The sequence below is a fragment of the Dermacentor andersoni genome, chromosome 1, assembly GCF_023375885.2.
Source record: "Dermacentor andersoni chromosome 1, qqDerAnde1_hic_scaffold, whole genome shotgun sequence".
NCBI lineage: Eukaryota > Metazoa > Arthropoda > Arachnida > Ixodida > Ixodidae > Dermacentor > Dermacentor andersoni.
The window spans coordinates 342,851,124-342,909,854 of NC_092814.1; the positions used below are offsets into that span (position 1 = coordinate 342,851,124).

Genomic DNA, 58,731 nt, shown 5'->3' on the forward strand with positions numbered 1-58,731 from the left:
TTTCAATTGCGGAACTTTCTGGGTTTTATGTTACTATAAATATTGGACGCCAAAGGTGCATGACTTTTCTAAAGTCTTACATCAGACCACACAACGAGACAAGCCAAATCAACACACTATCAGACAAGTTGACAAAGCCAGCAGCGAGGTCGGATGAGATGAAGTGTTGTGGTGGTTCATTTTTGCCGTCATGACACATAAAAAATATGATTTTTTTTTCACCTACGCCGAAGCATCCATGTCAAGACACTAAAGTCAGCCAGGGTAACTACGTTTTTATTTATTTTTTCTACTTCGACTTTTATTCGCGAGGACACATTGAGCCCCTTCAATTTTTTTTGTCCTCGCTATTCTACACCCGAGGGCTGCAGAGGCAGCCAGAGTGCATGCGTTTTTCTCGTGTTACCACAGAACACTTATACAGACTGGTGTTACCCCGACCACCGCGCGGCGCACATCAATGCGCATTCGTTTTTTTCTGGCCGAGTGGATTTTCGCCTGGCAGAGTTTTGGGCACTTTCTGGCTAGCAGACGAGAAAAAGAAACTATCGTCGCTCGCCGCCATCACTGTGGGGGCTCGACGTATTGCACCGCGTTCGCTTGAGCGCAACCTCTACGGAAAGTCTTGTCGCACCAGTGTAGGATACCGAGCAGTATGCGTATGGTTGTCAGTGGACCATGCGTCTGGCGTTTTCTTCGATATTCTTTCGGTAGCTACATTAGGTGCCCAAAGTAGGCATTTGATTATGGCCAACACACTTTGCGCTTTTTCATTTCGGTGCCCCAGCCCCAAAAAAGAAAAAGAAAGACGTTGTGGCGCAGCCAATTGTCGTTTGGTGAAAGTTCGATTTTGTTGCTTCGTCTTTTGCGGACAGTAATGGGCCACGGGACGCTTCAGTTTCCGGATAGTCTTATTATATAGTATTGCGATAGCAATTATATGGACACTCCATGCACATTCCTGCCGTCGCCATCACCCTCATGTTTCGTATAAAGTCCAATGGCGACAACATCGTGACCGCGCACCGCATGCTGTATCTGCGAGTGAAAGCGTAGGGAGGGGGATGGGGGGCTGGAATGGGTGAGACGACGATGGTGGCTCAGTCTTGTGTGCGCAAAAGGGAAAAGCGGGGAGCAAGCGCGCCGCCTTCCGTCGCGCGCGATACATCGTGGGAGTGGATGGAATGGGGGTGGGATCTAGGATTCAGTGAATCACTGATTGCGCACCATGTTTATTTGCCTTGTTTGACGCATTGTATACAGTGTACAGTTTCCAGTGTACAGTTTTTAGATACTTACATTTATTGGAGACTTATACGTATATTTAAATATCTTGTTGCGAGGCTTTGTGTGTACGTGCAGTGAACTTTGTTTCCAGTAACACTTTTTGCCTTCTCTCAAGCTGTATCTTCGCATTTGTATATTCCATTGTATCTTCGCATTTCTAATGGACGAAGGCGAGTAAAATGAAAGTGAGCCAACCCACCCCGCGCAATAATCGTTCGGTCCATTGTCTGCGAGGCATGCACGTGACACAGAGACATCTCTCTATTACAAAAGCGACACGCAGCTGTGAGTATCAAGGTTGTTTAATGGTCTCATGCACTGGGTTGAACATGGTTGCGCGACATAATGGACGCTCTAGAAGTTGAGCAGCGTGGTGCCCTGAGGTTTTCGACAGCTGAAGTTATTTACCAAAAAGAAATCAGTCGCCGTATGGCTGCCGTGTACGTTGAATATTGCATTAACTGGCCACTGGGAAACGTTCGAGCAAGCGATTCAAAGAAGGACGTGAAAGTTGCCAATACGATCTAAGACCGGACCAAAGCCATCGTGCATCACCCCTAACAAAATTGCAAAGGTTGATGAGCTGATGAGACAAGAACGGAAGATAAGCATCGATAAACTGGCAGAGCGTGTGAACGTCAGTCGCGGTTCGGTTCACGCCATAATTCATAAACATCTAGGTTATCCGCTGTTGTGTGCGCAATGGTTGCCAAATGTTTTGAACTACGGCCAGAAGACGGAAAAGTTCAGCGCTACCTTGACTCATCTGACCTGGTATCACAATAAGGGTGACGACTTTTTGTCTCCAATTGTGATCGAGGACGAACCATGGTGCCACTTCTACGAACCTGAAACACGACAGCAAAGCTTACAGTGGAAATATTCGAATTCACCACCCCCAAGAGAGGAAAGGCCGTCATTTCCGCTGGAAAGGTGTTCTTGGCTTTTTTTTTTTTTCGATCGTTAGGCGCCATTACTGATAGAATTTCCTAAATCCTGAGAGACTATCAATTCCTTTCGGTATTGTAAAACGCCAGATCGGCTGCGTGTCACTATCAAGAACAAACTACGTGGAAAATTGACGAATGGGTTCATCTTGTTCCACGACAATGCCGTCCCCACGTCACTGATGTGGTTAATACAATACTGGCAATGTTCAAGGGGAAACGCTGCAACGTCCGCCATACAGCTCAAACCTGTCGCCTTGCGACTTCCACTTTTTGGAACATTTGGAAAAACAGCTCAAGGGAACCAGATCCGTGTCGGACGGTGGCGTGAAAGAGTCAGTTGCAGACATTTTGAAGCAGCAGCCCAAGAAGTTTAATGAGACGGGAATCACGCGACTCGTTGGACAACGGGACAAATGTCTAAAGGATCATGGAGACTACTTTTAAATGACCCCGTTTGTCATATATTCGCACTGGCTGACTTTCGTTTGACTCGCCCTCGTTTACGTTGCAGAACTCCTGCTTTTTATACGTGCTCTCTGTTGCGGCTATAATTTCGGTGCAATTACTCACGATACATGACCGCTGATAGCTGCTCCTTCGTAATACATTGGAACAAATGACAGCGTCATTGACAGTTTTCATTGGCCGTTGCATATGTACAAGAATCTAAACAAGGTTCATGAATGACAAAGTTTCATTACAATATTTGTCCTCAGCTTGTTAATTTCATGGCCTTTGCATTTTTCATATCAGCGGCATGCACTGCCTTGCTGGTTTCGAACTGATATAGTTCTAAAGCTCGTGTGATATTTTCTTTACTTATTAAATAGAGAAAAAATATGGAAGCATTGATATCGATTATTTTAGGCACAATTTTTGGCACATACAAGTATATTCGTGTATGAAAAAAATGCCTATTTTACTTGTTTTGACAGTGCGTAGCTTTCAAGAATTCGTTTGCAGCATCTTTAGCAATGACAATGCAATTATTATTCATGTATTTGATCCCCAGACAAATTCTTTAAGAGGAAGCCCAACTCCGACGCGGCTTATTCAAATACTTGTAAAACGCAGAAACGCTTTTTTGTGATAACCCCCGGATTGCTTTTAATGAAATTTGTTACATTTGAGAGAGAAAGTTGAATTCTAGTGTCTGTTTGAAGCGGAATTTCGATTTAGGGCCTGAACATTGTTTAAATATTTTGAAAAACGCGAAAGTTTCCACCAAAAATAGAAGCATGACGTTTACAAACTAATAGCTCTGCATCAAGCACGCATGTCGCTGTTCATTAAACGGCATCTATTATAACTGTCAAAGCGGACAAATTTGGTGTGTCAATTCGTATCTTACGTGAATTGGCTACGTTGTGTATAGGGCTGTATTTCCATAATGTTAATTTCTTGAGATTCACGTGTAACATAGAAATTTCTTCCGCTGTAGATGTACTATTAGGTGCAATTCACAGCATTGTGATATCATTTTTCATTGCCGAGTTATGTAGTTTTAAACTTTATAGTTTAGAATTATGAAAATTTGCGATTTTGGTGAATTTTTAATGAAGATATGACAACCTAAATGAAAAATTCGAAACCAACAGTCACTAGAATTCAAGTTTTTCTTTTAACTGCAACAAATCTCATCATATTTGGTGCATTGGTTGCAGAGAAAAACGAATTCTCCTTCTACATGTATTTAGAAACGAGCACCCGAGCTAAAGCTTCCTCTTAAGGAGGAGACCGAGCTGCAATGTGAGCCCTCACCGCCGAAAGAAATTTCTGGCTACGCCACTGACCACAGACCTATTACATTTAACATATGGAGGACGAGAGTCGGGCTGCCCGCAAGTGTAAACTTTAGTACTTGTGTTGCGAAACCTTCGTCTACGACCTACTCTGAGGTAGATAAAGCTTTAATGTACGGGCACAGTCCACTTTAATAGGAGGTAGTACTTGGGGTCCAATACACCGCGGGTACCTTCATGAACACCTGCACGGGCCTGTGATGAGTATTCGTGCGAGTACCTTGGTAATGTGAAAAAAAAAGCTATTTTTCTCTCCGTTACGCAGCTTGTCCGTTTCCTTCTGGGCTAGCAACTCTTTACACTTCCCACTGCCAGATTCGTATGCGGCTCTGTTTCCGCCTTGGGCATCGCAGCTGTTCATAAGAGCTTTGCTGTCGTTTCCCAGCCGGGCGCTTCATTTCCAAGCAATACCATCAATATTACCATTAGCATCAAGGTTAACATCCTTGACGAAAGCATTCCTGACGCAACGACATCGTCTTGCGACCTGAAGTGGCGTACGAAAGTGCGTCGCGCCTTACTTTCGTCCAGAGTCCCCCATCACGATGTTCGTCACAACCGTATTGCATTTTTGGCACGTAAAACCGCAATATTTTAGGTGTCCGGCTCACTAAAGTGTAACTCAAAACTGAATTGGAATAAGACATTTTATGTAGTGATATATAGACAATCCAAAGGATGCAGCAAGCCTTATGATGGACCATGTGCCAAAATGTTTAAGCACAAGGAAATGGACGCACCTAGCGACGCACCTGTTATTGTGATTTAAAGGAACTCGATGCAAGTATGAAACTTACCAATGATGACTGCAAAAGACATTTTTAAATGAGACTGACAATCCACCAGATTTCTTATAAATGCTGCGACAGCCTTAAAGTAGGACGAAAGCTTCATGCACATGACTGCGACGCGCAGTGGAATCGCTGCAATCGTGATTCTGGGAGTGAGACAACAGGCCATTTGGCGCAACTTCAAATGGCATCTCTTCGCATGACGATAGGATTACGACATACGCGAAGATTAAGATTGGGCAATAAATAGCTCCTTTATTGCAAATATTATAAAATCAATTTTCTTCGTACAAGAGTATCTTAAAGAATCATATCAACGCCACTCTCGGAAAGCATCCGCACTGGAGAGCGAAAGCATCGACAAAATAACAATGATGCCACCACAGCCATCTGGAGGAATGCGGGGCAGAAGAAGGAGGAGGTGCCCAACGGCTGAGCCTACGTCGCCCACGTAGGCCACCAGTATGTGGAACAGGCTGCGGAGTGGGGAAGGAAGGCTTGGGTAGGAGAACCACTTCCGCCGTATCTTCCTCCTGGTAGTAGAACATGCTCAGGGTATGCCGATCCTTGCCACCGTCCTGATCTTGCTGCACGCAATACATCGCGTAAGTGCTTGGACCACGCCACTGCAGGCCGCCTCCGAATACTTGTGGTTGAAAACTATCTAGACGGATCACGGTCATCATTCTCTGGACTGGAACGGCTTCTCTTGACCAGTCGCCATTGTTCCATGAGCAACGCGCTTCACTGGAGTCGACTCTTTCACTACGTGAGACGAAGCTGCCACACGTAGATGACGAGGATGAAGTCTGTGGCAATGAAGCCGGTGCTCCGTTGTTGGCCGACGCACATGGCAAGGAAGAAGCCTGCACCAAAGGTTACGAAGGACGGTTACGAATGTGGATGTAGATAGGCTGGTGACATCCTAATATTTCCAAGCTGATTAATTTAACTTTTTTTGTTCGTAGGCGAACGTTGTCTTCCTATCGCGAGCAACACAAGGCACGGGGGTCGCGAACGGCATTTCGGCAACCCTTACTGCAAGCTCCAGCTAGCCTTGCAATGTGAAGTGGAGCAACTGGCAACATTGTATGTCACGTTGTACTCCGGTTCCTTGCTAATTAAGTGTCATGATGTAGTGCTAAAAAAACTGACATTGTCAAAGACGGTTGGCTGTGGGCTTTCTGCTCAATGTGTAGGGGCAAAATATTCGCATGCAGAACGACCAGATAGCCGAAGGCCGCTATAGCGATCGACTGAAGGGGTCACTGAGCGTCAATAACACACATCCCGATATTTAAGGAACACTGCTCTCTCTCTCTCTCTCGGTCTCTCCCTCTCTCTCTCGCACATAGACGCACGCGCGTACACCGTAAGCAACTGTCTTCAACTAATCTGAACACCTTCCATACATGCACGGAAGATTTACAACATCACTGTGCTACAGAATAGCGGGACCGCGCAACTTCGGTGGTCATTTCAAATCCTATTATCTAGCTCCATATGAAAGCTGTATACTCTATTGCTGCTGTTGAAAGGCGATAACCCTATTATTATGATTACCGTTTAAACACTACGGTAGTGGAAGCTGGTCCTTATGCTCATCGACCCATGAGGTGTGACGAATCGCTTCACTTACGCAACCCATGATCTCTGCTTTGTGTTTGTGTGTTGCATTGTTTATTAAGATTCATAAAAGTTAAGCGCTGAGTTATTTCAAATTACGCGTATAGTTAAAAGATGTTTTCATCATATTGAAATTGCGACTTCTAAAAGCATAATGCAATACCGGCTACTTCACAGTATGAATTGTGAATGTGCGATCATTGTCAAAGGGATTGTGTGCAAAATAGTCGCTGTGGACATCCATGTGAATTAAAGGTTGTACAAGCGTCGAGACAAAACTTCAGCAACGCGCCTGCAGCACTTTGGCATTGACGTATCACATGGCGTAGTGAGGTGTGGGCGCTAGTTTTTGACTATTGGCTAAGTATTCTGCCTGTCTAATTGCGTTTAGTGGCCTGAGGAGCACGTGATAAAATAGGAAGGAAAATTCTGCTTGTACATTATGTGGTCACTTTGCGCACCCACACAAAGACATATGCGTTTACATAAAATAATTTTGTCTTTCATTTAAATGATGCAGCCTAATACACAGTAATTCTTGTGGGGTTTTACGTTCCAGAACGACAATCCAATGATTAGTCGCACCACTCCGGCATTTATTTTACTACTCGGGGTTCTTTGCCGTGTAACTAATGCATCTTGCACGAGCGTTTTTGCATTCCGTCCCTGCAGGAATTTGGCGCCCCGCCTCTAGGATCGAGCACATGACCTTGACCTCTGGAAGCGACAACATGGCCGGTGCGCTACCCTGACTGCTTATTACCTCGTCATCTATTAGTTGCTATTGTTATTCACTCACAGCGGTCACTGCATGGACAAAATATGTCTAAAGAAGATGGATTAATGGGCCGCACACAGAGGCACTTCTATGATTATACGTTTCTTGTGGTTTAGTCTCTGTAAAACTATACAATGACTTATAGACAAGTACTTACAATTACCTACGCTAAGACACCAACTTGAGAGTTAAAATGAATAAACAAAAACACATGAGAGACGGTTCCATTTTTACTGATGAATATTGTGAAGAGGTTCTCTATCCAAACAGTTAAAGATCAGAAAGTCAGCATGGCGCATCTTAGATTCAATGGAAAGATACCCTGTGACGCGCAATGCTATCTCTGCCTTTGAACTCAACTTAACTGCAGGGCAACTACATACACTCACGGCGAATGACTAATCGTGACTTGCCAGGACTCTGCAGGAGCGCATCCTTTCGTGTCGGAACCAGAAGCACGGTAGGATGCTGGAGTTGCCAGGCAGTGCTGCTGATCCCAGAGAGCAGCTTGACATGGCGTCATGGCGGCACTTGCGCTGGAAGACGTGGCGAGACCTGCTGCAGTCCTTGTGGCGCCCCGGCAGCCGGAGCGAAAACTGGTCGGTCGAAGCCCGCTGCCTAGCCTCGCCACCACGACGTCGGATGCAGAGTGAGACTGGACGGCGGACGACATCAGTTCGCCGTTGACATCTTGCATGAGGGTGCGTTCGCATCCGGGAACGCCTGAAGGACTTCGGAGCGGCTGAAGGGGCCATCTTCTCCGAGTTGCTTTTCTTCGTTGGCTGGTTGCTCTCATGCAGCGTCTCGTGCAGCGTCGAACGCAGAAGGGCGCTTCGTCTTTTACTCGCCCGCCCGCGACGGGAATCGCTCTTGATATGTTTATGAATGCGAGTATGGAATGTGTTTACTGCAGTGTAGATTGACATCGTTAAAGGATTTTCCCAAATCAGTCTCAAGCGCGGAAGCTTCATGTTTTACTTCCTTTTATTTTCTCTCACTTATGCGAGCTCACAAAAGAAAATGATTCGGTGCTTTTCTAGCGAGTTTCGTAATCCCTTCTTCCATTCTATGTGTCACCATTTTATGTCACTGTCCTCATCACTGTATTTTTCGTGTGTTGGTCGGCAAACACTTCATTGATGCAGCCGTCCTTGTTCCGTGTTTGCTCGGGACTGTTGCACAGAGAACAGGGACAGCCTTTAATGAAAGGTCTTTTACCACCGATCGCAACGTCACATTGTATGAGCCAATCTCTGCAGAAAGGGAAGAGATGGGGAGGGGTCAGAAACTGGATGCAATGTTTAGTCAATATATGAAAGTTCGATGAATGTGCTTTAAATGAGACTTTTTTCAGCTGTATACACACATCTGCGGGCATCAAGCTCACATGAAAGCTTTATGGAAGGCTAAATGTTAATCGACAGTCTGTATGTTTTTTTCCGGTGAAGAGCGCAAACTACACTGTAAAAAATTTCCGTAATTATACGGAGGATTTCCGTCATTATACGGAGAACTGCAGCGTAAAAATACGGAAACAATGTCATATTTCAAAAATACGGCAAAATCTGCCGTTAATATACGGAAAGTGCTCTCCGTTTTCAGCTTTACGGACATTTTCACTGTAATCATATGTACGGCTATACACTGTTTTGGACGAAACAGACAGAATTCCGTATTTTTGTTATGCGAACATCCATATTATTGTGAGAAAACTTAAGCTGTCTGAATGAGCGCTCGTACTCGTAAAGTTTCAGCCAACAATATTTTATTGAACACGCAAACTGTACGCATTATAAGGATGCGTACAAAATGTGAGAGCTAGCCTTCTTCCAAAAGCTGCAATAACAGATCGTATAAATATATATACGCATCTTCTATTGCGGTCGCAGTTTGCCGCGCATATGGGCCTCGCTGATCATATGCGCAAATATAAGCGTGTTCTCGCAATGTTCTCAAATTAAGCGCTTTGTAGTTAATAGTTGTAGTTTAAGTGAACGAAGAGCCATGGACATACGTGCATACGTAAACAAGCTTGCAGCATTCAGGTGCTGGTGCACTGGGAATGACATTGGTGCTCTGTATACGCCAAAAATTGTGTGCACTCTAAATCAGTACCGAAACGCAGGGAGTGGTATAATGACCGTAACGGCATTTACATTTTGCAACAAATGGTCTCGAAGGGGGCTGGCGGCCTATAGATCCAAGTACAACGGTCGGATGAAATTTTCGAATGCGGCAAGCAATTAACCCAAGTGTCAAAGGGCATTGCTGAACTGCAATGTAGTTGGTTTAACTCATTCCCATAATATTTACAAAATATCTCGTCTCTGACAATAACTGCCCATTCATTGAGACAAATCGATTACGCATAATCTTCACTGTTCATGTGTTAATTCTTGCGATAAGATGTAATCGCAAACATTTGGCGCTTCATCTTGAACCAAGACCGGTAAGCGCACTCGTTCTTGTACGGTAGAATAAAGAACGCGAACATGCACCGACATGTGTGTAAACTACTGGAAGGTGACTGAAGATGAAGGACCTATTACCGTGCTAGTACTGTGTGTACTGTCAAAAAGAAGAAAAAAATAATACGGAAAGAAGGAATGCCCAGTGCCGAGATGTAACGATTCAAGCTTTATTTCTTTTTGACCTAGAATGCAACACCATTAGTTCCATGTGCTTTATATATGGGTAATGTTATGACACAACTCATTTATTACCCGTTCATTACATGCACCAATTATCACTATACTAGAGATTATGGACGCATCGCAGTGCATTGCTTTGCACTTCATTGCAGCACAGGGGTTAGCTATCCCCAGTAGCGAACGCTTTGGTTGACCTCCCTGCCTTTCTGCTTCTTGCATTCTCTCTCCCTTTGTATAAAACGCACTAACTTGTGGGAGAGAAAGTGTTCTCCTCTTTTAGAATTCAATTAATTGTCAAGCAATTATATTGCAGTTCCAGTAACTGTATCGACCGCGTCCCGGTCGAAGAAACCAACAGCAGGCGTTTCAAGACCACAGTGAACTGTTATATTTATTGCGCTGGGCATTTTATACCAGAGCGAGGGAAAGGGGGTAGTGGAAATAGAGGGCAAGGAAAGGCACGTGCCGTTCCAGCGTGCCAAGATAGCTTGTACTCGTTGAACTGATACGATACAGTAACTAGAGCACAAATGCGAAAACGAAACCGATTCTGTTTTCAGCGCTCACAGAGTGCGGCACCAGGGGGCAGCACGCGCTGCGCGTCCCTTAGGAGTGGCAGACGGACCTGCACATGTGTAGTCAGCCGAAATTTTTCGTGTCGTGTTGTAAAAGTTGTTAATTTGCCGTAAATATCTCTTGATTTGTACTCAAGAGTGGGCAGAGTTCTGACTGGTGTGGTTTAAACCTGTTGCCAGCTTTGCGGGTCAATGTTGCCAGACTGCCTGCCAAATTTGACGGGAAAAAACACCGTCAAATGTAGCGAATGCAACACGCCGTTTTCGAAGCGCACAGAGTTACCAGATCACACGCGCGCAGGCTCCCAGCTACCGACAGTACCGGAAAGCTGCTGCATAACCCGCGCGCTTTCGAATCGCTTGCTTGTTGTGGGCCCTGTTCTCCGACGGTACGAAGCGCTTTCTTTCGCTGCACACGCTTTGGCTGGTCCGCGCGGGACGAGGCTTTCGCTGGATCTGAAACTGACACGCGTCGCATAACGATATATCGCTGCGCGCTCTCGCTACAACGTTAGAAAAGGGTTGCATCGCCTTGATTTGCACAGGCAGTCTCCTGACGGTTACGCTGCTCGCAATAAAGACTTTTCTGGAACTGACACGCGTCGCATAACTCTTGGTGCACGATATATCGCTGCGCGCTCTCGCTACAGCGTTAGAAAAGGGTTGGATCGCCAGTTGGATCGCCAATCGTCAGGAGACTGCCTGTTGCAAATCAAGGCGATCCAGCCCTTTTCTAACGTTGTAGCGAGAGCGCGCAGCGATATATCGCGCCCCAAGTGTTATGCGACGCGTGTCAGTTCCAGAAAAGTCTGTATTGCGAGCAGCGTAATCGTCAGGAGATTGCCTGTTGCGAATCAAGGCGATCCTACCCTTTTCTAACGTTGTAGCGAGAGCGCGCAGCGATATATCGTGCACCAAGTGTTATGCGACGCGTGTAAGTTTCAGAAAAGTCTTTCGTAATCGTCAGGACACTGCCTATGCAAATCAAGGCGATCCAACCCTTTTCTAACGTTGTAGCGAGAGCGCGCAGCGATATATCGCGCCCCAAGTGTTATGCGACGCGTGTCAGTTTCAGAAAAGTCTTTATTGCGAGCAGCGTAATCGTCAGGACACTGCCTATGCAAATCAAGGCGATCCAACCTTTTCTAACGTTGTAGCGAGAGCGCCGAGCGATATATCGTGCACCAAGAGTTATGCGACGCGTCTCCGCTTCCGAACAGTGTATTGCGAGCAGCGTAACCGTCAGGAGACTGCCTGTGCAAATCAAGGCGATGCAACCCTTTTCTAACGTTGTAGCGAGAGCGCGCAGCGATATATCGTTATGCGACGCGTGTCAGTTTCAGATCCAGCGAAAGCCTCGTCCCGCGCGGACCAGCCAAAGCGTGTGCAGCGAAAGAAAGCGCTTCGTACCGTCGGAGAAAAGGGCCCACAACAAGCAAGCGATTCGAAAGCGCGCGGGTTATGCAGCAGCTTTCCGGTACTGTCGGTAGCTGGGAGCCTGCGCGCGTGTGATCTGGTAACTCTGTGCGCTTCGAAAACGGCGTGTTGCATTCGCTACATTTGACGGTGTTTTTTCCCGTCAAATTTGGCAGGCAGTCTGGCAACATTGACCCGCAAAGCTGGCAACAGGTTTAAACCACACCAGTCAGAACTCTGCCCAAGAGTGAAGCAAGACTCCAAGGAAGAGAGATTGACGCATCGGGAGCGAAGAACAGAAACGATGGATGGTTACGCTGCTTGGGTCTCGGCACGTTCGAATTGGCAAAGTTCCGAATTTGTCGCTGTGTTTTGTACGCTTGTGCGTTCGTCATTTGCCGTCATCGCGCGGAGATATTTGCGCTGGATGTCTTTCACTTCGTGTACAAAACTCTGCACGCTGCGGCATCGAAGAAGTTGTCCTGTGTTTGGGTGCACGTATGCGCTTGGACACGGATATATCCTGCTTGCTCTCAACGGGTGTTCAACAGTCTACGCGCACTCGTAACTTGCTCATGAGGTAAGCCCATTTTAATCTTATTTGGTTTGCATAACGTAGGTGTTAAAGTGATGTGTGGTAAGCAGGTGTAGCGAACAGAAATATTGTTTCAAAAGACCACTATGCAACGTCTTAGGGCAAAACTGACGCATGAATGGGGAAAGGGATCACCCTATCTTTTCAGATCGATTTCAGTCGTAGCGCGATCGGCTCGATCGCAATTTCCGTGAGGTACTTCTAACCTTTTGCTCACTCGCGTTAAAAGCGTAGAATAAAACTGCGTTCAGTTGCGCACTTGTATTGACGCTCGTATTGGCTTGAGAGCATACTGTATCCGATGCAAGAACTTCTGTTAAAATACGGAAATAAACGTTCGAGGCAATAGCAGTCGCTCACCACCTGTGATCGTTACTTTCTTGCTTGGGTGCACGTTTTAATTGTGACCAGAAAAACAAAAGTTCTTTGCTTTGGCTGCTCTGCTGTGTTTCCTCGGTGCAACTTTTTTCAGTGCAGCAAGACGTGTTGCTTCGAATGATGTCGGGGCAGTCAAGGCATTCGTGTCAGTAAGCAAGCAGTAAACGGGGTATCAGTGTGAAAAAAATTGGACATACAAGAGAAGCGAATGGTATCATCATTGACTCTTTTATTTTACGAATAATTCAGTTGTATTATAAAGCGGAGAGTGGATATGCATGAAAGTCAGATTGTATTGATACTCAGCAAAAACAAGGTAACTTATCATTACTAATCAATCCTTTTCTTTTACTGAAAGGCAAGTTGCTGTTGTGCTGGAGCTGAGAAGAGGTCTGCTGCCTGCAATGGGTCCATCTCTCTCAAGTTATCGCAGTATTGTAGCTCTCAAAGTGAGTGGATTTTTCTTTCTCTTAGCTATTTGCCACCTGAATCATGACTGCCACCTGCCACCTGAATCAAGCTGTGTAGGTGATCACTGTTAGTGACATTGGAGTGCTGGTGGACAAGCACTCCTTTATGATTGCAACGCATATGACAGAGTGTAGCTGTGGCAGTATGCGAAGGTGTTAATCTATAAGCCAAATTAGGTTCTTTGAGGTAATATGTTAATATATTGATGACATTGAATTGTGGTCTAGCAGGCAAAAATGCTTAACAAGGAGAAGTAATATTAATTTGCACTTGGTAAGATGTGCAAGCAATTCAGGCTGTTACACATGAAATGGGACATTTGTAGATGTCTTCTACAATGCTGCAGTCCTGAATAGCTTCAGTTTAGTGATACCACTATAATTTCTCTGTAAAGCATGCAGCACAGTTTAGCATTGGGGGAGGCTGGCATCAACAGGCGTCTACTTACTTAGTTAGTTAAATGGGGTTTAATGGCGCAAAAGCGGCTAAGGCTATGCTGCGCCAAACATGAGGTGTTTTAAAATCCAGTTAGTGAAGGAAAAGGCTTTGTCAATAATCTATATCTTATGTAAAAAATCCAGTGTCGTCTAGAAATTTACGAACGGCACATAATGGGACTAGCGGATCATCACCTAAAATTAGAGCAGGGTGTAAAGGTATGTGTAGTTGATATAATTTGTGCAAAAGTGTTCGTCTGTGTGTTTCAGTCTGCGTACATGTGAGTAATATGTGCATAACTGTTTGTGGCTGTTGACATTTCTCGCATGTTGGTGTGTCTTCTTTCGTAAGTAAGTAATTGTGTGTGAGGTGTGTGTGCCCAATGCGTAGTCGGCATAAAACTACATTGATGAAGCGCTCCTGATGGTAGCATGACTTCCACTCGCCAACTATGGGTTTCGTGAGATGTAGTTTGTTGTCAGCACAATGGTCCCATTCGCGTTGCCATTTCGCCGTTAAGGCTTTTCTAATCGCGCGGATGCTATCTTTGTATGGAAGTGTTGTGTTTGTTATCTCTTTGTTCGCTGCCATCGATGCATATCTATCGGCTGCTTCGTTACCCGGTATCCCAACATGACTTGGTACCCAGCAGAAGTGGATTGATCTCCCATATTTGTTAAGTGCGACCATGTTTAGTATGTCCCCTAACAGGGGTTCACACTCAGATTTTAGGTTTAGAGCCTTCAGTGTACTTAAGGAATCAGTGTAAATGACTGTGTTTTTGTGCTTGCCAGTGATAATCTTTTTCACTACAACCCATACAGCGTAAACTTCAGCAGTGAAAACAGAGGCATGTTTTGGTAGACGAATACTTCTTTCCGAATTTTCTGTTACGGCCCCTACACCCACGTGTTGTTTTGTTTTGGACCCATCAGTGTAGAGTTGCATGTGATTTTGATATTGGTCCTGAAGAGCACGGAATTCTTGTATAATGTGGTCGTGAGGAGTGTCTCTTTTCCTTAAATGTGTTAATGTCCAGTCGCACAACTGCGTGAAATCGTACCACGGGGCCAACCGTTCTGGTTTCTTGGCAACCTGGAGGACTTCGTGGGGAATTTCATAATCCCGACACTATTGCTCATACTGCAGTACAAGTGGCCTTAACATGTTTGGTTTATTTCTGTAGTGTAACTGTGAGTTGCACTGTGTGACGATGTTGTAGCATATGTGTTGCGGTGATGACTGAATTCTGAGTACGTAAGGAAATGTGAGGAATGCTCTGTGCTGCTGTAATGAGGGTTCGTTACATTCAACATATAAACTTTGAATAGGTGACGTCTACTTACTGTGAAGTTCAAATGAGGTGTTACTGTTAGGGTGACTATATATAATTTATGGTTTAATTCTAATCTTGTATGAGGCAGACATAGTTTACCCACTTCGTTAAACAATAGAGATGTAATATCTATGTATACAAGTATTACCCATTCATTTATGCCATTTGGACAATGGCAGAAATGCATGGGCAATACTTGTGTACATAGACATTACATGACTATTGTTTAACCAAGTGGTGCCCCTGCATGCTAAATTTTACAGGGCTATTATTAAGTAATGTCAACTTTTGTTGTAACATTAAGGCACCTTTTATATTATTACAGATTACCACCATTGTGTACCATCATAGTGTGATATTTACACTAAATGTATTTGACTTTGCTATAAAACCCTGCACAGTGGTGCATCATGAAATTTTTTTCTATAGTTTCTGGCCTCAGAATGCACTTCACGTTATATTCTTGTTTGCAACAAAACTATAATGCAGGTTTCTCTCCTTATATTTTGTGGCACTTCAAGCTGCGGCGAGCTAAACCACTGGGCAGCAATACTGGAATCGCTACTGCGTGTGGAGCTGTCTTCAAACACACACAAGGAATACATAATTGCTTTTTTAGCGCAAAACAATCGACACAAGAAAGACGACAGAACAAGGCGCTACTCTCAACTGGCATCACTTTATTGCGTCCCTCCTTTGTAGACGGCAGAATCTAGAAGAACATGCGCTGTGAACGCCATGTGCAGGAACCACCAACATCTGATCACAAGAGCACACTCATACGACAGAATCCAAAAAAACCATATCGAGCACTGTACAAGGTTAAAGAAAGCACACTAATGCACTGTGACCCCAATGACTGTATGAAGAAAGCTTCCGATAACTCTCTGGCGGTGGTATCACGGCTCTTTTTCAAAATCGTAGTATCACGAAACATTGCGAACATAAGCGATCCATACCAACAGGCACAGGTTCCCATTTGGCTGAACATTGTAAAATATGGAAGTGCAAAGCCATGTTTCGTGATACTATGATTTTGAAAAAGTGCTGTGATACCACCGCCCGAGAGTTATCGGAAGCTTTCTTCATACAGTCATTGGGGTCACAGTGCATTAGTGTGCCTTCTTTAACCTTGTGCAGTGCTCAATATGGTATTTTGGATCCCGTCGCATGAGTGCGCTCTTGTGATCGGTTGTTGGTGGTCCCTGCACATGGTGCTCACTGCACATGTTCTTCTAGATTCTACTATATATAAAGGAGTGACGCTATAAAGTGATGTCAGTTGAGAGTAGCGCCTTGTGCTGGTCGTCTTTCTTGTGTCCATTGTTTTGCGCTAAACAAAGTATTTATGGATTCGCACCAACTAGCCCGCCAATGCATTGTGTTGAATGCAAAGAAATGCTGCTTTGCCTTCTTTGACTGTGTTGCGGGCACTTCTGAAGTACTGTCTGTCCAATAACCTTGGTGGCATGGAAGTGCCGTCCACTTCTATGCGTTGCTTTCTGTTTCATTGTGGCATCACATCATATTATATTCATAATGTGTATGTACTTTTTCTAAGAGACCCATATTCCTATCCTTGTGTTATATTTGCTGTCGCATTATTTATGTGCAAATGACCAGTGCTCCAAGTTCCATTTTATCGCAAAGTAAACTACTGGTACCTAAACAGTTCTGTATATCAGAAAACCAAAGCCGAACTGCCGAACACTATCAAGCAGCAGCCTTAGTGCAGTGTCAAGTAGTCAGATTTTATTGGTTAGGCAGAGGCGCACAGCGTACCTCTTCATTACTTGCTGAACAATTAAGCTGTGTGAAAACTGAGTATTTATGTAGCTTCAACCACATGCTATTGGCCATTGTTCCTGCCCTCAGCAAATGTGGAAGATTATCATGGCATTTCTTTTCCTAACTCTTTTTCCTTATTACAGTGGGATTACTGCATGTGTAAGTAGGAAACGGATCACATAGTCAATCAAAAGCCAACAATGTGTAAACTTGGAACATTGATTGTACAGTTTGATGACCCAGAATAAGTAGAAATACACCATAAATGATTGACGATTAACTTTTACTTGACACAGGGCTAGAGCATACAGTAAGCATACTGTACGCTCATACGGTGTCACATCAATTTAAATTTTAGTGTAGCTTTACAGTGTACGCTTCTATTGTTGCATTCTGTCAGAGGGATGGTAACGTTTCGCGTGTCTAGCAACTAGACTGTCTATATACAGTAGTAAAAATGTGCGAACTGTATTTTTTAATGATTTGACAGAATGTGTAGAACAATAAAGCCATACAATCAACGCACAGTGATGTGACTTTCTCTGCACATGTTGCAGGTTCAAAAAAGTATGGTGGAAGCTGTTGCCAAGGTTCCGACCAGAAAGACAGCCAGTATAAAAGGGTCCACACCACTGATCTCTACTACAGGGCATGGACAGCACATCGAGCACCCTCGACTGAAGCCAACCTTGTCCCGGAAGTTGGTGCTTCACAACTTTGCGGCAGCACTTCGTTTGCACGGGTGTGTGGCGTTTCTTCCCCTAACATGCCTGCCTGATGTGCCATAAATTACCCAAGCAGTGTTTCGAGGTGTCCAGAATTTTTCCATTGCAGTGTCTACAGTGTAGCAACATAAGTGGCGTGCAATGGAAACACTGGTAAATGAGAAAAAACTTGATGTAAGAGAACTCTATCGTATACGGGTTCAGATTGTCATAAAAGCGCTTACGAGACATGTAGAGACCTCCTAAAATGTGAAAAACCACAAAGAAAAGTTTTTCGGCAGCAATATTATCTGATCGCACGCACTAGTTAGTCCACCATATGCCCTGCTTCCAGGACAAGCGCCTGCTTGACACCGCATTTCCACTGGCTTCACCTGCATCCAGTGCGGTGTGCTGCATCCAGCAAAACATTAGAAATCACTGGTGCACAGAGTTTTCTGTCCCCTTTCTCGACATCTACTGAACACATGGTAAACTGTTTCCAAAGCAAAAAAACAGAGGGAAAGGGCTCTGAACACATTGCATTTTAAAGTGGCTGGTACTGGGTAATGCAAGTACTGTGGCATAGTAGATTTGCACCAGGCAACCTGGGCACCCAAAAAGGCTGCTGTTTACTTGCAAATGGCCAACGTATTGTGAGCATGTTGAAGTTCTTTTTTTATTCTCATCGCTTATTTAGCTAGTGGAGACAGCGTTCACAACTGGAGAAGAAGCCTTGGAAGCATGAAACACTTCACAAAACCAGCTTCAATATATCGTGTCTGCATCACAATTTCATGGCTGCATGAGTGAACCCTCTGGTTAACATGTAAGAGTGTTCATGATGTTTGCCATGCATTATCCACTTTATTTACAGGTCAACCCTATCTTGAGATTTAAGCTGATGTTGCGTTTAGAGAAATTATGGCCGAGAGCCAGCTTTTGAGAATACAGATTGAGCTCGAGAGATTAAACGCCAGAACAAGTCGTTGAGGATTTCAGATCAAGAATCTTCAAAGGCCACTTCATTTAGTGGTGTTAATATTCTGCTCAAAGTTGTTGATTGTTACGTTCATATGGTGCCCAAGCATTGCGGTAACAACTTCACTTGGAGTACATAGCAAGGGTGTATTCGACGTAAGCTGCTGGCTTTTTTCTGTGTTTTCAAAAACTGGTTTCTTGTTCAGTTTAAATTTTCAAATTTTGCATTGTTTATTAGGTGTTGTGTCCTGTTTCCTTTTCCTGCAGCTTCTTAGTTAAACATCTGAATAGTGAACACAACTTGACCTTTTGCTTGATTTTCTAGATTACCGCCCTCGATGCAAAACAATTTCACTTCAAAACTGCTTGTACCGTACTGAAAGAATAACTTGAAGCAGCCATAGCCACCAATAACACGCAAGAGATGATTATGAAAATTGTAATATTGTTTTTTGATCTACAGGGTGTCTTAACTATCGTGCACCAAGATTTAGAAATATGTAAATGCGATGTAACTAGACAAAATGAAGGTAACGTTTGCCGTCGCTTGGAGATACTCTGACTATATTTTGCATTCTGCCTAATTACATAATTCTTAATTAGTTAATAAATATCTCAAATAATTAAATGAAATGTGTCAATGAAAAGTTGTAGAGCAATATGAAAGCCTCCTTATACACTTTTTTGTTACTGTTACTCATTGTGTGCTACATAAAAGTGTTTTTCCAAGGAATAAGCCTGCGAATACACATAAAGTGTCTTGAGTGGCCAGTCATGTGTCAGTTTTGTGGTGCAAAGCCACGAATACACCTTAAATGGGTTCTTTTAAGAAAAAGACTTGGCTCAGAAAATTATCCTTCTTTATGCAGCCTGTGGAGACAAGGTTTCTTAGACATGGTCATGGCCCTCAAGGAAGATGCCGAGGCCACAGGCAGTTCCTCCAGTGACCGTGAAAAGGTCCCCTGGGGCACAAGTCTAATTTGGCACCCCTACCTTTCTCCTGCAGCTTTTGTGTCTACTTAGCTAACCAGGTGGGTCAATGATGGCAAAGGGAAAAATGAATCAACAGCTTCAAACGTAGAACTTGCTCAAGCTCAACGCATTTTTGGTGTGAAGTTTTTCCCTTATCATTTATCAAAAAACTGGTAATAAGTATATGATATGGTCTTCATACGGACACCGCTTTCCCACAGAGAATTAGCAGTAAAAAAAGCAGCTTATGAAGGCTTGAATATTAGCTAGGATGATGTGGCATAGATAGGATAACGATTATGAATGTTTCTGGTAAAGGTAGTGGTAGTAGAGTGAATAATCAGTTTATATATAGATTAAAAGACATTTCGTTCCAATGCCAGAATTTTAAATCATCCCAAATAATTCTTGCGTTTGATAGTCTATGCGCATTGAGTGACAGTGCTTCTTGATGCTTGCTTCTTGCTGACATCATTCTTATGCTGCATAATTCACCTGTTTAAATTCCCTATTTCTCCCGTTCAAGCAACTTTACATTCATCATAACATACCTTGTAGATGAGTTCCAGAAACTTGCTGATGAGATTAGGGGGCGGCGTGCACCCCAGGCTTAGATATGCATTCAAGAGCCTAATATCTTGCAAATGTTAGAAATACTCCTGCTAAGCAAGTTCTTGGTGTCATACAAGGTTATTTGCGAGTACGAATTTGCCTAAATTTAGAAAACAATCTAAAACATGTCAAGCAATATCGCTGACAATACACACACATTCCAGCGGAACTAAATACAAATAAATATAGCACCAAATGCAGAATCATTGGCATGATGCCATTCTTTCAGTGGAATAAAATCTGTCCTGCGTTGTAAATCTGGAATCCTTTATAATCCAGACTACTAAATGCCTCATGAGGGTTGTGACGTAAAAGATGCGTGTATTTATTCCTCGTTTTTTTACTTTAAGACTCGATAATGCTTAAACAGCAGTGAAAGAACTGAGATCACGGTACTTAATACTTTATATTGCTCCAGAAATCCGTTTTTCTGCCGATCGCAGCATTTGACACTAACAATTTTTGACAGAAAATGTGAGACAGAAGGCACATAACACTTAAGGTGGTGCTATTCACTTAGATTGATTAGGAACAAAACTCATAATGTACATGTTATGGCCCTACGTGTCATTGCCTTTGAACAACAAAAAGGTAGGGGGTTCGCGTTTTGCAAAACTGCATGGAGGTTCTTACTGTGTGCAATTAAAATTAGAAACCTTCACAGCTGATACTAAATGCATTCTCCACAGCTTTAGGTTATACAGGTGCACTACTTTACACAGAACACACTCTTTTACCTCATCACTGCCCACACTCTTAGGCAAAGTTACACCCTTTGGAGTGCCCCTTCTGCCACACAACGATAATCGTCATCTGCCATGTTGCGTTTCCTTTTTTAACACTGCGAGCCCTGTACTTTCCAGTAACGAACGGCATGCGCGTTATCAGCATGATAGCATTCCCGAAAAGAAAGTAGCGGGCGTGGCGTTTTAAAGAAAGGAAACACATCAAGGCAGATAATGATTATTGTTGTGTGGCAGAAGGGGCACTCCAAAGGGTGTAACTGCCTAAGAGTGCAGGTGGTGATTCAGATTCTTCAAAGGTGTTTCATTGTATGGGATGGCACATCGCTCTTCACTTATTTGCAGAATATTGCATTCCAATTGTGTCATATGAGATGAATCCATTAGAGAGCTTTAACTTGCCCTAAATTTATTGCAGCTCTGTACTGGTAAACTGGCAGCAGCTTGCAGTGCTTGTGGAAAACACAATTGTAACTGCCATATTATATGTAACTGCTAGTGCACAGGCATCGGCAGCAGCAATGGTTGGGGTACACTTGTTTCTTCTGTTCTGGGGTATGCATCCTCCACGAGAAAGTTTTTTTCGTCTTCCTCTTCTACCACATTGGAATGTGAAATGGGGTGTAATTTGTAGGGTATACTCTTGCATAAACTTCATGAGCATTTATTCTTGTCTGTGCCACAGATTATTGTTGCTACCACTATAAAAGCAGTTTACAGCACCCGTAGGGAACAATCTGTGAATGTTTAACGAACAGTAAGGATAATGAATAATCGAATAATTTTTTGTAATTTTCAACAAATTTAGCACTCTTTGCTTTCCACTGTGGTGTTTTTCAAACTGTAATGTTGGCACAAGGTTTGTCTGCAGGATGTCATTTTGTGTGAATGAGTGCACTTGTGCACATAACACCTCATCGTCAACATTCTGCTGCACAGAATGTCATTAGCTTTCGTATGCATTGGTCACTGTCGGCTGCTCCTTTGTTAGTTGGAATGTAGCATTTATGTAAAGCACATTTCATGTTCTAACAAAAAGCATTGTGCCCTCTTCTAATTCTCCTACTTGATGGCTAGTGCTATAATAGCATGGTTGACACCATGAGAGTCAGTGTGGTGTATAATTGTGTCTGGTGGGGTGGGGGGTGTACATTAACTTAAGCAACTTTTCCAGACGACTTGAATCAATATTGTGGAATGCTGGTTTTTTTTTCAATCACTGTTACCAAGTTTCACTTTGGTTGTGGCAACAAGTTTAATGTAGTTCGCTAGCACTCCTGCCAACACATATAATGTGCAGGCATCTGTGTTGAAAAAAAGACCAGCTAATGGTTTGCGAGGAGCTAAGGTCCATTTAGACCATTAAATTTTGAGCTTACACCGGTGGAAATAACTGGTGAATGAAAGCACACCCAGGAGAACTGACCATAATATTTTCTTTCAATATAATAATGCTGAAGCATTGAACTGCATATGAACTGACTTGTTTAAAAAATGACCCATTTCCTTGTTCAAGTAAGACAAAGGTTCCACAGGAAGACAGAAACTTGAAGCTGCAACAGCAGCATGAATATAAACAGCGCTCGACGTTTTGCAATCTTGCACCTGGTTATCATATTGTCCATCCCATTTTTTTCCACAGGCTGTTCTTTACTGTTTTATGGTCATACCCAGTTTAATTTTAATGTCCCTATTTTTTAATATTTCGTTAATATATCTTTTCTTCATCGGCTTTTAACAAAATATATATTCGTAATGTGCCTTCATTTACCATTTACAGTGATCTTAACCAGATCAATCTTGATACAAAATTTATTTTCCTTAATTCTTCGTTTTCCTTTTCCAAAAGTGCAAACTGTTTATCTTGATACCTATTTTGTCTTCTCGGAAGATTAGGTCTACTGGATTAATGACTGCTTACATGTGTACATCATTTTCTGTTTTGGTCACCCCTACTCTTTGCAAGAACTGACAGTAGCGCTCATACCCGCTCCATCACGATCACCACTGCTAAGCACACCCTTCCTTCCTTTATTTTAACACTTTGGCTTCTCTTGACCTATTATATGCACCAGTTTCTTCTCCCCCAATGACGCTAGGGGCCACTGAGCTATGCACAATCCAAAACAACACAGCCAAGGAAAACATTTGCTACCCTAATGACAAACACCTATGTCGAAATGTTGGCTATAGCAACATCCCTTGTTCCAACAATGTTGGTCTACTTACATGTTTTTCTAACACAGAAGTTACTGCTTTGTCGTGTTCTGTGATTATACTTTTTTGCCGCTTTCTTTAGGATGGATATTCACGAATACTATTTGTTTCTCCTAACAGCAGCAAGTTTATCCTTGCAAGCATTTTGGGTCAAGAACAACTTTCACCAGGAAGAAGTGCAAGACGAGTGATTGAAGAAAATAAAGTTGCTTCTGTGATCTAAGAACTTGAGGACTGAAATGTTGCACCTTTGTGTATATATGCTATGCAGTGCATTCATATCACAAAGTGCAAAGTGTTTTATCTCTGCAGCCATGTCAGTGTGTTGGCAAGACAATTTTCTCAATGGTGACCTGCTGCTTTGTCTATGAGCTGCCTTCATGACATTTGCATTAAAGGCGATGTACTATCGTGGACAAAAGTACCCTGGAAGTGCGAGCGTTGACCAAATTGCATTTCTGTTCAAGACCGCTGAAAACAGTGGGTCACATATGCACATTCCGAACGCAGATGGTAGCACGGCTGATCCCAGCAAATAGTGCACCATAAAATTCGGTCGACTCTTGCACGTCCTGGGCAATTTTGTCCCCGATGGCACATTCTTCGAACAGTGGATATGCTCTGCAAGATGAAATACGGGAAGCACCTGTACTTTAACGGATATAGTACAGATTTAGCATACAGAGTCTTTCGTTTTCTGAATACGGCAAGCACCTGTATTTTAACGGTTATAGTACAAATTCAGCATACAGTGTGTTCCGTTTTCTGAATACGAGAAGCACCGTACTTTAACGGTTATAGTACAGATTCAGAATACAGAGTCTTCCGTTTTCTAGATACAGAAGCACTCGTATCTTGTATTACGGTCTCTCTTTTACAGTTGTCCGTTCTACGGAAATGACCGTTCTTAGTTTACGGAAGAGTGTTCGGTCACAAATTACCAGCAAATTTTCTGTAAAGTAAGGAAAATTTTTTTTACAGTGTAAGTAAATATCAGTATTTCTGCTAGAAGGACGAAGCGCTATGTAACAGGAACCGATTGAACTTCGACGTATTTAGCGTATGAATAAGCGTATGAGTGGCGAAAATGTTAGTGAAATGAAGGACAGACAGATGCAGCGCAAATGTCACATATTTTTATTTGAACGATCCTTCCGCGCTAAATAACAAAAAAGACAAGAACGAAGGATAATTGTGCGGTTTATTCACTTTATTGAAGTATGCTATAGACATACGTGTGACACTTTAGTGGGTGGACTCCGGGTGACGGTTGACCGCCTGGGGTTCCAATCGCACCCACGAAAGGCTGCGCGAGCGTTTTCGTATTAAGGCACTATCGAAATTATGTGGCCGTGACCGACAACTGAATCTATGACCTCGTGATGTGCTACAGAATGCCATGAACCATTACGAAAAACATTTGGGCAAGATCACGGAAGTCGTTTACTGTAAGTATAAGGACAGGGTTCGTGCACCTATTACACTGTCTGTTAACCCGCTTGATGTCTCAGAGTATAGCGGTCCGCTTCTTAGCTCCAGTTCGAGGGTTCGATTCCCAGAAGTCATGGCCGGATTCCATTGCGCTTGGAATCAATAACCCTTCTGCACGCGCACGTGGTCGAAGTCCTGTTCTGAAACACCCGACGGCAAAAATTATTCCAGAGACATTGTCCCCATTGGCCACTCATAGCCATTATGCTTCTTCGTCAGATGAAATCGCGGAATCAACCTTCATAAAATGGCGAATTGTTATTTACTTATTCTTCAGTTTACTTTATTCGCTGTGATGTAGCCTCTCGATACGCGCCACTTTGTGTGTATGTGCCCGTTCTTGACCAATTCTCCTGAATTCTCCCACTGTGACACAAGAGGTAGAGAATCCCGAAATGATCTTTAATACGTGTCGTACTTTCTGTTCACGCACTTGTCATCCCCAGGCTTCCCTCCACGAGCAAGAGATAGCAACAAGAGATCAAGAGATAGCAACAAGAGAGCAACAAGAGATATGACCTAAAAGGTTGAAGACTTCAACGCGGGTAAGAATTGATGTGCCACAGTGGTAGTGCGAAAACACAAGTGGGGTTAGATGTCGGCCTAAATATAACTGTTAAGGCGTGCCACTTCCTCTTTACTTTCATCCCTGATTGACTCTTGGAGCTGCGTCTACCGAGCTTGAGCAGCTAATTTTGACGGAAGGTACCGCCGTTCCTCAGTATGCGCAGATAAATTTTGTGCGTGCCTTTTTTTCCGCCACTGTGCAACCTTTCAGTTGACGGTGGGTGTTTCTGTTTTGAGTTTCCCTCTGTTTTCTGTCCGTGTTTGCATGGTTACCATTTTTCTAACATGACTTTTTTCTAAATGAAACTGTTTCGAGAACATTTCCAGTCTTATGCCTTTCTTTATATTTTTTAGTGATTTGGCCAAAACGGTGCTCTCCGCTGTTAACGGTGGTTGCTTGCAGCTCGCGAGAAGCAAGGGTGCAGCGACTGAAGTCCCCGTTTCCACGACACTTCGTGAGGAAGGCATGTCGGTGTGGTCCGCTTGGAAGCATATCTAGTCGCTGTGTTGGAGGCTTGGGTGCCGCAAGCATGAAGTAAATAAATGAGGGAGAAAATAAATGAGGTCAGGCTACGCTGTCTCCAATGGAACTTCCGAATTTTGAGCGCCTCTTTAGGTTCCTTTTTATAACAGAAACTTCACTGATTAAAAAAACATTGGTACATTTTGACTTCCGAAGGAGATGTGATTATCAATTGAGCTCAAATAAAGATGGACTGACATGAACTATCAGCCGCGGAATTTTCCCGGAAAAAAACAACAACAACGTATGTTTCCATATCACTTGCGCAAGCTATAGTTCAATTATAAGACTCGTAGCAGACGCTTTTTTTCCGAACGCTTATTTTCAACATGTTTATGGTTAAGCTTGTTAAGGCGGTTGGTTGTACGTAATAGTTGACTGGTATCTGAACTGTTAACTGAGAACACGCAAAGATTTACGATCGTAAAACTTTGCGATCGTCAACCTCTAGGTCGAGCAAGCAAGCGCGTACACGCAGCGTTGCCCGTTTCGTGCCGCCTTGCCCTTGTTCTTGCTTGCGCAGGTCCTTGAGTCAACACAGCGGCAGGTATTCACGTGCCACTCCTGTGCGTGACATGTGTTGTGGTCTCACTAACAAGGGACTTGCATATTCTTTCTTTCACCTTGATGCAGCGTATCGGAGGACAAAATCAGTACCGAGGGTTCTTCACCTACTGCCACAAGCTGGGCTGAAACCTGTCATTTCCTAAAAAAAAAAAGATTCTGTGCCCAGACTGTAGGCGCGGACATGTTTCTTCTGAAAACCGCAGGCGAACTCAAAGGCCCCTCTTCCGCTCCAAGTTAGTATAGTCGCGTTAGTATGCACTGCTTCGTAGGAATGCTGAGATAATAGAAAAACGCTAATAAACCCAATAGGGGTGAAAATAGATGCGGAAACAGACAGCTCTACGGTCACTTTATTAAGTAGTTATTCAAAAACATACACGTAATCATGAAGACGGCATTCGGCAGTCTTGCTTTGAAATCAACCTTCAAGCACTGTCTTGGGCTTCTGTAACTACATCCGGTGTCACTGAATATGGGTGTGCCCGACCCTGATATGTTCAACCCTAAAAATTTTGTTAGTGACGCTTAATGTAATATGTTCTATTACACTTTGAAAAACGGAAAATTACGTTCCGTAATACAGTAAATGATTCCAACAACCATGTGTTTGCCGTATCTTATTTTCTGCTCGTTATATGCAGGAAGAAAAAACCGAGAAGGGAAGCTGCATTTTTAATTGAAATTGTGGTTTTACGTGACAAAACCACAGTATGATATGAAACACGAAGTAGTGGGGGACTCCGGATTGAATCTGACAACCTAGGGTTGCGTATTGTGCACTTATTGCCCGCTAGGCGGCCGTTTTTTCACTTCACCCCCATCGAAATACGACCGCCGCGGCAGGGATTTATTCCCGCGCCCTCGGGCTTAGTAGCTTAACGACAAAGTCATCACGTAACCAGGGATGGTCGCAAGTTACTGGCTGTTGAACAGTAAAGACTCAAGCATATGGCGATGTAATATATTTTACGCAACTTTTTTCTGTTTTTGTATGCTTCGCAAGGAAGTTTTCTTTCGACAGCCCGTGTTGGGAACATCGACCTGCAAAAGGTGTTATTGTGTATCGAATCCGCTGTATCTTATAACCAGATGCAGTCGTCGCCCAAACACCCGGTACTCCTCGAGCGAAGATCGACAGTCCACTCGGTTTGGGATCGAACCTCAGTCGGATAGATTTGGTTGGGCACCTGTTTGCACGCACGTCCCCGCCGCACATTCGTGGAGTTGTCCTCCCTTTTCGGAGATCTGTAGCATTGGGGATAAGATATATTCAGGCCTCTCTGTATAGCTTGAAACAAGAAGGATCTGTGATGGGGGAAAAAGTTGTATAACACGAAAACAGATCTTCATTATTTCAATATTTACTGATTAAATGTTTACTATCTTAAAGAGTCGAACCGACGCGAACCGCGAAGAGCGATGTTACAGAAGAAAAAAAAAGAATGCGTTCGTAAAAAAGCGTGCGTGTCACTGTGTCGCCGCTCCTCCCCGCAGCAGCGCAGTACAGGCGGGGACGACGTTCCGAAAAAAAAAAAAGAAAAAGGATTCACTTCGGCTGCTTCGGGTATCGTGGCCCCGGACTCGGGCGACGCACACGGGCGCCCATGGCTGTGGTGCTGCGTGCAATGCTCGCACTTCCAGCAGCCTCTGCCGCACGGAATCCGCCAGCGTATTCCAGTTTCTATGAAACCGTGTTTTACAGAAACCGGGCAACGCTCACATGCCAACGCTTCGCGAAAAATTATTGGGAAAGTTTGTTTAGGCCTTAAATATATTATTCAGTTTGGCACTACGTGTTACCAGTGTGAATCACGTCTCTACACTTTCTTTGCAACACGTCACCTTTGCTGCGTTCAAGGGAATAATGTACAATCGGCCGTGGGCTTGCTAGCTATAAGCTAACTCAAAAAAGCACGGGAGTTCCCCTTGCAGTTCAATACACGTCGAAAAACACGTGAGTATCGTATCCTGATGACACTCGCTACCGTTCTACCATTCGAATCGATCGTTCTACTCTCCTTTTAAACAAACTTTGGTCTCGCAAGCCAGCAGTTTGAGGACTATGAGGACCTACTAAACTTTCCTGTCAGAAGTGGTGATAACTCCAAACGCAATAATACTGACCAAGCTCCTTGCTCCACTGCATGAATATATTCCCAAAAAACTGACATTTTCTATTTTTTGAGCATTCAATCAACATTCTACGCGGAACAGGAAAGAAAAGCAAAGAGGAGTGCTTATACAGGAGTTAAGTGAACACCGGGCTTGACTGAGGCTACTCGTGTTTCCTGCGCCATATTTTCCCATTTAGGAACAAACTGTAACTAGTTTAACGCACTGACACTTGACGGCTGAGAACACGTGACAAGTTCTACTTAAGGTGATTACTACGGCTGTGGCGGCGGCCAAATTTATTTGTTCGAGCGTAGCAGTAGCAGTACTGCCGATGCAGTAGCGACACGAACCGTCCTGGAGATGAGATGCATGTCTAACTGGCATGTTAAAAGGGGCCTTAGTTTATTTGTGTGAACAGGGTAGGTATATTGTAGAGATTGCACTCCAATGATATTCCTTCTGGCTGTTCGTCCGTGGTCCGAGCTACACTCCGCCGGGCCGTGAAGGGTGAATATTAAAAAAATTATGCGTGACACTGCTATCGCGAACACTAGCGACTAGTGGAACTGGGGCAAGGCCAGTAAAGTAGTGCCAAACCGAACACCAGACACCCAAGCGCCAACAACGCATATCTACGGCGTCCGCCAAAGGAGTTTACTACGGCGTCCGCAGTTCTCGTGGCCAACGCCGTATTTGACGCCGTGGTTGTCTCCACTCTGTACGGAGCAGCGGGCGAGGAGGACATCGGGCACCCTAGCACCAGCCGGAGAATAACGCTCCTCCTCCCTCGCCAGATACCCCTGTCACGCCACCATATGGAGAGAGCACGCTCCGGGCCGCGTCCCTCCCTCTCGTGCGCGCCGCTCATTCTCCCCTGCCAGGCTCCACCCACTCTCGCTGCGTTGCTATGCTGTGCTAGCTTTATACTCTGCTTACTGTCTCTCTCCTCTCTCTTCCCTCAGCTCGGCGAAGCGGCGCACGTCAAGAGAAAGCCAGCGAGGTTGTAACAGCTCCACTGTAAAAAGCAATATAATCGATCAAAAGGAATCCTCGCGTTATATCGACTCAGGGTACCTTAACCAGTCACAGGAACCCCTATGGCTGCTTTCTTTTTTTTTTTTTTATTGCGGCGCTCGTAAATTTTAGGCTATTAGCTCCGGGATATCTCAATGGCACCTTCTTGAGTGTGATGTCAAAGGGGGGACACCTGCTCTCCTCGGGTTTTTGAATTGCGAGTCAGCATGTTTGTAGAACAGTACATACGGAATGTTGCAGGACGTTATTTCCTGCGAAATCGAGCGGAGTCGCCTTCGTCCCCACGCTTAGCATGCATTGCTTCTGGCGTCGTCTGCTATAGTCATAAGTGTGTACACATGCGTGTGCGGCAGTTTGTTACTTATCGTCACTGCTCGGTTGTCTCGGCGCACTCGTAATCATTTGTCTGTCCAGCGCGTGCTGCGTGTTCGGTCGCCAGCCCCGTTGGTCACAGACATTCCAATTCTGTTGCTGCCCAGCTGCATATCACGAAAGACGTTTGATGCTATTCTCAGGAAACTAAGTAATCACTGCGGTGCGTTTCTGTATGCGCTGTTTTAGCATCATTTACCCAAAATCCGGTTTGGAACGTCTAGCGGTAGCGCGGACAAAATTAGTGGGCAAAACAAAGTTACGTAGTGTTGTGCGGCTATACTGACCTTCGCAAGATAAATTAAGCTTAATTACTTCCCTCCTGACACAGCTCACCATTGGATGTTAGTCGGCTCAGCGTAAATATTTCTTCCGTTGCTTCTACAACGGGTAGCGAGCACATTTACCGGGAGACGCTCGTCGAGCGATGAGAATTAGCGCTATAAAAACAGGTGATAGTGCCTTCACTTACATCATTGTTTCTTATATACCTTGTTCTGTAAGCGCGCCGTGCTTATCTAAAGCAAATAAAGTTGAGAAGTTCACGCCGGCTGGTACTTGACCGAATAACTACGCAGCTGAAGCACTAAACATAATAGAAAAAAAAGAGGGGGGGGGGGGAGATTCAAAGGCGCAATGAAATGTTACTTTAGACAAACAATATTTTCGCAGTAGAAAGTGGTAATGAGAGTTACTTGCAAGAAAATTATGTAAAGCAGGTTTTACGCTTGCGAAGCAGGATAGAGCTTGGTACTAATGTTCGAGATAAACTGCTTCCCACTGAAAAAAAGACTAGATTTTTCTGGTCAGAAAAAGCTTTGTATATGTAACAGCAAGTGACCGGAATTGGGAGAGAAATTAAAAATTTGTATTCGGCTTCAATGGGACTTAGCCGACGCGAAATTTTGTGAATGAGTCCTGCGACCATGCATACTTCCTTTAAAAAAACTGTGTGAGCTCTCATTTAGTCGCTCAGCGTGATGTCTGATGACAGAGTCACGAGATCTTGTCCCTGCCGCAAGGTCTGTGGTTATATCATCATCATCATCATCATCATCAGCTTAGTTACGCCCACTGCAGGGCAAAGGCCTCTCCCATACTTCTCCAACCACCCCGGTCATGTACTAATTGTGGCCATGTTGTCCCTGCAAACGTCTTAATGTCATCCGCCCACCTAACTTTCTGCCGCCCCCTGCTACGCTTCCCTTCCCTTGGAATCCAGTCCGTAACTCTTAGTGACCATCGGTTATCTTCCCTCCTCATTACATGTCCGGCCCATGCCCATTTCTTTTTCTTGATTTCAACTAAGATGTCGTTTACCAGCGTTTGTTGCCTCACCCAATCTGCTCTTTTCTTATCCCTTAACGTTACACCCATCATTCTTCTTTCCATAGCTCGTTGCGTCGTCCTCAATTTCAGCAGAACCCTTTTCGTAAGCCTCCAGGTTTCTGCCCCATATGTGAGTACTGGTAACACACAGCTGTTGTACACTTTCCTTTTGAGGGATAGTGGCAACCTGCTGTTCATGATTTGAGAATGCCTGCCAAACGCACCCCAACCCATTCTTATTCTTCTGGTTATTTCAGTCTCATGATCCGGATCCGTGGTCACTACCTGCCCTAAGTAGATGTATTCCCTTACCACTTCCAGTGCTTCGCTACCTATCGTAAGCTGCTATTCTCTTCCGAGACTGTTAAACAATACTTTAGTTTTCTGCAGATTAATTTTCAGACCCACCCTTCTGCTTTGCCTCTCCAGGTCAGTGAGCATGCATTGCAATTGGTCTCCTGAGTTACTAAGCAAGGCAATATCATCAGCGAATCGCAAGTTGCTAAGGTATTCTCCATCAACTTTTATCCCCAATTCTTCCCACTCCAGGCCTCTGAATACCTGCTGTAAACATGCTGTGAATAGCATTGGAGATATCGTATCTCCCTGTCTGACGCCTTTCTTTATAGCGATTTTGTTGCTTTCTTTGTGGAGGACTACGCTGGCTGTGGAGCCGCTATAGATATCTTCCAGTATTTTTACATATGGCTCATCTACACCCTGATTCCGTAATGCCTCCATGACTGCTGAGGTTTCGACTGAATCAAACGCTTTCTCGTAATCAATGAAAGCTATATATAAGGGTTGGTTATATTCTGCACATTTCTCTATCACTTGATTGATAGTTTGAATATGGTCTATTGTTGAGTAGCCTTTACGGAATCCTGCCTGGTCCTTTGGTTGACAGAAGTCTAAGGTGTTCCTGATTCTATTTGCGATTACCTTAGTAAATACTTTGTAGGCAACGGACAGTAAGCTGATCGGTCTATAATTTTTCAAGTCTTTGGCATCCCCTTTCTTATGGATTAGGATTATGTTAGCGTTCTTCCAAGATTCCGGTACGCTCGAGGTTATGAGGCATTGCGTATACAGAGTGGCCAGTTTCTCTAGAATAATCTGACCACCATCCTTCAACAAATCTGCTGTTACCTGATCCTCCCCAGCTGCCTTCCCCCTTTGCATAGCTCCTAAGGCTTTCTTTACTTCTTCTGGCGTTACCTGTGGGATTTCGAATTCCTCTAGGCTATTCTCTCTTCCACTATCGTCGTGGGTGCCACTGGTACTGTATAAATCTCTATAGAACTCCTCAGCCACTTGAACTATCTCATCCATATTAGTAACGATATTGCCGGCTTTGTCTCTTAACGCACACATCTGATTCTTGACTATTCCTAGTTTCTTCTTCACTTCTTTTAGGCTTCCTCCGTTCCTGAGAGCCTGTTCAATTCTATCCATATTATAGCTCCTGATGTCCGCTGTCTTACGCTTGTTGATTAACTTAGAAAGTTCTGCCAGTTCTATTCTAGCTGTAGGATTAGAGGCTTTCATACATTGGCGTTTCTTGATCAGATCTCTCGTCTCCTGCGATAGCTTACTGGTTTCCTGTCTAGCGGCGTTACCACCGACTTCTATTGCGCACTCCTTAATGATGCCCATGAGATTGTCGTTCATTGCTTCAACACTAAGGAACTCTTCCTGAGTTAAAGCCGAATACCTGTTCTGTAGTTTGATCCGGAATTCCTCTAGTTTCCCTCTTACCGCTAACTCATTGAATGGCTTCTTGTGTACCAGTTTCTTTCGTTCCCTCCTCAAGTCTAGGCTAATTCGGGTTCTTACCATCCTGTGGTCACTGCAGCGTACCTTGCCGAGCACGTCTACATCTTGAATGATGCCAGGGTTCGCGCAGAGTATGAAGTCGATTTCATTTCTAGTCTCACCATTCGGGCTCCTCCATGTCCACTTTCCGCTAACCCGCCTGCGGAAAAAGGTATTCATTATCCGCATATTATTCTGTTCTGCAAACTCTACTAATAATTCTCCTCTGCTATTCCTAGAGCCTATGCCATATTCCCCCACTGACTTGTCTCCAGCCTGCTTCTTGCCTACCCTGGCATTGAAGTCGCCCATCAGTATAGTGTATTTTGTTTTGACTTTACCCATCGCCGATTCTACGTCTTCATAAAAGCTTTCGACTTCCTGGTCATCATGACTAGATGTAGGAGCGTAGACCTGTACAACCTTCATTTTGTACCTCTTATTAAGTTTCACAACAAGACATGCCACCCTCTCGTTAATGCTATAGAATTCCTGTATGTTACCAGCTATTTCCTCATTAATCAGGAATCCGACCCCTAGTTCTCGTCTCTCCGCTAAGCCCCGGTAACACAGTACATGCCCGCTTTTTAGCACTGTATATGCTTCTTTTGTCCTCCTAACCTCACTGAGCCCTATTATATCCCATTACTACCCTCTAATTCCTCCAATAACACTGCTAGACTCGCCTGACTAGATAGCGTTCTAACGTTAAACGTTGCCAGGTTCAGATTCCAATGGCGGCCTGTCCGGAGCCAGGTATTCTTAGCACCCTCTGCAGCGTCACAGATCTGACCGCCGCCGTGGTCAGTTGCTTCGCGGCTGCTGGGGACTGAGGGCCGGGGTTCGATTGTTGTTTTCATATAGGAGGTTGTGGCCAAGTACTGCACCAGGGTGGCCAATCCTGCTCTGGTGAGAGAGTGGGTTACCGGTTCTGGTCACCGGGATCAGGCCGCACTCCAGGCCTGTTTGTGCAATTTTCTCAACACACGGTTTTTTTTTGTATTTTCCGGTGGAGAATAGCGCGGCACCGGGATTTGAATGACGGTCCTCTTGCACTGGAGACGGAAACTCTAGCGTCCCCGTAGGAGGTAAATTAAAAATTAATTTATGGGGTTTTACGTGACAAAACCACTTTCTGATTATGCACGCCGTAGTGGAGGACTCCGAAAATTTCGACCACCTGGGGTTCTTTAACGTGCGCCTAATTCTAAGTACACGGGTGTTTTCGCATTTCGCCCCCATCGAAATGCGGCCGCCGTGGTCGGGGTCCGATCCCGCGACCTCGTGCTCAGCAGTCTAACACCATAACCACTGAGCAACCACGGCGGGTCCCGCAGGAGTTGTACGCCTCATTTAACCTACAGTGGTGCCCTATTTGATCAGTCAAGGTGGACCAATCTGAGCTCGGTTATACCGCATGGATGGCACTCGGCTAGAGAACCTGGTATTTATGACCTGCACATGTGAGGCCATACATATTTGAAGATATACATCTTTCTTTTTTTTTTAGGAGGGTTCCCGTACAGTGACAAAGTAAAGGAAAAGACATTAAAAGAAAGAAAAAAAAGAAAGAAAAAGGGGCGAAAAAAAAAAAGGAACATAACAGGTGATTTGAACTCGTGACCCTTCGATGTTGCCCGGAAAGATAGCTCAGTCGGTTGGTTCGTCAAGCCCCAGGCTACTTTCAAGCGCCACAGCTCCTGCTCCGAGCCTCACACTTACGTGGAAAGAGACTCATGTTGTCCGCAATGGTCGACTTTCTAGGAAAAATGGCCGCTCGAGGAGAAGAGCGAACTCGAGCGGCTTTAGAGGCTAGGAAAACTGCCTTAAAATATTTAGACTTCAGGGAAAGCTTCGTTAACAAACTATAACACGGCAGTCAGCACTCGAATACGACGAGAGAAATTACTGAGACGTGGAAAATTCCCTTGAAAAAAATCTGGTTTGCGAGACAAATGCTTGTATGTATTGAACCTCTTAAAAGATGAGGGGGGAAATATGCGCTCACCGAGAGGGCATCGTCAGCACGAGACTACCACAAGGCACCTTACAGAGATGTGGAGAGCTTCGCGGCCAAAACGAAGCCTCCCCTCTCCGCCGGCCAAGAGGGGAAAACGCGCTTTCCGATCGCTCAAGGTTGCGCGGACAAAGCATAACTCTAGCGTCTAGGAAAAGCTTAACCAGGTGCGATGGCGGCACGCATAGCGTGGGAAGCTAGCCGCCAGAATAACTATACCAAGGACTGCTGCTGACGAGGGCGAAATACCTTCGTGTAATTATAATAACCCTAAGAGGACTACTTTCGAAAGAAAAAAAAGGAAACGGCCCAGAGGGCTATACTACGAGAGCTATCTATATATACTACGAGAGTTTTCTATATATATATATATATATATATATATATATATATATATTCATCTCATCTATGGGATCGCATGCGCGCGCTGTTGCTTTGTCTCTGCGTGTAGTATAGTTAAGAGAGCCAGTTTAAGGGCGGAGAAGAAGAAAGGAAAGAAAAGCAAAAACTGCAGCGCCATGGTTTTTAAAGCGCACCCGTGGTAGAGAAACGGAATGCGATATAAGCGTGCATAGCCATGATACCCACACGACAAACTGCCTTAAAATATTTAGACTTGAGGGAAGGCTTCGGTAACAAACGATAGCACAGCAATCAGCACTCGAATATAATTATAACCCTAATACTAATTGTAAATATTCATCTCATCTATGGGATCTAATGCGCGCGCTGTTGCTTTGTTCTGTGTGTAGTAGTTAAGACAGCCAGTTTAAGGGCGGAGAAGAAGGAAGGGAAGGAAAGTCTCTGAAGCAAAATTACAGCGCCGTGGTTTTAAAGCGCATCCCGTGGTAGAAAAACGGAAGGCGATATAAGCGTGCGTGGCCATGATACGCACACGACAAACTGCCTTAAAATATTTAGACTTGAGGGAAAGCTTCGTTAGCTAGGGATGTTCTTATTATGAAAACTGATATTCGGCGATTCTGCGTGCGAAAAACACAATATGAGTATTAGGCACGCCGTGATGGGGGACTACAGATTCATTTTGACGAAATGAAACGACCCTGGACGCAAGATGTCTGATATGGGCCCAAGATAGCATTAAGCAGTGGATTGAGTTGCATACAAAGACACTTTGCTAAGAGCTTGCAATCGCAGTTCAGAAGTGTGATGGGACGCCATTGTCTTATATCGGTACTTCTGGGCAAATGCTTACAAAGGAGAGTGATTAGCCCATCTATTTCAGACGTTGGCAAAGTCTCTTTACTGAGCAGCCTATTCACCAGGGATGTGAAAGGCTTCCCTAACACTTGCCAGAACCCTAACATAAAATTCAACTGCCAAACCATCAGATCCTGGACGGCGATTATGTTTCATAGACTTCAAAGCCGAAACGAGCTCTTTCTCAACTGTGGCTGAATCAGAAACTTCCGGCGGCTCAACTGGTGAAACAAATGGAAGAACAGCTGGAATGTCAGCTGGATCAGCATATAAATTCTTAAAAAACAGCCTCGCCAACTCAAGAACTCCCTAGTGAAGCTAGTATGCCACCAGTACCAATTGGATCTACTAAGGAAGAGAGAGTTGTGCTCTTTCTTGAAAGATTTCTACGGAGGGCGTTTCTTCTGCACCATGCTTGCGTTTCTATCGCCTCAAGTCATCCCAGCGTCGCTGCAGGGGAATCCGATCTTCCTTTCCGAGAGATGCCAGTGGTAGAGTTGCCACAGGACCGCACTACAGTGGTATCGAGCGCAGGAGGATTGCGGCAGAGACGATCTTAATCTCGCGCGATCGACACTTGCACCAAGACCTGAAGCACTCGCGCATACTTGCCTTCACTTCATCCCATTCTCTGACTTCCAGATTCTCTTTGTTATGGATCTTGCGAAATAGAATGTACAATACCTCTGCGGTTGCCTGCCTGTCCTTTAAGAGCCGTGCATTTAAACGCCATGGTCTCTTTCGTGGCGAGACTAAATACGAATCGGAAAGCCGCAGACTTAGAAAGCAGTGCTCTCTAAGAGCCCAACGAAACAACGTCGAAGAGTGCATACTGGGTGACAGTGATGATGATACATAAAACGGATCAATTCAGCTCTTCAGCCCTCGCCAAGCATCTACATTCCAAGCTCATCATCGAGCCCTCAGAGTACTGAATCTCCAGCCATGTCTTTAAGTTTTGGAGTACCGCTATAGGATACACGATCCGTCTCCTCTAACACGCAATTTAAATCGCCCACGAGAATAAGCCGTGATGGGCCTACCAAGTGAGGGTTCAATAATGGAGTGAAAAACTCTCTGCGACCTTTACCCCTGCATGTAGTGTAGACATTAACAATGTCTGAATCAAGATCCACTGACTATGTACGGCCCTCGGAATCCCTGGCATATGTCGCAGCACAACCCCATCGAAATCTGGCATCAAAATGATAGGTCCAGCAGTAGCGTCGTCTGCTTCGTCTGCTCATTACACTTCTTGAGCACCGACTGCAGTTCCGAGTCCGCCAATTAGAACCGGCGCCTGAAGTGTACTGCCGTCCCCAGTTTTTTCCTGGCAACCCGAGTTATAGGCAGTTACAGATACCAAAACTCATACACAAAAGTTGGCGGGCATGAGATTCTCGAAAAAAAAAATATCGACGTTCCTTCGTGAGTCAGGTGGCATTCCTTCTAGCACGTAGAGTTCGAATTCCTTCTGTCGCTTGTATGCTTTGCATTGGAATGCTGCGCTTGATCGCGTGGAAGTGTAATCTTCCCGCAAACTTTGGTTCACGCGTGTACTCTGTTCGGGCAGCATCATCCCTGGAGGGGTTGGGCCTATGCCCTTCTCAGCTCCACGCTCACTGACCAAATCTGGGCCGTGAAGCGTCGTCTAGGCAAGGCCTGGACGTCCCGACGTGGGAGACCGGGGCCCGGGTCAGCAATCTCCAGGACACTCAAAAAAAGTTTTACCAACCAGCCTACAGGGGATAGGCATCCCCGCTTTTGTGTCGCTTTTTGCTCGTGACCACTTTTCGCGGTTTGTTATAAAGCGATAGTTTAAAGGTGAAGCGAATCGTCTCCCGCGCAGCCATAGCAACGAAGTCCAGGCGTCGGAGGTGTGCGTTCAGCGTGTATTCTTGCTACAGCTATCGTATACCTCTTTTTGCACTCTCGTAACCGTAAATGGAGCTGATCATCGCACAACGACGTCTCTGCGTTCTTTCTTAACCGTCGTCGTTGTTTTCAGTGCAGGCACGCGATAACGGCGACATTTAGGTAACACTCATGCACTCGGAGAAGAACGGCAATATTGAAGAAAATAATTATAGCAGAACCTATCAACTGAGCTATTAAGCTCCCTTAGGGCAAAGTGTTCCAGAAGAACAAAATTGCCAACATTTTGAGGCCATGTAATATTCCCGCATAACAAAGATTCCCATTTTCCATAACACATAGGTTATTGATGCGAAATAACAATACTTTGGACTCTGCGAGTGTTTCATAATTTCATGCACTTTACGTGCGTGCGCGTCTTAATGTTTGTGTATGTGTGCATGAGTGTTACACCAGCAACCAAATGATTCTTTTTAGATCTAAAATAGTGACGCTGACATGATCAGGCTTAAGAGGAAGCTTTAGCTCGGGTGCTCCTACCTAAATACATGTAAAAGGAGAATTAGTTTTTCCCGGCAACAAATGCACCAAATTTGACAAGATGTGTTGCATTTAAAAGAAAACCTTAAAATCTAATGACTGTTGGTTTTGAATTTTTGATATAGGTCGTCATTTTTTATTAAACATTGACAAAAATCGAAATTTTTCACACAACTAAACTATCAAGTTTGCAACTCAGTAACTCAGCAACGAAATATGATAGTACGATTCTGTGAATTTAATCTATTAGGGTATCTGAAGCGGACAAAATTGATATGTTACACATGAATCTCAAAAAAATTTGTAATTTACAAATACAGCTTTTGCAGAACCCCTGTAGACAACGTAACAAACTGACGTAAGATGTAAAATGACATACCGAATTTGTCCGCTTTGAGTGACCTAATGAATTCCGTTTACAGAACCGCGATATCTGTTCTTGATGCAGAGCTATGAATTTGTAAAGTTCGTGCTTCTATTTTTTTTCTAACGGTCGAATAGTTGATTTTTTTTTAAACAAAATTCAAGCCCTAAATCGAAATTCCGCTTCCAACAGACACCAGAACTTAACATTCTCTCTCAAATGCAACAAATTTTATTGAAATCAGTGCAGGAGTTCTCTCACAAAAACGTTTTTGCGTTTTAGATCTATTTGAATAGGCCGAGTCGGAGTTGGGCCCGAACTAAAGCTTCCTTTTAATCATTTTCGGTAGAAAGGCTCATATTGTTTACTGAACCAGATTTTTTGGTCATATTGGAACCAGCACCCACGAATGAATGAATTGCAAGAGCATGCGCTCCACATGGCCAACGCTGTTTAGCTAGCAGTCACCTTGCTCGAACTGCCTAGTTTTTGGCTGTTATCATTGATTGGCCAAAACCTATCGTCTAAATAAAAAAACTACTTGTTTAATTGATCAAGCTCTAGTGTTAAATGCCTTCATATGTGGAGTGTTTAAGAGAACTGAAATCGCGGGGAGCAAACGGTAGTGCCAAGTGTTTTATTTTTTTTTTAATATTTCGCGGGCTTTCTTTTGGATGCAGAAAGAGATTACATAACAAATCGTAAGTTAGAAAGTGCAAAATTGGATGTTCCCTAGAAGGCTGTACCTCTCATTGGAAGTTTGTGTTAAAGTTGATACTTGCGATGTTAACTTGCCTTGGATAACCATGCAGTTAAGTAGAACACAAGGCTTGTTCGACACAATAGCGAACATGCATTTGTAGCGTCCTCCTACAGTGCTCCTGCATTCTTTTAAACCATGGCTAAAGTTATCTAGTATATGCCCTGTATATCTTAGCGCCGAACGTGAAACAGCAATGGAAAAGCAAATTCGCGATAGGCATATTATCGTTCCTAGATGCATGCCAAGAAGGGCAGCGCTTAATTGTCCGGCTCTGTAGCCTGTAAATAAAACCGCCAATCGAATATTTCTCTGTACTCTTAGATTGCGATAAAAAGAAAGCTACAGCGAAGAATTCGGTTTTCCTAAAGAATGGCGGAATGTTATCTTAACGCGTGGATAGAAAGGCGGTGATATGCGCATGGTTGCGCGAATTGGGATAGCAGGCGAGGTAAGAAAAAGATGTACCTAATTTCCATTTGGAGTGCTATAGAACTAACGTCAGTCCGTGCCATGTAGTGAGCCGTCGAGCTGCATACATGTGGCAGCGTGACAACACACTTAGTGCCATGTCCTCATCATTTTTGAGAGACTCTTCTCATTCATTTTAGCTCAATTTACCTGAAATTTTCTCTAGGAGAGAGCAGCCCCATGAAAACTACCGAGCAGGCGGCCGCCCCCTTCTTTGGCACCAATGAACAGCATGACATTTAAACAGATGCTTAGGATAGGCATATAATAACGAATAATGCACGTACGTATGAGGGCATAAAATAACATACGGACGACTGGCGTGATAAATGCACGACAGAAATTAATGACACTGCACATATCATTCCAAAATTGTATCGTGTATATGCATTACTTAAACTGAGAGAACATACAACCGCTTTGATCATTAGTGCCGCTAATTTACGAAGGCAAAATGAAGGAAGTCGGAAGTCAAGGATTAATTGCGAAGTTGTGCGACATAGTAGTATACACATACTAGCAATACACTAACAAGACGCATTCTAATAAAGCAGTGAAAGGGCGAACAATAAAGTTTGAATTGGGGTTGATACCGTCATTCATCAGAAGAATATACGTGTAAGTGTTTCAAAAATTGCAGCAATGCCCATGCCATGGCTACGCAAGTAATAATTTAGCAGTGCGGAAAGAACTGTTGCGTCTGTTTAAAGAATTGAAGCGTCTGTTTACCATTGTTTGTGCGGCAACAGCGTATATTCATGCATTCATGAGCACGAGTGTTGTAAGCATTCATAAAAACTTCAAGTTGTGTCAAGTGAATATTTAAAGTTATCGTTCGTTATTGTCCCTAACCAATCAAGGGGGCCAAGATAGCATAAAACTCTCTTGGGCACAGCTTAGAACCACCTCGTGTCGCTCAACGAGGGTGGCCAGGCGTAGACGCAATAAACGTAGACAATTGAATACTTATTTAATTAAAGATGTAATAAAATCGTTAAGAAAGCGCACGAACTTGAGCCGCCAGAAGTGACGGCACAGAAAAGCGACATCCCCGAGAAGAACAAGCGCGGCCGTGCCACGACAGCGCGTTCTCCTCGCGTCGCTGTGCATTGTGGGCGGCGGCGTCGTCGAGACTCGGCCGCTGCAGTTCCCCGACGAAGCACGCGGTGCGCGTGGCCGTGCGGCTGCGTGCGGTCCTCCAGCGTCGAGCAGAGAAGCGGCGCTGCAGGGTCGGGACACTGCGACAGAAAGGGCCGCCATCACCCCGCCGCTTGCGCTCAATAAAAAAACACAAACACAAAAGAAATTACGCGCACGATCGAAACCCCGCGTGAAGATGGCTGCGAGTCTAAAAGCGCACAGTATGATGACAACCGAAGAATTCCGAGCGAACAGTAAAAACGACAAACGACCGAAAAGAAGAAAAAGAAAAATTTGAGCCCGCGCGGATGGCATGCCAATATCGCGGCCGCGGACAAAGTTCAGTTGCTGCAGGCCAACCAAAATGGCTGCCCTCGCATTATCATCACCAGCCTATCTTTATGTCGACTGCAGGGTGACAGCCTCTCCCTGCGACCTTCTTTTACCCCTCTCTTGCGCTAGCCGAGTCCCACTTGCGCCTGTAAATTTGCTAATTTCATCGCCCCACCTAGTTTTCTGTCGTCCTCGAGAGCGCTCACCTTCCATTTGTATACCTATTGTGTAACTCTACTGATGCACCGGTTACCTGTCCTACGCATGGAATGGCCTGCAGAGTTCCATTTCTTTCTCTTAATGTCATCTGTAATGCCGGCTAAACCCGTTTACTCTCTGATCCACATCGCTTTATTACGTTACTTAACGTTACGCCTAACATTTTTCGTTCCATTGCTATGTCGGAACTTGGTCTCGAACGTCTGTCTTAAACGGGCAAGTTTCTGCCCTATATGTTAGCACCGGTAGAATGCAATGATTACACACTTTCCCTTTGAACGACGCTGGTAAGCTGGTGCCTTCCCATAAAAGGCCGTTAATGTTCCCTTGTGGGGGCTGTAAACAAGGTACGGGGAGAGATTGTCTGCTGCGTACAATGTAGTCGCTTTCTCGCACTAAAGATTTGGGATAGATCATTTGGATATATCAAGAGTTGCACTAACTTTACTAACATTCTTTGGTATACTTTGACGCTCCTTGAACGGTACTCTTCGAAATCTGGTGTGAAACCAAAATGTTAGACTGGGCTTCATTATGGCCCCCTTAAACTGCGATGCGCTATCATTTGTGAATGAGGTCTTCCGCCACGGCATTTAACAGCTTGTGATGGTTACTAGAGGCCATATGCAACATCATTCATGTAAGATAAGTTTGCCGCCATATGATGTTACGCGCCAACATTTGTATTCACTGCAAGAAGCACTCACTTATCGATACTAATGTTATTTCCATCCCCTTTTAAACGGCGGGGCAACCAATGGTGACATAGCCTGCTTGAGCTAATTATATTTTAAAGTTTAGTATATCTACTGCAGTCTGATATTTTGCCAAGCTTTATTTGATATTGTAAGGTTACCTGTGTCTGTAACAAAGCCGGCATTTCTTCTCTTGATTTTGTTTCCCACGAATACTCTAAATACTCTAAATGTGTTTTGCTTATTTGGACCGCTGACCAGATAATGCTCCCGTAAACTTCAAACCCCTGCGCTTCTTCAATGCCGACATTCCCTGCTGCTCTGACTGGGGATTGCATTGCGGTTGTGGTTGGGCATTGCATCTTGACATTGACACGTGTACTTATATTTATCGGGCGACCACGTTTCGCCGCCTAACAAATCTTATCGCACAGCGCGGGACGCGCTTGCATGTATCTGAAGTTTCTGGAAAGTTATCGATGCTTCTATCCGCAGTCTGTTGTCGCCGAACCTTGTGTTATCTGATTTATTCGCCTGACGCGAATGCTGTAGAACTTTGTGGAAGGCACGCGAGTCCCAACGATTAGTCTGGAACATTCGACGATTCTGTATAAAAGCCGACGCGCTTGACCCGCTGATCAGATTTCCGACGATCGCCGACTGTGTTCGCCGCTTTCGTTGTGCTATAAGTGTAGCCTGTTTTGTGGGCACAAGTTCGCCCAATAAAAGTTAGTTTTCTCGTTCACAGTATTGCTACTGTGTTCTTCTACGTCACCACCACGTGACATCTGGTGGAGGTGCTTTGCGTTCATGTACCGGACGCCCCCACAAAGCCGTGACTCAAGCCCTCACTCGGAAGACACCAACGTCGCCAAGAACCAGCGAGGTAGCCGCAGGCTGCAAGGACTGCCCCCGGAGCACGGACTTTTGCCTGAGACGACTAGGAAGATGGCCACCACGTCCACCCCAATGGCAGCCCCAGCGTCACCCGTCGTGCTGCAGCAGCCCAGGGAGCCTCCGACGTTCCGCGGTTCAACTTTCGAGGACCCGGAAAGCTGGCTTGAGACGTACGAGAGAGTCGCTACCTTTAACAACTGGAACAGCGACGACAAACTGCGATATGTCTTCTTCGCTTTGGAAGACGCGGCCAGGACGTGGTTCGAGAACCGAGAAGCCACCTTAACGACCTGGGAACTCTTCCGAAGCGGCTTCCTGCAGACATTCGCAAGCGTCGTACGCCGAGAACGAGCCCAAGCGCTATTAGAAACCCGGGTGCAGCTCCCTAATGAGACGACCGCAATCTACACGGAAGAAATGAGCCGTCTCTTCCGCCACGCCGACCCTGACATGCCCGAGGAGAAGAAAGTCCGCCTGCTGATGCGTGGTGTGAAGGAGGAACTTTTTGCCGGAATGGTACGAAGTCCACCGAAGACCGTCGACGAGTTTCTTCGCGAGGCCATCAGCATCGAGAAGACACTCGAGATGCGAAACCGGCAATTCGACCGCCGCACAAACTCGACAAACTACGCCGGAGTTCAATCACTGGCCACCGACGACCTGCGCGAGACTATCCGAGCGGTCGTGCGGGAGGAGCTACAAAAGCTATTCCCACCATCACAGCCTCAAGTGGCTTCGATTGCCGACGCCGTCCGTGAGGAGCTCCAGCAACAACTTGGAGTAGCCCCTGTATCGCCGCAGCCTGAGCCGCAAGCGATGACCTACGCCGCCGTCGCACGCCGTCAAGGTCCCCCTACGCGACCGCGCCAGGGCCCTGTCACGCCGCAGTTCCGTCGTCCGCCGCCGCCAGCGCCAGCACGACCACCCGTCGCCCAGCGCACCTACGCGAGGAAGACGGACATTTGGCGAGCCCCCGACCACCGCCCGCTCTGCTACCACTGCGGTGAAGCAGGGCACATCTACCGCCGATGCCCATACCGGGAGATGGGACTCCGAGGGTTCGCCGTTAACGCGCCGCGACCACAGATTGGCGAAAGACCTCGCGATATCGCCGACTACCTCGCCGCTACTCAGTGGAGCTCTCGACGACCGTCGCGTTCGCCATCACCAGGCCGCTACCTGTCGCCGCAGCGCCGACCATACACTGGCCCAGCCCGGGGCCGGTCAGCGAGCCCATATCCGGAAAACTAAAAGCAGCAACCGATGGAGGTGCGGTTGCTGTTCGTCGAACTGACGAAGATCCTCCGCCGCCGACGAAGACACCGACGAAACTACCTCGACGACATAACGACACGCCGCCGTCCCGACGAAATCAGGAAGCCAAGACTACACCGATGAAAGAAGACTTGACGACGCGACGTTCCAACTTCAGTTCAACACGACGCAGCCGTGATGCGACGCCAAGACCTAACTGTAACGCAAGACAGAGAACCACCGACCTCGACGTGCTTCTCGACGGCCACGCAGTCACCGCCTTAGTAGACACAGGAGCCGATTACTCCGTCATGAGTGGACACATCGCCGTCCAGTTGAAGAAGGTTAAGACTGCATGGGAAGGCCCTCAAATGCGGACCGCTGGAGGACACCTGATTACGCCGACAGGAATGTGCACGGCAAGAATTACCATCCACGACCGGACTTACCCTGTCACCTTCGTTATCCTCCAACAGTGTTCACGAGACGTCATTCTCGGCATGGACTTCCTCAACCAACACGGCGCAGTCATCGACCTGAAGTCGAAGTCAATAACGCTGTCGGAAGATAATGCGATACCGCCGGAGCGCCCTCGTAGTCACCACGCCTTGAGTGTGCTCGAACATCAAGTGAGCATCCCGCCTCGCTCCAGCATTTTTATTTCGGTCAGCACCGAAACACCCACTGACGTAGAAGGCGTCATCGAAGGCGACCAACGTCTACTGCTAGACCGTGAAATTTGCGTCGCAAGAGGGATCGCTCGACTGCACGGAGGACACACGAAAGTGTTGCTGACAAACTTCAGCCAGGAGTTCAAGCACATCAACAAGGGCACGACGATCGCATACATCGAGGAAATTCTGGAAAACAGCAATGCGTTTGTCCTCTCGGATTCTGCCGCATCTACCCCGACGACCGTAGTCCCCGAGCCAGACTTCGACATAAATCCAAGTCTCCCCACGATTAAGCAACAACAGCTCAGAAGTCTACTTCGACGATACAAAGAGTGCTTTTCGACGTCATCAAGGATTCGACAAACCCCAGTCGCAAAGCATCGCATAATAACCGAAGAGGGCGCTCGACCTCTCCGCCAGAGCCCATACCGAGTTTCGACGCGAGAACGTGAAGCTATAAGGCACCAAGTCGACGAAATGCTGCGCGACGACATCATCCAGCCGTCCAAAAGCCCGTGGGCATCTCCTGTAGTCTTGGTGAAAAAAAAGGACGGAACCCTGCGTTTCTGCGTTGATTATCGTCGTCTGAACAAGATCACGAAGAAGGACGTATACCCCCTCCCACGGATAGACGACGCATTGGATCGGCTCTGCAACGCTAAATACTTCTCGTCGATGGACCTCAAGTCTGGCTATTGGCAAATAGAAGTCGACGAAAGAGATCGCGAAAAGACCGCCTTTATCACCCCAGACGGCCTCTACGAGTTCAAGGTTATGCCATTCGGACTGTGCTCGGCGCCTGCAACGTTTCAGCGCGTCATGGACACGGTGTTAGCGGGACTGAAGTGGCAGACGTGCCTTGTTTACTTGGATGACGTCGTCGTCTTCGCCGGAAATTTCGACGATCACCTGAGGCGGCTTGCGACAGTACTAGAGGCCATCAAGTCATCAGGGCTCACTCTGAAGCCGGAAAAGTGTCGATTCGCTTACGATGAGCTTTTGTTCTTAGGCCACGTCATCAGCAAATCAGGAGTACGCCCCGACCCACAGAAGACAGCTGCCATCGCAAAGTTCCCGCAGCCAACCGACAAGAAGGCAGTGCGCAGATTCCTTGGCATGTGTGCCTACTATAGGCGCTTTGTCAAGGACTTTTCGCGCATCGCGGAGCCGCTAACACATCTAACCAAATGTGATGTCGAGTTCAAGTGGGAAACGCCGCAGGCCAAGGCATTTCAAGAACTCAAACGACGCATGCAGTCGCCGCCGGTACTTGCACACTTCGACGAGGACGCCGATACCGAAATCCACACTGACGCCAGTAGCCTAGGCCTCGGTGCCGTCCTAGTCCAGAGGAAAGAAGGACTTGAACGGGTGATATCGTATGCTAGCCGGTCGCTGTCAAAAGCGGAAAGCAATTATTCTACGACTGAAAAGGAATGCCTCGCCATCATTTGGGCTACAGCTAAATTCCGCCCTTACCTCTATGGCAGGCCATTCAAAGTCGTCAGCGACCACCACGCGTTGTGTTGGCTAGCTAACTTAAAGGACCCTTCAGGACGGCTGGCGCGGTGGAGCCTCAGACTACAAGAATACGACATCACTGTAACATACAAGTCCGGAAGAAAACACTCAGATGCCGATTGCCTATCACGCGCCCCCATTGACCCACCGCCGCAAGATGACGAGGATGACGACGCCTTCCTTGGCATAATAAGCGCGGAAGACTTCGCCGAACAACAACGAGGGGACCCGGAGCTAAAAGGCCTAGTCGAGTATTTGGAAGGGCACACCGATGTTGTCCCTAGGGCATTTAAGCGTGGATTATCTTCGTTCACGCTTCAAAACAACCTACTCGTGAAGAAGAACTTCTCACCAGTCCGCGCCAGCTACCTTCTTGTTGTACCGTCAGCGCTGCGTCCAGAGATACTGCACGCCCTACACGACGATCCAACCGCTGGGCACCTCGGATTCTCCCGGACGCTGTCGAGAATACAGGAAAGGTATTACTGGCCGCGTCTGACCGCCGACGTCGCCCGTTACGTCAAGACATGCCGAGACTGTCAACGACGCAAGACACCACCGACAAGGCCAGCAGGATTACTACAGCCGATCGAACCTCCTCGCCGACCATTCCAGCAGATTGGGATGGATTTGTTGGGGCCGTTGCCGATGTCAACATCCGGGAATAAGTGGATCGTCGTGGCGACGGACTATCTCACCCGCTTTGCTGAAACTAAAGCTCTACCAAAAGGCAGCGCAGCCGAAGTGGCGAAATTTTTCGTCGAGAACATCCTGCTGCGACATGGTGCTCCAGAAGTCCTCATCACCGACAGGGGAACGGCTTTTACAGCAGAGCTCACCCAGGCCATTCTGCAGTACAGCCAGACAAGCCACAGGAGGACAACTGCCTACCATCCGCAGACGAATGGTCTCACGGAGCGCCTCAACAAGACCCTCGCCGACATGCTAGCAATGTACGTCGACGTCGAGCACAAGACGTGGGACGCGGTCCTGCCGTATGTAACCTTCGCTTACAACACGGCGGTGCAAGAAACAACACAGATCACGCCGTTTAAGCTGGTTTACGGCAGGAACCCGACGACGACGCTCGACGCCATGCTGCCCCACGTCACTGACGAAGAGAATGTTGACGTCGCTAGCTATCTCCAGCGCGCCGAAGAAGCCCGACAGCTCGCCCGCCTGCGGATCAAAAACCAACAGAGGACCGACAGCCGACACTACAACCTCCGACGACGCTTTGTCGAGTACCAGCCCGGTGACCGTGTTTGGGTTTGGACCCCTATACGCCGACGAGGACTGAGCGAGAAGCTCTTGCGTCGCTATTTCGGACCATACAAGATCATCCGACGTATTGGCGCACTGGACTATGAGGTCGTGCCAGACGGCATTTCGCTGTCACAGCGGCGCCGCTCACGACCTGAAATTGTCCACGTTGTGCGACTCAAGCCGTACCACCAGCGTTGACGAACTTTGGGACTTCGCGTAACTGACCTTTGGACTTGATTTCTTTTCGTTGTTTTGTTACTTATGTTTAGTAAGTGTCCTTTTGTGTTTCGCTCTCTTATATTTGTAGCATCGGGACGATGCTTTTTAAGAGGGGGGTATTGACACGTGTACTTATATTTATCGGGCGACCACGTTTCGCCGCCTAACAAATCTTATCGCACAGCGCGGGACGCGCTTGCATGTATCTGAAGTTTCTGGAAAGTTATCGATGCTTCTATCCGCAGTCTGTTGTCGCCGAACCTTGTGTTATCTGATTTATTCGCCTGACGCGAATGCTGTAGAACTTTGTGGAAGGCACGCGAGTCCCAACGATTAGTCTGGAACATTCGACGATTCTGTATAAAAGCCGACGCGCTTGACCCGCTGATCAGATTTCCGACGATCGCCGACTGTGTTCGCCGCTTTCGTTGTGCTATAAGTGTAGCCTGTTTTGTGGGCACAAGTTCGCCCAATAAAAGTTAGTTTTCTCGTTCACAGTATTGCTACTGTGTTCTTCTACGTCACCACCACGTGACAACATTGTCATGTTAAAGTGGGTTTAGTCTTCTCTTGCAATAGACACATGCCACATCCTGTTGAGAATATTTGCCCCTTTGTGCATTTATGTTCGGGCTGCCTTCTAGGGTGTCAAATAGCCAGACATTGTCCTTTGTCTTATCGTGTAAATTTTATCTCCTCCTTTCTCGCTTGCCGTATTTGTAAGTATCCGCAACCTTTTAGCAACCTCTCTCGGCCGCGGTCGAACTTTCTCAAGGGCTGTGCTCTCGCGCGAACCGAGTTGCATGGCGAGTTCAACGTCGCACGGCTTTCAGACGCACATGATGTGGTGCATGGGGCGTTGTTTATAGGCACTGTGGCACAGCCTAGAGAACTGCACGGGCCCTGGCCGACCCGAAAGCAGGGGCCAGGCCTGGTTAAGATGTTTTTCGGTGGGCCCCGTGCGGGCTCGGTTTGGAGGCTGCGGACACCGGGCCGGGCCCGTTCGCTAATGAGCCGAAGTCGGGTTTCAGAGCGTGCGCGGACGTTCTGCATAGACGCAAGGCACTCCGTGCGAAGCCAAAGTGAGCCGTTGTAAAAGCTCGCTCTTAGCTCACTCAACATAAAAAAAGAGAATAAAGTTTTAATTCTAAACAAACTTGCTTCGCCTCCCCCCCTTCCCCCCCCCCCCCATAACTGACACTAAAAGCCGCTGTTGACACGATTAGTTTATTGCAATTCTGCGATTTTTCTGCGTTTTATTTCTTCAAAACACTCATTGCTTAATCGTCACTGAAGTACGCATGGCAATCTTCTTTGTAGGCCTTAAATAGAAGCTTCGTCCCGAGTTCGGTAGGGTCAGTGTGGTAGCTCAAAGCGCTCACTTGCTGTAGGTTTCTGGTCAAAATGCCGCTACGGATTTCAACCTTAGCTTAAACTCATCATATGCCATGCGATATTCTAACCTGATCTCAATTACTGTACCTTGTTTATTATTATTGTTTTTTAAATGACCACCCAGTGGACATGTCCATTTTGTATGCTGCTGAAGCTCTGATAGGATGGGCTGGGGAGACAGAAGGAGACAGGCGCCCCCACCCAATCACCACTTCCAACACCAGACGAAATTAACATGTCCATTATAGGTTGGCGCTTACAGAATGCCCCCCTTGGTATGGGCGACCACATCTAAAAGCAGCATTATTATGCTTCTAGGTTTGAAAAAAAAAGGAGCAATAAGACTTATCGCTGGTGGCAGTTACAGAACTTATCAACTTTTTATTCAATAAAATATTCTTTGTGTGGATATTCTTTTTGCATACAGATTATTATATTCTCTCGAATTTTCTCTGCCAAGTGTACCTAACATATTAAGGCTCGCTCTAAAACGGCACGCATACATCAATGCATTTGTACGAGACAAATAAATGGTTATTTTCGCGAGTAAGAACAAACTGCGGTGAACGGAGCCTAGAATATCTATTGCCGAGAACGCTAAATATGCACAACCCGTTCTATGATGTTTATGATGAAGTTCATAGGTTCGCTTCGTTTAGGTTATATTTTATTAAAAGGAACAAATAATACAGTTTGCTAATAGATGACTAGTTTGCATTTTTCCTGTTTTAGTTGATGTTTCATTCCCCAGTCTTTCATATAACACCTTGTCCTTTTGAAATGTTATTTCGCCATTGCCTGCTGGCATAAATTGTGTATGCGTGCTACTCCGGTATACCATATATCTGTATTTATACTCTGGGCCCCAGATGTCCTCAAGCTACATTTTTGTAACGTTTCACTAGGGTGCATTCCCTAATTGATTGAAATAAATGAAGCAATCATTAATTCCCCGCCGTGCCTCAAAGAGTCACTGCAGTTGGCGGTCGCCTGTGAACGCGCCCCACAACGCAAGCAGGGGCGTCCTTCGCGTCGGCGCCTTGTCTCCAACCTTCGACGAGCGATTCCCGACCACCGGCCTTGGTCTACCAACCACACACAACCGAGCAGGGAAACGGGGGACGGAGCCAAAGAAAGCTGTCCGATTTAAAAGGTGCAAGTCAACGCGAAGGAATAAATACACACACCATCTGCTTAATCTCAAAGGGAAGACATAAAGTGAGAAAGGAAGACAGTGCAGTTTTTTTTTATCTCGCACCATCGCTCTCTCACTTACACCGTCCTCAGCGAAGGTCGTGCGAATCGTTGCAATACATGTAAAATCGGTGCACAGCCACTGACACGATGGGCTAACAAATTCGACTGCATATAATATCACACATTATCTGCGCCGGTGATGTAAACGCACTGACTCGGACTATACACATATCTGATAAGCCGTACACAAAAGCCATACGCTCAATGGGCAGCGCCTTGCCAGTTTCGTGCAATGAAGCGAAAACCGCCGATGAGGATCGAGAATCGGCTAAGTGTCGCAAAGAGCGTGTAGCTCGCCCTTCGTGCGCCGCTTATAATCCTGTTGCACACGGAAGAATCAGTGAAGGACAAAGGGAGAGCCTCTCTTTGTTCATCGTAAAGAGCCGCTTATCGCTCCAGGATGAATGAGGCGAACCACAGTATTCGCTGCCCTACGTGAATCTGCAGTGTTGTACGTAGTTATGTGGGCAAGCTTCGCGCTTGTCGACTGGCGTGTTAGCTTCATCAACTGTGCTGTGGGTGCACGGAAAACCCACCTCTGAACGGCGAAGGGTCCGGATGCTTGTGGGCCTTCGTGCTGGAGCCTGAAAAGTGGTACGACGTGGAAGCTCCGAGAGACCGGAAGTGGCCCGCCACGTCGCCCATCGTCTACGGACTGCGCATGCGCTTGCAGGAAGCCTTGAATGAAGACTGCCCCGTCTTCCTCGGCGAGGCGGCACGCGGCGACTTGCTCAGCCGTGTGCATCGATCCGCGGCCAACCATGTTTAGATTCTGGCAGTACAGCCACAAGGGACGGGCAAAGCCGCTCATCGGGAAACAGCGCAGTGTGGCGGCGCCGATGCAAACTTGGCCGCAGCCAGGAACGTCGTGGAAGCGCAGCAGGAGTCCTCGCAACTGCATTGGGTGACGTCACACTCGACTCGTTACACTCGTACGGCCGCAGACTAGGACCTCAGGAGGCGATGCAGAAGCCTGGCAGATGCTGCGCGTGTCACATGGAACGGGGAGCTCCGTGCTCGAGCTGATCATGGTGCATGTCGGGAACTATGGCACAGACCCACTTGAGCGCATAGAAGCCTGGTGGCATGGGTATATGTGCAAAAGAAAGGACTGTTCTAAAGGGCGAAAGAAAATGCAATAACGATTGTGTAAAAATGGAAAGAATTGATCGACACTGAGTCAGACTAACTATACATAAATTTCAGGAAGGTTTCATATACGATGGCTATCCAAGTATGCGAATATTCGAAACTTGCAATTTATGAGGCGTGTACTCAATTTATGAGGCGCTTCGTGCGGGACCCACTGCTCCTTCAGTTCACGCCACCTGGGATTCCGCGCATCACAGTGGCACCGATACAGTGATTCAAGTGGGAGGCAAAGATATTTGTTGAAGCATGCACATGTACCCTTTCGGACACGCCCAGGCGAATGACATTTTCGACTGCACTATTCCGGTACCGGCCCATATATTTGGTAGGACAGCTGATTAGCTGTATAATCAGGAAAAAAGGAAGTCTTGCCTGAGTATGCCAAGAATGCTTTCGCATAAAAGTATCGAAATATTATACAGTTCTCCTGCACTGTGGGAATCGATCATATCCGAAGAATTTAGCAGGTTTCTGGCTGTGGAGAACAAGGTGGAACAACGTGTTTTTGTAAGGCGAGCAGCTGTGACAATGACGCGAACGTCTGTGTGACGACAGCAGCGATATGACGACGACGACAGTGACGACGCCCGAACGACGGCAATGACATAATTTATACTGTGGCCTCTCCACGTGACTTTACGGCACGCGTGTTCCTGGGACCTACATAGGTACTGTATGGGTGTAAGCAAAATTATGGCAGCAGCTGCGACTAAGTGTTATACAGTGCTACCTGCCTGTGTCTATATTAAGTGGTTTATGTTCAAACTACGGCGCAGTTAGTACTCCGCCAAAAAACTTTAAAACCGGTTCGACCTGCGTTGATCACGAAGGCGGTACGATGTCGTCCTCGATCTACGTCAGTCGCGTAGCCAGAAATGTATTTCAGGAGAGGGGGAAAGGTACACTACAGTGTGACAGAGGCGCCGAAGCGAAAGAAAAAGACCCTGCCGCCGATAGTTGGAAGACCGAAATTGGTGTCGGATCGGCCTAGTGTGAGTGAGCCTTAAGTAGGCCACGGCAACCCTAAAGCAACTGCCGCCGAGCGTACGCGCCTCGTTTACCGCCTATAGAGGCGCCATTGAAAGCCACCTAGCGGACGCTTCCACCAGTACACGCGGGAGAAGTAGCAGACGACAACCCTTTGCAGCAAGGATGGCTGAAGTTCGCGGCTGCAGTTTCTCCTTTGTTCTGGTGCCAGGCTGCTTCTTCTGCGGTGACAGCTGTAGGGAAGATGCTGACCTCTGTGCGAGCGGGTATGAACACGATGTTACCGGTGTTTGGGACCACATCGTCCACATGCGTGCAAGGTGTGTCCCGCAAACAAACGCCATGAACCCCATTTACATGACGTGGAGCTCATGTTCACTAGCCGACATATTTTGTTGAGTGATGCGACCTCTCGATGGTTTTTTTTAATTCTACCCTTGCCGCAATGCTGCTTCTGTACCTGAATAATAAGCACCCGTCGTTAGTGCAGACTTATATCAAACAAATCCGCACGGTGCAATCTCTGCATATGCCGTTGTGATTTTTCTGCCGGTGAATACATGTGACATCGCCGATAAGTGCAGTCGAAGTCGCCTCAAGAAGAGTAATTGCCAATTTATTGATGGAAACGCGTACACTACCCAAAGAAGTCACCAAACACACGAGTTAATAAAAGCGCATGTTAGTGCTGTACCGCCGATGCAATTCTGCTGCATGCGCCGATGAACTACCGTTGCCGCTTCAGTTTGTGCAATTTTAAATTCCCCAAGGGAGCTGCTTGGAAATGTATAAAGCTAAAGACTGACTAACTTTTCAGTACTTTTTATATTACTAGAGAGAGGTGCTACATGATATATTTAAAGGCAGAGCAGCGCCAGTCAAAGTAGGTGAGCGCTGGCGGCAAGGCCGGTTTAGTCGTCTGCAGCGTAATTATAAGAAAGAATTCAGTTGAGTACAAAACTCACATGCAAGAAAGAACTACGTTGTGAAACAAACAAATCACTCGGCGTGTTAAGTATGCTCAGGCAGCATCGAGGTGTGATGATTTCCCAAACGGGACGCGAACTTTTCAGCGAGAAATGGAACAAAAGTACCATATGCAGCCGCTATCAGCAATTCTCGCTCTGAACTACCTATTTTCTAAACACATTTCCAAAAACGCAAACAATATCTAAGATGCCCTCGGGCGAAAAGAATAAAGCTGTTAAAGAAGCACTTCCTTGGTATCATTCTGATAAGACACAGCGTGATTTATACCCTTTACAAACAAGGCAGGGTGAAAACTTCGCAGCTCAAAAGAATCGACAAGAGTTATGCATGGAGCAACTAGCAACAGTTAAACATGTTGGAAGCCACGCTTAAAATAGATGTAAAAACATGAAGTACGCGACAGCTGGTGCGAGGATTTACCGCGCCACATGAAACCAACAATTTCAGTTCGTGCAAACTTCAGTAGCTTTAACATACAACGCAATGTGCTCGTGCAGTCGTGCTGCCTAGCTAGCGCAACGCGGTAAAAAAGCGGAAAACAATATAAGCGGCAAACAGCATTCCGAACTTTAGCGCAATGCCTTTAAACCTCATGCTGCACTGCAGACGACCTTCGTTGCTCACGCGCCTAACTATGATCGAGTGGAAAAAAACACCGACGAGACAAAGGAAAGGACGAGAGCCAGAAATTTCCCTTCGAAGCGACGATCCATTTTTGCTACTGTTGCTCCCGCTGATGACGCTTGGCCGGGAATGATTAGAACCGTATCGCCGGCACGTTTTCACCGGTATTTGAGCCCCCCACCCTGCAACAATTCTTCTTCGACATTCCCTGAAGCTTTGGCCACCGCACACGTGCGAATGGTGTTACCTAGCTTGCTCTGAAAACGTGAATAAGACAGAGAAGCACGATCAACGACACAACAAATTACGGCGCGCGCCAGGCTCCTCTCCCGCGTATTCTGCGCAAGGCCGCCACCAGTGGCGCGTCCGTCGGCGTGCACGGCGCGGATACCTGGCATACAACACAGCGCACTTCTCCGAAGTCAGCATGGCGGTGAAATCAGAGTGCTAATAGATGGCGCCACTGCCTGCGCAATATGGCGGCGCCCATGAAAAAAAGAAGGTCTACAGGTGGCGTGCGTAACTGGTGCCGCAGCGCCCACTAACCGTACTGTGGCTGTCTACACTTCTCTCGTGCTAAAGCGAACTTCCCAGCTAGCTGTATTAGTCGTCTGGCCATTCCGTCACGTGTCAGTTTCTCGCATTCTTCCGTCGTAGCAGACAACACTTTGAGAGGTTGTGCAAGACTATGCCGCTTTTTGGATCGGTCCACTATCCCCAGTTGTTTCCGCGTGGCAGCTAACACTACGTAAAAGTTGTGCGACACTCTATATACCACCTTCATATTCAATGGAGGTCGAACAGGTCTTAACGTTTCCTTGCCGGAGTTCAAGTGGTTTAATCATTTTAACATAAATCATTAACATAAAACACTTCGTAGCAGATAACTTCATAATCCCTGTTTCTTTCGCTTACTTCCATATGTAGTGTCCAGGAATAGGCATGTCGTAATGTTACGGCGAAAGGTCGGAGTATAAATAATGCTGCACCACCGTCATGCGATCTTCGTCACTGTCATCGGTGCCATATTGCGGCCATGGTCACACAAACTCGCATAATCCACACAACATCTCGCATTACATAAACACGTTGTCCCACCTGGCAGTGCTTTGCGCTACACCAAACGAAGCGGGATAGCCAGCAACTTGCATAATGCATCGCAAATGGTTCTTGTTCCCGACAATGTGTTCGATCTGCATTTTTTTAAATATTTTTGTTATCATTGGTCCGGCTCTTCATTTTTAGAACTATTCTTTTCATTCGGCATCTTCGTTCCTGCATTATTTCGCCGGCGCAGTTGCGCGTATTCCTGCGCCGCTGTCACGGTTTTCTCCGTTGTTGCCAAGCTGGGATCGGAGGCGACATCCCACGTTGTTTCCCAATCGGCAGCCTTCCGCGTGGCTTGCGGCTGCAGTGCCCGAGTCTAAACGCTATTGGCCACGGGTTGACGCACTTGGATTAGAAATTCACCTCGTGCCGCCTCGTCGCGAGTAAACATTGCAGATCTGAATTCAAGATTTCTTGCACGTGCGCAGCTCCTGTTCGATGGGCAACTCCGCTGCCCCGGCCTCCTACATTCCACGTCCCGCCATTTTTCAGGCTCGAGCACGACAGCCCACAAACCCTCGGACTCGTCGTCGCTCAGAGGTGGGTTTTCGGTACAAACTCACTGAAGCTGATGAGGCCAACACGCGAGTCGTCAAGCGCGAAACTTCCCCACATAACTCCGTACCGCCAGATCCCTGTAGAGCAGCGAATACTGTGGTTCGTGTCAGTCACCCTGGAGCGACAAGCGGCTCTTTACGGTGAACAACGAAAGGCTCTGCCTTTGTCCGCCGCCAAGGGCGAGCTGTACGCTCTTTGCCACACTTAGCCCGTTTTCGATCCTCGTTGGCGATTCTCACTTTATTGCTCGAAGCTGGCGAGACGGCAGGTATAGTGAACGTATGGCGTGGGTTTACATCTTGTTGTTAGATATTTGTACAATCAGAAGTTGACGCGTAAACAAAATTCGTACTCGTAAGTTTGTGATTCAAGTTATAGTCGAACTAGCTAGCTATCACGTTAGTGTGATGTGCCTCAATTTACATATATTACACAATTTCGCGTGACGGTCACGTAGAGTGGACCAAATAAGAGAGCGACGGTTCGAGATAAAAATAAGTGTACTCGCTGACTCTTAGAGTTTCTCTGTTATCTTTGACAAGATGGAGAAGGTGTTTGTATACTACAAATTCACCGAAGATTACGATGCTTCCTAATGTGAAACTTGAGTGCAGCTCTATACGTGTTTTCATTTCGCGATATACTGGCTGGCGCGGGCAATCTGTCTCAATTGGCATGTTTCAAACGGAGCGAAGTGTAGCGCGACTGCGTCCCTAATGGGGAGATCGCGAGAGGCAGCACGTAGGTAACGCACAGGCGCGATTCACAGCAGCCGTCGCAGACTGACTTCCCAGACGACGCACGCTAGTGCGGCGCCATCGCGTTGTCATCGTCGCCGCAGAGCGCGTCTTGCGAGGAACTACGTTCTTATTGTTCCGATTTCACCATGCCCTCCTCCGCCGCTTTCCTCCTTGCGCTCTCTTCGCTGTCACCCTTTTTCATCTTTCAATGTGCTTGTTCGCTCCGTGACGCCGACGCTCACCGTAGGAATGAACGCCTAATGCCCCAACCACTGGCACGCGCCGGAAAGCTTCGGCGCGCGCCGAAGGGTCAAATGCGTCATAGCGTCGGTCGGGAACTCGGCGAAGCGGAACGTCGCGCAGCGATTATGTCTACTGCCGATGCTAGAAGTTTGCCGACGCGCGGCGAAGCTGCGCCGGCGTGCACCAATGAGAGGCTGCGACGCCTCGCAGGCGTCAACCAATCGGAGGCTGCGGAGCCTCCGGCTGCTAGGCCTGTAGTGGCCGACCGTGCGGAGACACCGGCACCAACGATCGTCCGAGTTTTTTGGACGCACGACGCGCGCGTCAGTGTTCCTGAAAGACAGTGTTGTAATAGTAGGCCGACAACGACACGATCAACCGACCGACGACCGTGGGTTGTGGCAGTGCGACGTGGATCCGAAGCGACTTCGAACGACGCCGACTAATTCAACCTGCCCACTGGGTTCCGCCGGGCTCGGTACGATCGTCTGCTAAAACAGCCAACCGAATCACGATTGCCGCAACGTCTGTGCTTGTTGTATGTGCATATTGTTGTGCTCAAAACGAATGGAAACACGTTTACGAGCTCCGAAGTCTGGATAATCAACACTCGCCTATCGCCGATGTTGTTTACGTTACGCGTAGGCCTAGCGCGTCCATCGAGTTCGTAACTGGCGAGTGAACGAACTCACCTGAGAAACTCTGTCGAAGGAAATGAATTTTCGGGTCCGCTCGGTGCTGCAGAGATTTAAAATATGGCACTCTTGACTTCGTGTGACCTGTGATGTGGTGAATGAACCGTGTGGAAGTTGGGTTGGTCCACCGCGGCGTGTTTCGTGTGGTGTCGGTTGACTCAAGTTTAACGGGCAAGCTCTGCGCTGTTTCCAGTGGTAAAGATAACTTCCGAAAGCGAAATACACTAGTAGCCGAACTATTGGAAGTACTTACATAATCAGCCGTGCCGCCTCTTTCAGCTGATACTGCGCTCTTCTATTCGGCATGTGAATCCAGTTCAGTACAAGTTCACTGTACTCATTCACTCACTTCTTTCTAGTGCGTCCGTCTTTTGGGCTAGTTGGGCATAAATCGATCGTGAAGCAATCAAGAACACTGACGCACTGTAGCATACGTGACAACGCAGTCATGTTTGAGTCAGTGTGTCGTTATAGTTGAGCACTGCAAAAAGAAATTATCTGTTTGCAACGTGTGCCCTGTGTGCAGTGCATAGCAGGGCCTGCATCATGCAAGACCTATGCATGTAGCAGCGTATACCACGATTGCTTCGAT

The 58,731-nt window shown here is 46.2% G+C and overlaps 1 long non-coding RNA gene across 2 annotated transcripts; it reads left to right on the forward strand.

Moving 5' to 3' along the window:
- Nucleotides 1-12,124: 12,124 nt before the first annotated feature.
- On the forward strand, nt 12,125-23,337 carry LOC126516762 (uncharacterized). Of its 2 annotated transcripts, none has more exons than XR_008609486.1 (5): nt 12,125-12,456; nt 13,208-13,298; nt 17,411-17,624; nt 19,437-19,598; nt 23,232-23,337. It is a non-coding gene; the product is annotated as an uncharacterized lncRNA (long non-coding RNA). The 2 variants fall into 2 exon arrangements; XR_011891288.1 differs by having other exon boundaries at nt 17,440-17,624.
- The last annotated feature ends 35,394 nt before the right edge of the window (nt 23,338-58,731 follow it).